The sequence below is a fragment of the Papilio machaon genome, chromosome 25 (genome assembly GCF_912999745.1).
Source record: "Papilio machaon chromosome 25, ilPapMach1.1, whole genome shotgun sequence".
NCBI classification, from domain to species: Eukaryota; Metazoa; Arthropoda; class Insecta; order Lepidoptera; family Papilionidae; genus Papilio; species Papilio machaon.
In genome coordinates this window covers 3,848,724-3,920,812 of record NC_060010.1, presented here as the reverse complement: position 1 = coordinate 3,920,812, position 72,089 = coordinate 3,848,724, and the positions used below count along the sequence as shown (strand labels likewise).

General features: G+C 32.8%; 3 protein-coding genes across 3 annotated transcripts; 2 read left to right on the top strand and 1 right to left on the bottom strand.

Moving 5' to 3' along the window:
* The first annotated feature begins 38,480 nt into the window (after nucleotides 1-38,480).
* Nucleotides 38,481-40,043, top strand: LOC106712218 (defense protein 3). The gene is made up of 3 exons (XM_045684278.1): nucleotides 38,481-38,721; nucleotides 39,279-39,473; nucleotides 39,799-40,043. The coding sequence occupies exons 1-3, from the start codon at nucleotides 38,540-38,542 to the stop codon at nucleotides 39,998-40,000; spliced, it is 579 nt and encodes a 192-aa protein (XP_045540234.1). The 5' UTR covers nucleotides 38,481-38,539; the 3' UTR covers nucleotides 40,001-40,043.
* A 12,543-nt stretch (nucleotides 40,044-52,586) lies between these two features.
* On the top strand, nucleotides 52,587-67,127 carry LOC106710195 (Down syndrome cell adhesion molecule-like protein Dscam2). The gene is made up of 30 exons (XM_045684178.1): nucleotides 52,587-52,677; nucleotides 53,364-53,458; nucleotides 54,385-54,476; nucleotides 54,697-54,848; nucleotides 55,316-55,406; nucleotides 55,483-55,903; nucleotides 55,991-56,126; nucleotides 56,205-56,324; nucleotides 56,561-56,737; nucleotides 56,950-57,094; nucleotides 57,402-57,550; nucleotides 57,825-57,990; nucleotides 58,173-58,309; nucleotides 58,556-58,708; nucleotides 58,894-58,984; nucleotides 59,064-59,146; nucleotides 59,382-59,516; nucleotides 60,163-60,315; nucleotides 60,517-60,646; nucleotides 60,844-61,028; nucleotides 61,965-62,144; nucleotides 62,472-62,669; nucleotides 62,993-63,193; nucleotides 63,389-63,549; nucleotides 63,740-63,932; nucleotides 65,082-65,199; nucleotides 65,413-65,567; nucleotides 65,770-65,883; nucleotides 66,131-66,208; nucleotides 66,520-67,127. Exons 2-30 carry the CDS (start codon nucleotides 53,408-53,410, stop codon nucleotides 66,546-66,548), a joined length of 4,194 nt encoding a protein of 1,397 aa, XP_045540134.1. The 5' UTR covers nucleotides 52,587-52,677; nucleotides 53,364-53,407; the 3' UTR covers nucleotides 66,549-67,127.
* Nucleotides 67,128-68,191: 1,064 nt separating this feature from the next.
* On the bottom strand, nucleotides 68,192-68,719 carry LOC123722414 (protein GVQW3-like). The gene has a single exon (XM_045684124.1). It carries the CDS (start codon nucleotides 68,717-68,719, stop codon nucleotides 68,192-68,194), a length of 528 nt encoding a protein of 175 aa, XP_045540080.1.
* Nucleotides 68,720-72,089: the final 3,370 nt, after the last annotated feature.

Here is a 72,089-nt window from a genome sequence, read left to right as displayed (position 1 = left end):
TCCGTCTAGCCCCCTTTCACAACGCGCGATAAGGAACTTCGTTCCAATAAAATATAAATTCAATTGTTATCCCCGTATCCTAAGCCATTACGAAAAATAATATAAAAATTTAATCGCATTATAGTAACAGTTATAATACTAAACTATTCAAACAAAGATAAAAATTAGCTGTTGTTTATTAACATAATAGTTGTAACAACACTTTATGGAACATTGCCAGTAAGTGTTACAGAGATACCGCCGAGAGTGTTCCAATGTTGTTCCATTTGCAACTTGATAAATGAGATCGACTCTTTTCTACTGCGCTACAAAAAAACACGTTAGTTTTAGTTTTACGCTTTAGACAATTATTTTTAGCGTATCATTTAGTTTACTTAATATTTCATTTATTCCAATAATTTTACTTAAATACTAACACTTATAAATGAAAACTTAACAACTAAAAAATCTATATATATAAAAGAAAGTCGTGTTAGTTACACTATTTATAACTCAAGATCGGTCGAAGCTTAGAACTAGGAGACGGACATAGGAACTTTTTTATCTTGTGTGCATTTTTTTTTATTCCGCGCGGACGGAGTCGCGGGTAAAAGCTAGTAGTAAATAAAATTTATTTTGGCATTGGTTAGAATTTAAAAATAGATTTAGTAGTTTATTATTATGTAACAAATAATTTAAAATCGTGACTTAATACGTGTAGCGAAATCATAATATTGAAAAGAAATGCATAAATACATTTTTAATAAAAAAAAAATCTTTGATATACCATTCGTAAGAAACGGGATTAAGCTGTTTCTTACGAACTACGAATAGTTTGAAGTTATATATTAAAATATTTAATTATAAATTATAGTCGAATTTCTACCAATGGACAAACTCTAGTTGGTATAAATACATTACTAGTACGTGTTGTTAAAATGAAACAAGTTAATTTGATAAGTTTCAGCTTGCGCTATTCCCCACATATAAGACAAAACTATGATGTTTGTTTACAAAGTTTAGGTCTGGAGTTAAAATAAACTATGCATACAATCTCTGCAACGATAGTGTTATCGTCGCATAAAATACATTTCCCTAGAACGAGGTTTCACTACATGAAAATGGTATTGAGATAAATGGGTACAAGGTGCCTTTATCTGAGTATGTATACATTTAAATACACAAAGCAAAAAATCTACTAATGCTTTCAATTTAAAATCCAATATTCATTACACGTATAATACTCTGGGGAAGAATAAAAATCGAATAACATCGCTCTTTCGAAAACTATTTGTAATCCCCTTGTATTTACTAAGGGTTGCTTTATTTTCAGTCGGCCAAAATAAAAGTTAAATGTTCAAAAATTAAAAATAAAAAAAAAAGATTTAGAAAGAATGTGTAGTTATGCAAATGTAATTTTAATTTTAAAAGGCAGCGTCGACACAAACCTGGGGATTTTGCATTTCGTTTTTATAATCCCTAAGCGTCAGAACCGCCAGGTTAGCGCTACGTTGGTTTGTTAGATGAAATCGTATTTTCAAGCGATAAACACAACTATAAAACATTTCAACATATAATCTAATCTATGTAATAAACCACACCGTTAATTTATAGGCGCCTAAATTTTTAAATTATTTTTTTTTTTTGCCGAAAAGGACCTATATCTATATTATTCTGGTATTTTTCGCTAATTGTCTCACAATTTTAGTTTTTTTTTAATAAGTATAATGTGGGAAGGTATCGGAGAAGTTCAGCTGTAGACTGACATAAGCTGAAAAAGTATAAGTACTAAATAAGTCAAAGTTTATTAGGAATTGTAATGTTGTTTAGTTTGAACTGTATTTCGTTGACGCCGTCTTGCCATTAGTCTGCCATTAGCCCGGTTTTTTCTAAAAGTTGAACTCAACGAAACGAACATACTTGTCGCAACGAGGTCAGTAGCAGAAGCGTGTATGAAACATGTTTTTTAATGTAAAATATTTGATATGAATATTATTTAATTATTTGCGAATAACTTCATTGAATTTATTCTTTCCACCATAATAATTTGTAAAAAATACTGCATGTACTATATGAGGTATTGCGTGAGGTCTAATAGCAAATATTGACTCGAACAAAGTTTCTAATTTTGACTTGTCCCTGAAAATAATATATGAACAAATAAAAATAAGAGAAAGAAATATTGACCATATCTATTTAAAGAGCTATGTTATAAGTAAAGCTATATTATATGAATTTGAATATATCATGAAATTTGAACATTTTACAGCGTCAATTAATAGGCATATTACTAAAAATTGTTGCATCAAAGAGTCTCATAAATACTTGAAAAATAAACACTAGTTGTTCGTGTTAAACACAAAACGTTATTTGTATTGAACGGTAGCTTATTGCATACGACAGGAAGTAATAAAGAATTCTATAATAAACGTTTCCCATTAGAGCTTATTCTGCTGGTAAAATATTAAAACTCAAGTTACTTTCATAAAGTAGACTTTAATTAAACTACAGTTTCACTGACGCGACTAGAAGACGATTTTTATAAAAAAAAAATTCTTGAAATAATTAAGCAGACATAAAATTATCAGCATCAAGAAAGGCATATTTAGATTTCAATTTAATAATGTTAATATTACTAAATTTAGGTTATCAAAAAAAGTAATGACTTAATTTTTATTACTAGTTCTATCTCATAGAAAATCAGGGAAAATAATTAAATTAAGGGAATTTAAAAATCATGTTATTATAGTTTTTAATTACTTACTTACTTACTCCGCTGGCGCAGCGACCCAAAGTGGGTCTTGGCCTCCGACACAAGAGATCGCCAGACTTGTCTGTCCTGTGCCTTCTCCTGCCAGTCCAGCGCTCGTAGCTCCAGCAGGTCTAGCTCTACAGCGTCACGCCAGCGGTATCTAGGTCGGCCGATAGGTCGGCGGCCAGTCGGGGTCCCGAGATACGCTGCTTTGGCATTCCGATCTTCCCCCATCCTCATAAGGTGACCAAGCCATCGGAGTCTGTGAGCTTTGGCTTCTCCTAGGATATTCGGCTCGCCCACCAGCGTCTCGATTTCTGCATTGTAGCGGATTCTCCAGCTGCCGTCTTCTCTTTGCTTTGGGCCCAAGATCTTGCGCATTATTTTTCTCTCCGCCACCAGAAGCATATTTTCCTCTTTAAGGGTCAATGTCCAAGTCTCGCAGCCGTATATCAAGATCGGTCTTATTACAGTTTTGTATATTCGCATTTTGGTTCTTCTGCTCAGTAGCTTAGACACTAACACCTTGTGCAGGGCAGCACTACAACGGAGGGCGTTGTGAATCCGGATGTTAATTTCCTCTTCTCGTGTATTGGTATCCGTTATAGTGCATCCTAGGTACTTGAACTTAGCGGTCCCTTTGAACAAAATATCTCCAACGCGCAGGTCTTCACGCTTTGTCTCGCATTTCTATAGCGTTTCATGTGGAGATATTCCGTTTTGTCATGGTTAAGTTTGAGCCCAACCCTAGAAGCTTCGCATATTAGAGCTCGAACTGAGCATTCCACATCCACTTTACTCTCACCCAGAAGGGCTAGGTCATCGGCATATCCAATCACCCTGTGTTGTCCATTTAGCCGTATTCCGGTGTCTAGTGTCAGCACTTTTCTTATGACATGCTCCAGTGCTATATTGAACAACATAGGGGACAGCGCATCTCCTTGCTTTAGCCCGGTGACTACCTCAAACTCCTGAGTGACTTCGCCTCCAACTCTTACGCGCATTTTGCTCTCTTGGGTGGCCATCTTAATCAGATTGATGAGTTTTTGGGGTATTCCGAAGTTGTTAAGTATGGCGTATAGTGATCCCCTGTCTATGCTATCGTAGGCCTTGCTAAAGTCCACGAACAGTGCGTGAATGCTTTGTGCGTACTCCCATTTCTTCTCCATGAGCTGCTTCAGGAGGAATATTTGGTCCACCGTGCTACGGTTTCTTCGGAACCCACACTGATAATCCCCTATGATTTGTTCCGCGTAGGGTTCTAGTCTATTCAGCAGCACGTAGGATAGTACCTTGTACGCTGTCGGGAGCAGAGCAATTCCTCGATAATTTGAGCACGTCTTCTTACATCCTTTTTTATGGACAGGGATGATGATACCCACTTTTAATTAAAATAGTTTTTAATTAAAAGAGCATAATGTAATTAATGACGAATCATTTTGAAATAAAAATAAAAAATAAAGTTTCACGAAAAAAACATATTTAAAAAACTGTATCCGAGTGATACACACTGTGCCGATAATATGTAGGAAAAAAGGCTAGGAAGGACCAAAATCGAGCCTAATCACGCCAGTGAAAACGACCCTTAAGCAATTTCAATTTCAAGCTGCGCGATGCCTCTCCGGATACATTAAGCACTTAACTATCAGTGTCTGCTTACTCTCAACTTAGCTATGTTGTTATAAAATCTGTTCAGATTTTCTATAATGAACAAACTTCTTTTTCTCTGTTTTGTTTAGTTGCATTTTTCTTATTTTCTCCTAACGATTGTCGCCACGATTACCGTGTATTTCAGATTAAGTAACACTTGTTTATCAAAGAGTATTTAACTAATTCGTAGTATACGAAGTGGTGTATACGTACATATAGATTAATTGTGTTCTGATAAAGAGAAACAGAGTAACGGTATTTATCATCATCATCTGTCTGGTCTTTTTCCACTCATGTGGGATTGGGACACAAGGTTTTATAAACTTTAAAGTTTTGGCTTCATTTTTTAAGGCCGGCCGCCTGACTGTCGCCAACCCTACTTCGGAGGAATATCTTAAAATTATCTTAATTCTTACTGATATTGTAAATGCGAATGTTTAAATGGATAGATGGATGGATGGATGGATGAATGTTTGTTTGAAGGTAACACCAGATCGGCTCAACGGATCTTGATGAAATTTTGCACAAACGTAGAACAAATTGTGGAAGAACACATAGGCTACTTATTACGTTGACTGTTATAGAATAAGGGTAATGAAGACTAGCCGTAAGAAGGCCCTGAAATATTGTTATTACAATTATGCCCTAACAATATAAACTAATATATGTATGTAACATACAACAAACATACGACATTGTTATTCGATAAATTTTTAAATTAATAATTTCGTTTGCATATTCTTAATTAAAATTTTTAACTCTGTTGAATATCATGGTAGAGTAACAATTAAAAAGGAAAATTTTCCAACTGCAACGGCGGTAAAAGCCCACTTAAATTAATGTTGATTTAATATAATTATTTAATATTTAAAGCACATGCTAATACAAATTTTATGTACGATGAAGTGCTCTTGAAATATGCAACATGCAAACTTCCGACTCACTCGAAGATTTAATAAATATTTTCGAATAACAAATAATACTCACATATTTGTCTATTTTAACAAACAACACAACTCACGGTCGTCGCAGTTTGGCCGGACATTTAGGTAGAAAGGTCGGACGCCCTATATTATGTAGGATTTTGTCTCAGTAGTACACTCTCGTTTGGGAAATGTAAAAAGCCTTACAAAAGCCGGAAAACCGTTTAGCCGGACATGCAATCAAAAAGCCTACCTATGTCCAGACGCCTGGCAACGCTAATCGTAGCTCTTACGAGTGAGTAGAGACTACGGATTTCCATTTGCCGCGGTCGGAACACTTCTCTCGCCTCTTCCCAATTCATACATTTACCTATACATAACGTCCGTTTCCAGAGTTCTTAATCCCTTCTTGAGTATTTCACCGATTTGAACGGTAAAGTCTGTCTGGAATTATTTTTACGAGTTTAACAAAGAATACTTGATATGTAATAAATTCGGACGCGTCGTGAAAGTGATTTTACATACTGAATGTTTTACTGTTGAGTGACGCCTACATGTACATTGTACTTAAAACCAGCAATCGTACAGCAAGTGTTTATAGTCTTGATATTGTCGAACCACTGTTTTTTCTACGTAGTAATACATATTAGTACGTAGGATCTCAGTTGTTTCTTTCTCTTCTCTCGCTTTATACTCGAATAATTATTATTTCCAGACGGCCGTGGTCTGCATATTCATGAAAACGCTCCGGCGATTACGAACACTTTGAAGAAAAAAACAATATTCGATCCTACAAATTGCTTACCCAGTACCTTACCACCAATTAAATGGAATCATTTTTTAAATATTGTTATTTGTGTTCTATTGAATAAGACCAAAAATAATAAATAATTAGTTTACAACTTCTGTATTATATAAATCATGCCGTTTATCTTACTAATATTATAAATGCGAATGTATAGATGGATGGATGACTGTTTTTTTGAAGGTAACACTGGATCGGCTAAATGGATCTTGATGAAATTTGTCACAGATGTAAAACTTCAGACTTTCTGAATACTTACTTGTTTCTTTTTTTTTTAATTCCGCGCGAACCAATTCACGGGTTACAGCTAGTATGACAATAATTCTGAAAGAAACTGTCCTATATACATGCCCGTACAAAACTTAAAAAATAATAATTCACATATAAAATTACTAATCTATATATATAAAAGAAAGTCGTGTTAGTTACACTATTTATAACTCAAGATCGGTCGAACTGATTTAGCTGAAAATTGATGGGGAGGTAGCTTAGAACTAGGAGACGGACGTAGGAACTTTTTTATCTTGTGTGCATTTTTTTATTCCGTGCAGACGAAGTCGCGGGTAAAAGCTAGTTGTGATTAAAATAGTAAATAAATCCGTAAGCATACATCATAATGGTTCAACAAAACTGGGACAAGTCTCTAGTGCTTTGGAACGCTTTATAACCGAAAGCCACAAAAGTTTTTTTTAAGTTTCAATTGTTACTTTAAATTAATCTGTTTTGACTATAAACTGTTAACAAATACTTTGACATTATTTTGCTTTCTTTGCACTAATGAAATGGTAATTTTCCAGATTACCACTAGCTAAAAGCATTCTTGGTTATCACGGATAGCCAAATAATATAAAAACAAAATGAACTTGCAAAATTTTCCTGATAAATTCATTCGATTTGCCAAAGTAATGTCATATGAAAACCTTTTAAACATTTTCATGAAAGTTTTCATATCGATTAGTTTTTTTTTATTATAATTGACTGGAATTAACAAAACAGCATGTTATAATAAAATGCTTCTGGTTTTCATTACACGAAACAATTTATTATCAAACGAGCCCACTCTTGCGGAAAGTCGATTTTTACGAGTTCCAATAAAGGCAGCAAACAGCTTGCTGACTTTTTATTTTCTTTCAACTTTTCATTTCGCCGACTTCAGCGAACTCCCTACATCGCCTATTGCTTGAATATTTCCTTCTCCCGTTTATTTCGCTTGAATTTAGTATAAATGTGTATTATTTATAATTTGTAACTTATATTCTTTTCCTATGGAATGGCAGTAAGTCTAAATGACTACTATCCGTAAAAAAATAAGTTGAAAACGTGTTTTTGGAACGAAGTTCCTTATCGCGCGTTGTAAAAGGGGGCTAGACGGAAAAAATTCTTACGAAAATTTGTCACGACACTTTTTGCTATAGTAAGTATGTTAACGACGAATGAGCGCTACTTCACCATGGCAACGACGTGACAATATATAACGAAAATTCATAGAAATAAAATGTACTTCTTGTAAAGACTTAAGTTTTTTATTCATAGAATAAACATTGGTTCCTTCACTAATTAATAGAAAGGAACTTCGTTCCATCCGGGTGTCCCTTGACACCTCTCAAGTTTTTTGCCTATATTTTCGCCTATACTTTTTGGAAAAAGGCTGGAGAGGTCCATCAGTATATTTCCCTTTGTATATTTGGAATAGTTAAATCAATTTCAAATGAAATAATACGTTGTATATTTATGTCTATCTTTTAATAAGAATGTAACCCATAAAATTGGACTACATTATACCAAAATTACGAGGGCAGTTAATAATTATAATTAAAGTGAGCAATAAATCTGTTTTGTAACTAGCGGTACAATTCACCGCGTGATTTACGTCAACTGCACACATAATTAGTGGGTCTAACGTCCTCCTGCGGTGCGTTCCTTATTGCTCTGACCCTATACTATTTGATTTATAGGAAACTAGCTACTCGTACTTCGTAACTCGAGTTAATGTTAACGTGGAATAAATAATAATAAGTTATAGTCTCATAAGTATGTACTAACAAATATGTCGTCAACTAAAATTATTAGTGGGTCCACCACGAATACTTGCACGGCCGCGTTGTGGAATGGTCCGTCCTCGGTGGTATTTCCATACCAGTACGACTTTGGGTCCTTCAAGAAGCGAGCATATACCTTTCTTAAAGGCCGGCAACGCATCTGCAGTTCTTCTAGTGTTGCAGATGTCAGCAGGGCGTCGATCATCTTAGTGTTCCCGCAGCTCGTTTGCCCCCTTCTCTTATAAAAAAACACAGGCCTTCGTAAAGTCAACGTCGTGTAAATTGTTTTAATACTAACATTTTTTTTCAAGAATTAAAAAATATCGCTTCAGTTGAAAGCTATCTAATAATCTAGTTTTATACTGAGGCGTTCATGAATATTCAGCGTGTGTCCACTAGAAGATATTAATTATGCACGGTTTACACCCTCGCGGCTTAAGGGTAAGTCCGGCTTTTTTTTTATAACTAGCTGTTACTTGCGACTGTTAATTCCAAAATTCATCTAAATCAGTTCAGCCGCTGTGAAGTTACTTGATATAAAATATTTGAACAATCATCAAACAAAAAAAAATCGCATTCATTTTTACTGACATTATAAAAGCGAACGTTTGGATGTATGGATGCTTGTTAAAACGTATCTGCAGCTCGCTCCGACAGATCTCTATGAAATTTGCCATAGATGTAGAATATCGTAATAAAGTTTGTTTTTAATTCCACGTAGACGGAATCGCGGGCGACAGCGAGTACTTAAGTAAGTAAGATAATGAAGAAGTAAGATAGTATAGAAATAAGTTCCAACATTAAACCATTTGCCGAAGTACTTAAAAATAATGTTTCGTAATTCATATGTGAAAGAAAACCGTAACTTCTCCTTAATGCAATGCTTTTAATGCGCAGATTTAAGCGTTCCGAAGCCCCGCACATTGCTGACTGAGCGAAAAAAAAGTTTCACGACGTAGGTTTTAAAAATTTAACGATGCGTCCCTTGAATTGTTTCAACTCGTGTCGTCGTATCCTGCGACTGTTTTAAGTAAAATGTACTCAGTTTGAATGTCGAAGCTTTTAACACGCGCATCTTAATACTTGGATGTAAGACTGAAATATTTTAGTAGATACTGCCAGCACATTTCCATGATATTATTATCCTTATTTATTTTTTTGTTTATTTCTTTTATAATATAGTGTTAACCTTAGGAATACAAGTACGTCCCACAAAACTATTAAAAAAAATTGATTGACTGCAGGATCAAAAATTGTCTTTAAATTTAAATTAAATTAAAAGTAAGTTAAATTAAAATAAATTTCATAATGAAATAATTATAGAGAAAAGAAGTATATTAAAGAATGTATTTGAAGAAATGTAATAAATATTTTGAAGTTTTTTTTTAATTTCCATTTGATAGTTGGCTAGTTAGTTTGGCTTTGACAAAGCAGAGACAATATTTAAAACAATATTAAGAGTCGTGGTAGTCGAATTCTAAGGTTAAATTGTATTTTTAAGACTGTATACGAATATAAGATTGATAAATAATGTAGTACACAGAGAAAAAAAAATTTTTACAGTCTTCTGTTTTCAGTTTGACTTGCATAAAATAATAATAAACTTGCAGCTTACGCATATTAAAAGAAAATACAATCGAAAATAATTAACAATAAACGAAATAAATGTTTCAACTAACAAAAGTGAAAAAAGCACAACGAGTATTTTTCACTTTTAGATTTATAACACATAAAAGTTCAGATAACATACGAGAGCAATTTTATGTGCGATCAAAAAGGACATGTCGTAAAAAATACAAGGTAATATTATATTTTGCCTGTTACTATCAAAGATACAGGGTAACTGGAATCTTTATTAAATTTTAAATAGTAATCAATTGATATTCGTAGATCTTGAAGTTAAACTGCATAATTGATGATTATTTTTCAAGTAATAAAATTACAAATTACAACAGACAGAATGAACCTCAGGACTTTGGACTTAAGTGCTATACATATTCTAAAAGTTGGGAACTTAAACATACACGTTATTGGGTGTTTCTCGTTGGGCACATCAGCCTATTGCTCAATCGGCTCAACGGGAAACACCCTTTATACAAAATAATTCTTAACATTTCTAATAATTACTATATTATATGATACTAGCTGTCGCCCGCGACTCCGTCCGCGCGCAGTTAAAAAATGGGGGGGGTTATGAAAAATATATGTTGGCCGATTCTCAGACCTACTGAATATGCTCACAAAATTTCATGAGAATCGGTCAAGCCGTTTCGGAGGAGTACGGGAACTAAAACTGTGACACGAAAATTTTATATATTAGATTATACACATATACACATAATATAGTCAAGCAATTATTATGCAAAATTTTATTATCAGAATAATGTTTGAATTGAGATAACTTGCTGTCACAAGCGAGTACACACGGTCTATCTGAGCGTATGATGCGAAGTTTACAAGGCGTAAACTCCCGATAACAGCCGCCCCAAAGCAGTATGTTTCACACCCCATTGATAGGGGTGCGCTATAAATGTACACATGCCTTTTTAAAATGTTCTAACCACTTTTTTCCATACTACTATTTTTTATCCAAGAGAGTAAAGTTGTTTGCTGCTATATACATATGTAGTTTGTATGTATGAGTTTGTATGTACATGTATGTCAATTATATTGTGACATCCTGTAGGCTAAATAATTGAACTAATTTTAATATACGAGATGTCATGCGATTGTTTTTTTTTTCAGAAGTCATAGGGATACAGTCAGTCGAGTTTATTGAGTTTTTTTCAAGCTTTTATTTAGTTTTACTTGTTCTGATGTTTGTCATCAAATTTTGCAAATTAAATTTGATCCACTTCCCGGCTACTGAATGAGCTGAAATTTTGCTTACATGTGTGAAACGCGTAACAATGCAATATATGGTGCTAATGTGATGCTGGAGATGAAAACAAGCTCATCGACTTTGGGCTCGTTAAAATATTATTGACGAGTAGTTGTATTTTTGGTTTTCAATTTTCAGTTCTTTTTATTAACAAGAATATATTAAAAGTTTGTTTTTAAATAGTTTTTTCTTTTACTCTTATTTAATTTACAATTAGTATGAACAAACTCTGATAGCTATATAAATAAATAGAAGAAGTCACAAACAAAGTTAGTACAATCTTTCAATCTACTATATTTTAAAATTCGCGGATGAGAAAGTTTTAAAATTGAAGAGGCAAATTTCGCATCCCGTGGGATTATTGCAGAGCTTTTAAAACGCTCGTGAATGCTATGAACATTTTGATAATCCTCCGAACTGATTGGTGGTAACGCTTTGTACTTTTAACAGACAAAATAACCCTTTGTTTGAGTAAACTGCTGTTAAAAATTGTTCTTTTTACAAAAAATCGAGATGAGCTTTCGTTGCAATTGATATTCAGATGTTAACAAAGAATTAAAAACTCGATAAATCTTAATTTAAGATTGTTGATAAAAAATAATTTTCCCAACGCATTTTGAAGCTAAGCTCAAAATCTACTAGTCTTCTAGTTATTTAAAAAAATCCCATCTGCAAGCACTACCATTCGATTATAATATTTTTTATCACAATCGGAGCACCAGGGGCGAAGCTTCGCGGTAACAAACATAAAAAATAAAGTCGAATTGATAACTTCCTTCTTTTTGAAGTCGGCTACAAATTGTCCAAGACTTTAAAATGTTGTTCAGTGGGTCTATTTCTCTTTTTTTAATATAAGTGAGAGGGACGATAATATGCTATACATATGTTCGACAGGGGAAACTAATATCGTAAGGTTTACCTTAAAATTACAATTGAAATATTTTTCTTCCATTCGCCTTTTGAAATCTCCGTTACAAGCAGGCGTCATCAAATATTTGAATGGAGCTTCAAAAAAGTTTAAGTACAAAATGTTTTTAAGAAATCCTTTAGATTCTTCAATCTACACTATTACTTTTACTTTCCGGCTCGTTTATTACTTAAACTAGCTTACCGCGGATTTCTGAGATTAAAAACTCCGTTTCAAAAATATTGTTATCTCTGATTTGTCAAAGATAATGACGATGTGTTTTATACCGAGATGTTGGTCTCAGAAACCCACGGTTTATGTTGTATTTAATCAAAATATATCTCAATACAACAGTCTACAAATAGATCATTAGATTCGTGCATCCATTAGTCGATACGCGCAACTTCGACTTACGTAACTAGCTAGGCTGTATATAGGTTTGCATCGCAGGCATTGATTGGATTATACTGCAGCGGCGGATTCGAGTAATTGGAGAACGTTTCAGATTACGTAGCAATATTATTAGTATTGATTTATATGATGCAGATACATGGTTTTAAATGAACTAAATAACACTAAACTTTGACTCCTTTTGGAATAGTCTCAAATAGTCTTTTGTAAACTACTCCATTGCTTCTACTTCTATAGCCCGCAGAACGGACGGCCAATGGGGCCGCAAAGTACTGGAATGGCGTCCACGGATAGGTCGACGTAGCGTGGGCAGGCCTCCCGAAAGAAGAGTTGCGGGCGTTACGTGGCTGAGAAGAAGAAGAGTAGTCTATACCAAAATCCCTTGACAGGGAATTATAGAGAAGAGGTAGACTTTTGGCCTGCATTATGTCTATGTTGGGACATTAAACCGAAATGGTTAGAATATAAATATCCTCTAATATAATAAATATTATTATATTTTAATAATAATAATAATTGATAAAAAAAAAACAAATACTAGATTTAACATTTCGTCCTAAGCGAAAGCACTTAAATGAGTATAGTAAAACTATAAAAAAATAATCAAAGTCCATGAAAATCCGTTCTAAAATAGTGAAAACGTTTTATCTCGCTCTGAAATAGAATTTTCTTTTCTGAATCCCCACCGGAGGCTCGGCCCACTTCGCAACGTCTATCTCAAAGCAAAATGAATAAACTAGTTACGTTTCTGTTTACCTTCAAATAATCAATTTAAATACTTTAGTTAAACTTTTCAGATGTCTAAAATAAAGTAGGTATATTGCATAATTTAGACTAGTCAATATTGCCTTATTACTATAATATAAGCAATACGATTATGACCATAAAGTAACTAATGAATTAAAATGAAAATAGAAATGTATTATAATTCAAAAATTAAATCTCAAAAAAAAAGTTTTTCGTGCCCGAATAAGTCTGATGAGGAATTTAAAAAGATTCCTTATAAATTTCGTTTAACAATAATTACTTCATGAATACGTTTCTTTGACATTTAAAGAGTAGATTTCTTATTTCCTAGTATATTCCTTTTATGTTTCTTACAAGTCTTTGTTATTCTCGAAATTGGAAATAAAACTACTGTTCAACTTGACTTAACCTAACTTTACTTTGTGCCCATCACTGGCATATGATTTCTAGTCAAAAAACTTATTTACGATTACCTACTTTATTTTTTGCGTAGGCGTAAAAATATAATAAAACGAACTGTAATCGATTCCACAATATTTTAAGGAAACATTTTTCAAAGCTATTTTCCTTGAGTTTCCTCATGAATTTTAATAGCAATTCAGCTATATTTGTTATTCACGGATCATGTCTCGTTTTTAACAACGCGAAACAAGTAATGAGGGAAGTTATAATTGTTATTCAAAAAGTTAGCTTTGAATCCGACACTATTGGACTCGATAACATCAAAAGCAAGAAGTGTTTCTTTTAGTAAAGTGTTTAGAAAATAAAAATAAAAATCGAATATTGCTGCTGTTTCGATAGGTTTCTATTTTGTAAAGTTGTTTGAATAAAATTTTTATTTATGTATTTAATTTCAATAATGAAAAATTAAGACTATTATAAAATATATCCACTAATTTTTAAATATACATATTTGCTATTTGTGTCTTACAGGCGTTTTTATACATTTTAAATTATTTTATAGAAATAGTCTACAACTTAACTTCAAATGTATTAATTACAAGTTTATTTTAATTTCAATACGTTATTATTATACCTAATAATAGTAAATATCATAGGAATGTTTGACACATAAAGTATAAAAATGAATTAAGCTATGATGAATATGGTTTCGACCGTGTATTTCCAGCAATAACACAGAATATCTAAAATCATCTGTATTTCCGCTGGCATTGTATGAATATGCATTGCCCCGTCCGGTCGAAGCCATTAATTATTCACAGATCATGCCAACGCTTGTTAAGACAAAAGAAAAATGGCTCAAACAAAAAACAAAGAAACTTCTTTGTTCTTTTTTCCGAAACTTAATTACATAAGTATATATTAATATTAATTATTATACAGTATACTTTCAAACGGATTATATGTTTTTGATTTTCGTCATAGACCTTAAAAAGATCACTTACCAGTATCGCCTCCGTAGAAAATCTGGAACAAAATAAAAATAACAATATTTCATTATAAACTTTACATTACATTTACAAGTTATTAACTTTAGTTAATTAAACTCGTTCAGTACCTAATTTCATACAAATTAAGTTTTATTTAGATCAATTTTATTAATTACCGAAATTTACAATCGATCGGTAACAAACACGACAAATAATTAACTAATTAAGAACGGCTTAACTCACGTGTGATCGTTCGGGGACGGCACCGACTAGTTTCAGACCTGTCCATCTTCAGGGCGAGTATTTATTTTGAGAACTTCGCGGTCGCGTCGCGTCTCGCACTGAAGATGAACCCCCGACGGGTCCGGAACTAGTCGGTGCCGTCACCGGACGATCACACGTGAGGTAAACCGTTCTTAATTAATTAATTATTATGTCTCACGAAAGTTTAAACAATTTAACTACCAATAAAATATGTACATATTGAACACGAATACGCTTGCTTCAAGACCGAATACAGAGTATTCAACTTTGTATAATTTCTAGCGTTGATTGCAAGCGTTCACAGTTCGTTAGTATGGGAATGTCTTTTTGCATTGTTTGAATTCGTGACCTGCGTTGGTCGACATTTATAAATGTAACTAGATAGCTCTGGTTCCAATCTTATTAAAGAAGATAATGAATAATGCAAAGTACTACTGTGTGTTTCAACTGCAGTGAGATTTGTATTACATGTGTCGTTTTTTTGTATTGTTTAAAAGAGAGTTTAACAGATGATTTAGCAAATTTATTGGTCACACATTAAGCATGTTAAATGGCAGCGTAACTCTGTTATATTTCTAGTTATATTAAATTTAGTTACAAATAATTCAAGTAACTCTCCATATTGAAATTTGTTTATAATTAAATATTTTCCGTAGCTTTCCAATGAATATGCAAAATGTTCGCTTCAAGATAATTAATTATTCTCGTTTCACGGAACAGTTTCGTGAAAAATTGCAACAGTTGCAAACAAACTGTATACTAAATTGCAAATGTGTGCGTGTCTGTAACTGTATGAAGAAAGGAGATAAAATTGTATTGGCTAACCTCCAAATTTACAAACAAATAACTCTTCCTGTCTACTTTGTTTTAAAGCGAAGTTAATCAAATATGTACGTTGTTTATAAAAATATATTTTATCACTATAAGCTATCGCTATTTTGTGTTTTACATAAAAAGAGTTAGAAATTGTATGACGTCATCATTGTCATTGTTTAAAGTTATTTTTTAAGGAATTATTTCAAAATTTTCAATTTAAATTAAGACTTTGTTGTCAATTAATGGATCTGTCATCTAACTAGTCGTGTAAATTAATTTTAACTTAAATTAAAAAGTTAATGAAACAACGTAAATTTGAAATGTCCCACGTAACACGAAAACCACAACAAATTAACCACTAATAAAATATACTTACTTCACGTATGTAGATAGTTAACTTGATTAAAAAATTATTAGCCAACTTTGACTTGTCGTCTAAACGGAAATTCTTTTACTAGCGCTGTCCTAGTTTTTCTATACGGAAGTTACTTGCTAATTAACATGCAGTTCGTGCGTTAGTACAACGATATTGTATATTTTCACTAGCTACCAGCCCCGGCTTCACGCAAGTGACAAAGTAATATACTGAAGTTGGAGAATAATTGGTGCAATAACCCTAAAAATCATCGATTGTTACTATTTTTAGAAGATTTTTCTCTTCAAAATTATATGTTAAAGTTAAATAAATTTTTAACAATTTTATTCGGATTAATTTAAGACTATTTTAAATCCATTTTTATATTTCTGGTATACTGTGTACCCAACTTTATGTCTACTACTGTAGGGTATTTAGGTTTGTAACTACCCTACATGAAGTTCAATTTCACATGCAAACTTTGAATTAAAATTTCAGACCTACTCGTATATACTTTAGAAAAGTTTAAAACTCATCCAAAGTTTTATGAGTATACGGAATAGATTCAATTAAAAGCAGCTTGGCGGAGATTTAAAAAAGGATTTGCTTTGTATTTTCTTTTCTACTTATAGCTTTAAGTGTGTTGACCTAGTTGTACTGAAATGCTACTTTAAATGTACTTTGAACTTTGCACAATTTTCTTATTGATCAGCAAACTCTAAAAGGACATTGTAATTAAGGATGTTGTAAATTATAAGGCGGTTAACGAAAACCATAAATAAACTCAAGGTTAAACGATACAGTTTTTGATTTAAAACGTTACTAAGGCACTTCGAGCAAGGTTTTTTATACACTTACAATAACAGCAAATATTGTTTTCTTTCCGATCTTTTTATTCTGTATAAAGCGGCGTGTCGTATATCTAGTTAAATAGCTATCTAAAACTTAATAACTAGACTTCTTTCAGACTATGTTCTGCATCTGTGCCAAATATCATCAAGATCTATTGAGCCGTTCCGAAGATACCTTCAAACAAACATCGATCTATCCATCTAAAAATTCGCATTTATAATATTAGAAAGCTTTTATACATTCCAGAGTTCTCTAATGAATGAAATAAACTGGAGTAGGTAAACTAAAAATTGTACAGTTTTTAAAGCGTATTAAGCGTTTTGAAAAACTTTCGTTCCATCATGTTTTACATAAAGCTATAGACTCATATAAAATCTATATAAAACGACTATCTTCAACATTTTGAGGGTCCTTTATACGATGCGAAATTTAAATTAGTTTGGAAGAGTAACATGTTAATGATTTAAATATGCGGAAATTTCCAAGTGCTCTTGTCATTACAGCCGCTACTGCACTGGCTTTTGAATGCGATTCAACCATACAATTCAAAGAGGTGAAAAATTTTAATTATATGAAAAAAAAAGTATCTATAAATTAAATACAATCGAGACATGTAATGAGTATAAAATGAACAAGGGGTATGCTTCAAAAAGGATTTGTTGTGCATAAATTATAATAAATTATCTCAATTTTTATTATTACCGTAATTATAACTGAAGTATTGTATTGTAACTACTTATATTTCTATTATCTACAGAACCCGACTGACTTGAAAGTTTTTTTATGTCTAAGGATTGTATGTATGTTTGTATACAATTTTGTATGTCTGTCAATTCCATTGTGGCCAATAAGTGCTTCTGATTGAAATTAGGGAACCGACGCCAAAACGCAGTTAGACGTACTATTTTTTATTTTTTATTGTTAAAAATATAGTAATAACAAATGAACGGATCTTGATGAAATTTGGCATAGATGTAGAACATAGTCTGGAAGAACATATAGGCTACTTATTATGTTTTTAATGCCGCGCGAATGGAGTTGCGGGCGACAGCTAGTTTCAGATATTTATAACAGCGGATATTATTTAAAATTAAAAACTGAGTGAAAAATTATGAAACATTTTAAACGTATGCAATGAACCGAAATAATTTCAAGGGATTCGTGAAATGGATTTTATGAGTGTTCTTCAAAGCGATATTGCTCGTTTTATTTTTAACCTTTTTTAAGCTTCATTTTGTTGTGTTTATTAACGTTGCTAGAGTGTTTTAAATAACCTTTTCTTTAACATATTTTTTATTTATTTAAATATATTAAACAGAGTATTATACAAAAATTCCTTGGCATATTGATCTTTAATGTTATGAGGTATAATTTTGTTGGTACTATAATTATGATATTGGAAAATACTTGGAAAGTCCTAGCAAAAGAGATATTTAAAGTAGGAGTACTACTAAAGGTAGATCCCGCAACACAATATTTATTGGGTGCACGAATGAGCCTTGACATGTGCAATACCACGACCACACAGAAGACAGGCGTGAAGTGGAATTATTTACGCGTTTCGTCTAATGAGTGTGGTCCAGGAGGCCTAATTTTAGTCCTCTTTCCCTTCCCACCTTTCTCCTATTAGGATAGGATGGAAAGGGGAAGTGGATTTGGCGGAAGATTGGATGCATAGGAAGGGGAAATATTCTCTTACTGCGCGTCCCTTTCTCCGTTGATTAAAGGTAGGCAACGCATCTGCATTTGCGGATGTCTGGGCAACGGTCGCCTCGCTATTTTGGCGAATTCAGGTGGCTGTTTGCTCGTTTGCCACCTTTTGATATAAAAAAAGGAATTAAATTTTAAACAGCGTTTAGTTTAAATACAAAATGATTATATTTAAAAAAGGTAACCGTTTTATGACGCTATATAGCGTATTGCAATTCTCTTAATATGCAAACATAATCTTGTTTTATTTTTAAAACTGCTCCGTCGCAATCATACATCATAGCGGCTATTTTGTGTTCACATTTTTATAAACCATCCGCAAAGTTGTATAAGATCATAATATGTAATGTTTTATTTATTTGTAACAGTAAAAGGTTTATATACGTTTAATCTATAATTTACCGATTAAGTTTGTGATCACTTCTGAATGAATTATTTAATTTAAAAATTGCAGAATGAAGACTAGAATTTATCTTGTGGTCAAGCGCTGGTTTATTCACTATAAAAATACGATCATTTTTTCTTGGCAAATTTTACATTGTTGTCAAATAATTTTATAGTATGCGACATAGTTGTAATCACAAGAAAAAGCATTGAAGTGAATATTTATGATCAACACAATGCAACTACGAACAATGTCGGCTATGGTAAGTGATCGATAAACTTTGTAACGTAGTGTTGTAGCCCAACTACGATATCTCGATTAGGTGTCATATGGGTTAATTTTTTTTTCAAAGCAATTTTGAAAAACAAATACAATTTCGATTATTCACCAGTACAAAGTGTTTAATCGTACTCACTGGTCGCTTGGTTAGTTTATAAAATCAATAAATTAACAATATTACAGAGGTCCTTTGCTTAATTTTAATAATTTTATTGAGAAAGGTCAAACTGTTTTCAGGTCATTTTTCTCATTTTTTATTTGCGAAATAATAATAATAATAAATGTTTATTGTACATTTTACACATCTGTTTCATTATTACCTTGGCTCCTTTACTAGGTTTCACTATTTTAATAACTAATTAGGCAAGAACCAAAGAATCTCATTACTTTTTAATTTTATTAATAATAAAAAAAAAAAATAGAGTTTTGTTAATAAACAATGGTAGGGGTCGTTCGATGCTGCGATAGCACAATTTTCATATCTCTACACTCTCGTGACCCCAATCCGAAGAATTTAATCTGAAAACTGCTCTGTAAGCAGATTTTCATCGCGTCCGACGTAAAACAAAATGATATTGCTTCTTATATTGCCTCATTATGTCAGAGTAACTTCCAACACTTGTTAGATACATAAAGATAAGCGTATACAATGTTGTTATTTAATTTTACTGTTACCTTTAACGTTAACTAACTTAATAACTGACGTACTTGAATCATTAATTGGTCAATAAGACGACCCTTACTGCATCTATGTATATATTTATTAATTTAATCTTAATATACTCTAAGGATACAACTCTGAGTTCGGCAGTTTCTAATATGTAGTATTTCACTTTTTCATTATTTGTTTCAACCTATCATAGTCTACTAATAAAAGCTTTTTTTTCATGTTTAATGCCTGTAAATAACTAGGGGCAAGCACACAAATTTTTGTATTTCTAATGTTTCTGTTAGGTCCGGGGGTCTAATTTTGGTCCTCTTATCCTTTTATTGTAAGGAAAGGATGGGAAGGGGAAGGGGAAGTGGATTTAGTATAGGAGGGACGCAATATTCTTTTTCTGTGGCGATTGTCACTTCGCTATTTTGGCGAATTCAAGTAGCCGTTCGCTCGTTTGCCACTTTTGCTATAAAAACAATCTCTAGTTGTATATAATGGTTTGATTTAGAAACGTTTTTTAACTTATATTTTACTCTTACTTTATATTATAAATGCGAATGTTTAGATGGATGGATGGATGGATGCATGTTTGAAAGTATCTTCGGAACGGAACGGATCTTGCTAAAATTTGGCACAGATGTAGAACATAGTCAGGAAGAACACATAGGCTTCTTATCACGTTTTTTTTTTAAATTAAGTGTGAACGGAGTCGCGGGAGACAGCTATTACTTTAACAAAATTAATATTAAAATACAGTGGCGTTTTTATGAATCCCACACAATAAGTGCACAGCAAATATTTTAAATAACCTCAATTAAGTTGTTTAAGTTGATTTAAGATAAACTTGAGTCTTAAGAAAGTACTGTTTCTTAAGCCATCTTAATTTTTTTTTCTTTCCCTTAAGCGCGTATATTTCAACCGACTGGGGAGTAATGGGCCAAAGCAGTGGCAATTAAACGGGAATGCTTTTAAGCTTCTGACTTTACCAAGGAACTGGGCAAAGTGAAACATCTTTTCAATTTTTACAACGATAATAAATTTAAGTTAAGTGTTCGCTTTATTTTTCTTTTACATAAAGGTACTTTCAGTTTTTTGAATATTGTTAAAATGAGAATGTTAATTCATATTTTATTTTGAAGATTATTACAATTTCCATTTTAGAATATTAACATCCTATTAATAATAAAAAAAAGAAACAAAGAAACCAACTTGTTTTGAAAGTGGATTCGTTAGTGGAAACGTCAATACTAGCTTAAAAAACAAATAGGCCCTTTTTAAACACCATGTATATGGCACTCTTTCACATAAAAAGCTGCTTAACAATGGTATGTATATCAATAAAGGATTTGATAAAAGAACTCACCCCATCCGCAAACAGTACCACCCCTTCTACGCAATTTTCTGAAAGCAAAGCAAATAATGACGTGTCACAACTCTGCAATTATTGCTACCAACGTGTTAATGGAAGTGCGAAAAACTCCTATAACAAGTGACGTTTGTTTTTATTTCTCTAATTAGAGTTCTAGTGTCGAAATTGATTACAACATTCGAAAAAGCAATTATTCATAAAACAACACAAAATAAATAGTCCGAAATATTTATCTATTTCACGCTATCGAGTGATATACAAAAATACATTGCTATGTTTTCACTGCATAAACATATTTAAAAAAACACATTATTATCCATACGATTGTGTTTGAAAAACACAAATATGTATTGTTTTCCATACTTTTCTCAACTGTAAAATACTCGTAAATAAAAGAAAAAACATACTTTATAAAAACAAGCTATTATTATGTTCTTGTTAATTAAAATAAATAAAAAATCAAACTATTCGTTAAAACAATTCAAATAAACTCAAACGAGATGTAGTTGTGTCGTTTAATTCAGAAGTTATTTTAAACAGCTTCCAGCTCCATCATCAGAACCACATCATAATAATATGGGATTGTCACGGGATTTATATAAGTGCGATATTTCAGTTCAATAGGATCCAATTTAATTTGTTAGATTTGTTACCAAGACGCTGTAATAACATTGTTGTTAGTCAGTTATTTAGTTGTTGTTATTAAAGAGTTATGATTCGCGTAAAGTTATTTATCAAGCTTAAACTTCCAAGTTTTGCAACAACAGCAAAAGCTAGCTCGAGCCCGACTTACGCCGGTTGCAAACTTAGCGCGATAAATATGAAAAATAACGTCACAAATAACAACTTTGTACAGTCATGTTAATAATAGTGACGTGTTTATTTATACCCCACAAATATTTGCAAGTAAAATTATTTAAAGCTAACAAAGCCAGTCTCAAAGTATTAAATTCTCTTCCCACTTAGAATCTAATATCTTATGTCATCATTTCTTAATTCTTACTATTACTAAAATTACAAATGTGAAAGTATAGATGGATAGATGGATGTTTGTTATTACGTTACTCCAAACCAGCTGACAGAATCTCGATGAAATTTTCCACAGAGGTCTGGTAGAACATGGTTTGGAAGAATACATTGGATACTAATTGTTTTTTTTTTTCAATATTGCTCGGACGGAGAGAGTTATGTATGTTACTCGATCAAGCATATAAACGTTACTATAGAATGGACATAAAGACAGGTAATTAAACAGAAATGTGTAAACAATAAACATTCTGTTCTAATAACAATAAATTCCCGAAACAAAAATAATGTCCCCGTGGACTCTCCGGGGCTCAGCGAGGAGTACCCAACAAATTGTGTTAGTGAATAACAATAACTCTTTGAGACATTTATAGGAGTTGTTTTGTTAACGTATTTTATGTACTCTAACAACGCACCTCGAGTTCGCTGAGAGATTACAATTTACCTAACTCATATTCTCGAAGGGACTTTTTGTTAAGGAGTTGTATAAAACTTTTTCATTGAATTAAAACTTTCGAATTATTCAGTAATATTTCCTTAAATATCCACTTTTTTAACACTATTTTTCCTAAGTAAAATAAAGTTAAAACTTTATATTCGAAACCAGTTGGTGCCGTCACTGGAGTTTAGACGCGAGTATTAGCCGATTTTAAATATTTTATAAAAAAAATGATTTCAATAGACAGATTTCAAACACTTTACACATAAATAATCTATTGGCTTAGTTTGAGAACCCTTACACAAGTACGAGGTACGTTTGAAATCAAAGAAACGTCACTTGTAAGATGCTCGAGTAACATTTAAACACTCGTCCTACTTACATCGAAAGAGTTACAGCTATAGAGTGCTGAAGTCAAGCCCCGTTGAATACAGGGTGCTCGAATATCAAACGGGAATTTACGCTAAATCATTTTGTAACACGAAACAATGAATCGTCGATTCCTTGAGGAATTCAGACTTGTTTAATAGTTTTTTTTAATATTCGTTTAATATAGATTTTTGATATGAAACCTAGAATAAAGAAATCTTTTAAAACTCTAAGGATGATATTGAGACGCGAAAATCTTTTAACACGTTTTATTTGAAATATTTATTTGTATCCATGACAGTTCTAAGTTCTACTATAATATATTATTTAGCTATTAGTTTTCTTATAGATAAAATATAGGTAGAAAAAACACCGAAGAAATTAAATGATATGTGTGAAGTCAACCCGTACTGGGCCAGCATGTTTGACCATGGCCTAGTCACCCCTAACTTAGGGTAGGCTCCGAGTAATTCAGTGGGGAGAAAAAACATCAACGAAGTAGAAAACTACAATTTTTTAATTCTTTAAAAATCGATTCAGTCAATGTTACAGAAGGTCATAAAGAAACCTACATATCTGTTAAACATTCTGTCAGTTGACAAATACACGCAAGAATACAGAAATAAAACAAACGTTTATCAGTGGCAATGTTCAAGTGAGAAGTGGGCACGAGCGTCTCCCCGGAGCGTATTCTAAGTTGTTTGTCTACGTCTCTCCTGATTTAATCTCCTCTCGCTTGTGTAAACATTTGTATTGAAAACAAGAAAAGACAAAGAGGCGTTAACTCCAGCGTAAATATCTCGAAACATTTTCGCAATTCATTTTATAAAACAACAAATTTTCATATCTATGAAGAAATATGTTTAAAATTTATAATTTTATGTAGTGAATTGTATGAATTATATTTAAGTTGCCTTAATAATTATAACAATAATCAACTTAAGGCTGTAGCTAAGCCTATATGGTGGCAGAGATTACGGATCATCTCGCCTCTTCTACATAAATAATTTAAATCGTAAAACTTCCTTATTCCATAAGTTTGTAAATATTACGCAAGATAAATAAACAAGAAACTTGGAATTCAATTTATAAATGAACTCTTAAGTTGATAAAACACTTTAATCAAAAGGTGTAGTCAGGGTCTTTAACGGGCAATTTCCTTGCAGACTCCAACAATTAAATATATTTTTAATAGGAAAACTTTTGCTCGCTGCTCTAAAGCAGACTGTTTGATTTGTTTCAGTAAATTTAAGATTCACATTTTATGATCATCATTGGAATAATGTGGATAAGACTTTTCTATCTTAATGTAGGTTTTGTACTGGTTAATACTGCAGTAGAAAACTCACAGTTACAATAAACATAATCCATTTTTTTTAAAGTATAAGCAAACCGTATAATAATATCCTATGTCTATACCTAACAATTTCATGTTTTAAAATGTTTGTGGAAGAAGTAAACAAAGAAGGAAAGGATATTTTATACGTAATTCATTTTCCTAGTTTTTATCTTACTAAACGTTTTAAGGAAATCAAACGATCGCATGAACGACTTGACACTTATACACGAACACCATTTCTGCTTTATTCAAAGATAATGTGATGTCAATATTGTCGCAAAACACGCGACAGTGGAGATTCGTACTTTGATTAAAATTTAAAGGACAGGTCCATGTTATCTCAACATACCTTACTTCCGCTGTTGTTTTGAAGGAGACTCGAGCGCGAGACAGTTTGAAATTGAAAAGAAAACTGAAGGAAATACGTTTCAACAAAGTCTATGAATATTTTGATGGGCGTCTGCTACATTGATTGCCGGCACAATTGCTTTCGCGCTATAAATTGAATTTTGTTCACCGGTAAGTAACTAACATAAAAAGAAAACCCTGGTACACCTAATTTCTTCAATTCATCTACGCATTTTTTCAATTTATTGCGGCCTGGATACCATTCTTAATATGTTGAATGAACCGTAGACAAGACAAGAATGTAATTTGATCAGTATAAGTTTTTACATTGCCATTATTTTTTATTATTCTTGTCCAAACATCGACGTAAATAGCTTTCAAATGTAAGTAATAATTTAACAATGGTAGATCCCGGAACAATATTGGCTGAGTTGGGTGCACGATTGTACCGGGTCGACTTGTGCAATAACTACGACCACAAAGAAGACAGGCGTTAAGTGAACACAATTCCGATTTTCATCTGATAAGTATGCCTGCCGAAGGCCTAAGTTTAGTCCACTCTTCCACCCTTTTCTTATAAGGAAAGGATGGGAAGGGAAGTGGATTTAATGGAGCAGGGGACGCATTGCAAGAGGATATACGAGTATCCTCTTTCTGTGCGAGCCCTTCTCTGTCGATCAAATGTAGGTAACGAATCTGCAATTGCGGACGTCTATAGGCAGCGATGGCTTCGCTTTTTAGGCATAATTAGGTGAAGAACTTGCTACTCGTAGGTGTCCAACTAACTCGTTTGCCCCCTTATATTATAAAAATAGCTTATGTTTACATTTTAAATCGAGTTCTGATTATATGTATATTTATAAAAGCTACAATGACCAATTCTAAAATCGATAATAGTATCTAGAACATTTCAATTTACGTTACTGTTAGCTTGCGTTTCTGTTATTAATCTACGAACATACGCTTGGACGGTTTTGATTGGATTGGTCCCGAAGTTCGATCTCTTGAAGCATAGCATAGCAGATTATTCGTATCAAAGGTAAGCAAACGATTGAATTATGCTTGTAACTCTACCGTTATTGCATTTATATTGTACCCTTCTTAATATCGAATTTTATGTTTGTCAAAAAATGTATTGTACTTAATCGAAAGGACATGACATGGAAAAAAAGGCATCACGACAAAAAGGTTTGAATCCAAAACAAGATACTATTAAAATGGATCTAATATAGAAAATCTTCTTAAAAAGTAACAGTATTACTCCAAAAAATACTTTTAGACACTGGTTAGTTAAACACGCTGATTGATATTATTGACGTCATCGTGGTGATATTTTTCACCATAAATATGTATCACTACAAGGCTTTCGGTATAAGTACTTCATTATTTATTGGTAATGATCGCATTTCGCAAGCCTACGTATAATGATGTAACGCTAGAGTCAATATATAAAAGGGTTGACGTATGTTTACGCTAAAAAGTATTTGAAACACTAAGTTTCTGATAAGGCCCTAAGTAATTAGCAGTCAAGTTTATCTTGATTTCAATTTTGATGACACATTTACATTTTAATAGAAAAAGAATTTCAAATGTAATAAAAAAAGCGTTTTAAATATTGAACGTTGAGAGCTTAAACGATCGAGTGACTTTTCAGGAGTATCCGCATTAATGAATAATCAATGTGTTCCAACGAACGCATGAGAGTGAAGGGATTTGCATATAAGTTGGCGATAATTCACGATCCTAAAGCTCTGCATTTAACATAAGCTAAAGTTATACGTGGCCAGGATATTTAATTTTTTAAGAATAAATTACTCTTATTTATTGAATCAATACTCGTAGTACACATTCAGTGGAACTAGTACGAATATTTGTGATATCCATCGTATCGTTATTTTTTTTTTAATTTGTAAAATTTTTAAAGTACGATATTTGACGATGACGATACTAAGGCGGTTGTCGCAAATATTCGTGCTAGGCCCACATATACTTTACTGTTGTCAATGTTCCATTACATATATTGCCTAACAAGAGGCTTATACCTATATTTTTGTTGTAATTCAATTCGTATTCTTTCCCAGATTCACAGAAATAAAAACAAACGGCTCATTTACATTAGGCAATGTAACAACAACAAATTTAATTATTTTCATTTTCCATTACTATTTTTTTTCATTATAGCAAGCGTTAATAATCGAATTTGCAATGTCGACTAAGAACGCAAACTATATAAAGTTATGTTTGACATCGCAGTGGGCGGCAAACGCCAGTTCCGAGGAAGCCTTGATTGATCTGAAAGTAATTGAGTTGCTAGACCACTCTCAAAGCTTCCGTTTTGATGGACCACGTTGACCTAATTTCCTCTTTACCAAGAAACATTTACAAATTTTAACTGGCTTAGAGAAATATAAAGGAAACAATATTCCTTAGTAACTATGATCACTATGTTTCTTCACCTTTAACACACCGGGGTAAATAGGGATAGGTCATCTATTCAACCAAACTTATCAAGTTTTAGGTTTAGACAGACACAATGGTCACATGTACAAGAAAAATATCATCTATTAGATCAAAAGTATAAAAAACAACGTCTTTATTTCTTTAGTTTATTATGTTAAAGTTGCAATACAGGTTTAGGAAAATTACTTCTACATTAAAAATGATTTTACATGAGATTAAAGCTTCAAATTATATAGATGCGAAGGGAGTCAAAAAATCTTGATTAGTAGCCTATATATATGTTCTTCTAGACTATGTTCTACATCTATGCTTAATTTCAGCAAGATCCATGCAGCCGTTCTTGAGATAAATTCTAGCAAACACCCATTCATACATCCAGACATTCGCATTTATAATATTAGTAAAATAGATGTTCATATTTGTATGTATGTGTTTTGTGCGAATGTAACATGAAAGCAAGTCTATATAAACGCTTCGTTGGTCGCAATCGGATTACACGCTCATCGAATCCGTGCCCTTTGGCTGGCGCTTTGATCGTTTGCGCCAAAGCTTATTCGCTTTTTGGTCGAATAATATTTAGATATTTACGTCTTTCCAATAAGACATAAAATATTTTGATATAACATAATATTAACATTTAATTCATAATGAAGTTTTTGTTATACATAAAAATCGACACACAATATGATAAACGATATTTATTATTAAGAAAAGAAAACAATGTTTTTAGTAGATATAAGGAAACTTCTATGACTACTGAGGTTACTGTTACTTTACATGTGAATTTTTAAATATTGTACGCGTGAGTGAGAGATGGACTACAATCGCGAAATATTCACAGCCCCACTCAACCTCGATGGTCTCGAAATTAGTCGGTGCCGACAGCGGATTAATGACGGAAGCCGTTTTCCTATTTAATTTATTTAGCTTAAAATGATGCCCCAGCCCAAAATACTGATGGTTATAGATCCTTCCATTTTCTTTATATAAAAAAGATGACAACATGTTTTTACACAAGTGTTTCTGCGGTGAAAACTCATAGTCAGTACATCCGATTAGTGTTTAGCTCTGCGTCGTACAAATCAGATTCTATGTCCGCATAGGTCCTGATTGGATTACACAGACGAGACTCGGTATTTTGGTGCAAGTTTTAGGCCCTTCGTACACAAAGCAACATAAATATTTAAAAACCAACGATTTTCGTCGTTAAGCGAATTACGTAATTCACTGCTATAGAGATTCGTACAGAGCGGAGGTCGCCGACATTTCCATATGTCAAAGTCGCTGCAATTTTCAAGATGGCGGACAAAAACTATATAGTTGATATTTAGTCGCAATGCCTTTTCTGTACCGAATAGACTACTCGCGTCGACGATTCAACGTTGTGCGTACAGAGCGCGCGCAACGCGATTGTCGCACCACAACCATACAATATTAGTTTCGACGATTTACTATTCGTTGTGTACGAAGGGCCTTAGACTCCTAGACGACGTACAATCGTTACATAAGTATCGATTAGTTCAAATTATGTATACTATTTGTCTGTTAGGAATACACCTTGTTACAATTTTACTAGGTTCTCTCACATTTTAAATACCTCGACTAAAAATGTGAACCAAACAAATGAATCTATTAACTAGAAGTGAGTGTAAATTATTAAATTTGATCCGAATAAACAGAGTTAAATAAAACCGTTTAAAAATAACATTCATTGTACGTTTTGTTGTAATTTATTTCAATATAGCGAACTGTGGGAAAACGCTCAGGCGTCATTGATACCAAATCACATTGTTAGAATTCAATAAGCGTAGAATGGTGCTCGATTTCAGTCAGTACGCTTTGCTTTGTGCAGATCTGCAATAAATGTCTGTCGTAGATGTTTATCGTAAGACTAAGCTATGTTGATATAGACGGATTTATTCAGCGAAAGATTTTATGAAGTTATTACGAGGTGCGTTAGACAATGAAGACCTCACTAATGTTACTAATGCAACGAAATGCCCCAAATAGCTCACAATATAATTGAGTGAATTTAATTGCGAACGGCAGTAAAATAATGTTGAGGTAATCGGCTAACTTCTCTTTCTCAGACTCACAAAATATCAATGTTGTTGTAAATAAATAATAATTTAAAATAAACACTTATAACTGTAACGGTACAGATGAATCCATATATTAAAATGTGAAATTATTAATTTCAAGTTAGTCCGCTTCATTTAATAACTAAATTTCCCATTTCTTTTACCAGGTACGTTTTCTTCCTATATCGGACAACGTCTTAAACGTTAAAAACATATGGACGTAAAATTTAGTGATAAATGATCATAAAATGTTATTACACTGTTTTATTTATCAATTGGTACAGATCTCTTAATATATTAGTAGTACACAAACGATAAAAAAACAGACTTTAAAGATTTGATTTTAATTTCAATTACTAGTGTAGAAGGAGACTGAAGAAAGTAGGGATACTTGTAGAATGTGTGAAATATTGCATGCATAAAGGGAGTGACTTCAGATTTGACTGATTTAGAGGTATTGTACATAATGTATCAGAAGCTGGATGATGATAATGATAAATAATGTTTAATTTCAATTTCCTGTTCATTGTATAAATAATCAATTAAGCCTTATCCATATTATACTTTCCCGACTCTTACTTCCGTACTTGTATCGCGACAGTCTCCAATGAAAGACAGTTTGAAACATCAAAGAAAACAGGAAAATTCGCTTCGAACACGATCAAAATAATTTCTACTGCTAAAATAAATAAATAAATTGATGAAAAGAAAATTAAATATTTACAAACAACATAAAGAATGCTTGCAATGCATGAGATAAAAATGAGAAATATTCTTATTTTATGGTTCGCGTTTAAAGCGCAGAAAGTGTTATTCTTGTACGAACATAAAAACTGACGGCATATCCGTTCATACTGACAACAACATAATATTAGATTAGACATGTGTCACACTCGCTCGTGTCTCTCGAATGTTTTTACAAACTTGTTTAAAAATGAGGACTTTTTGGTTTGACTTGTTTAACATATAACCAGGCCAAACTATTTCAAACTACTAATTAAACTAAAATATACCATATTCATCGTCCAAACATTTTTCTTACGGGGTTCGACCATGCATCTCTATCCGTCATAGTTGAATTCACACTCTTCTTACGCATATCCTCTTTCAGACAATCCTTTGATACTATTACTATTACTTTGAGATATTAAATCTTATTACTTATAATTTATTCTATTAAATATTGTTATATGTAAGTAATAAACCTAGCCCTCTTAGACTGGAAAACTAAAACAAACTCATTTACTGTACAAGCAAAAGCCCCGCTGAAACTGACTTGCGGTTGTTTAAGGAACTTGCTAAATTCAGTTAACAGTTCCTTGTTGTCTTTAAACGGATTGTTTGTTTACATGTGACTTTGCAATATCGAAGACGAAACGTAGTTAGTGTACCTATATAGGAAATTAGTATTCACTTGAATTATTTTACAAAATGTTAATGCGTGTAATAACACTTTATTCTTCTCGGTTGAACTTTAGGTGTAACAATTGCTGCAACAATACTTATCTTAGACATTGTTTTATGGGTTTCAATTATTTGTAAACGTGTCTAAATTACTTTAGTTATTGATCTTTAGAACCACTAATTAAGAAATCGTACTGGCATGGAACTTTGCATGTGTTGTCATTAAATAAAACTAGATATTTAAAAAAAACAAAAAATGGGACCCATCTGCAAGCACTACCTTTCGATTGAAATAAGATAATATTTTTTATCAAAATCGGAGCACCAGGGACGGAGCTTCGCGTTAATACACACAAAAAAAATACAGTCGAATTGATAACCTCCTTCTTTTTGAAATCGACTAAAAAGTTATATTTCTTTCTTTCACTGCACTTAGTGTAAATGAATCTTAATACTGTTTAAGTTACTTTATTTTTTACATTATAAATGCGAAAGTTTGGATGTTTGGATGTTGTTTGTTCGAAGGTATCTCCAGAACATCTACATGGATCTGGATCAAAATTTTGTAAGTAGAAATGTAGACAACTGTCTGCAAGAATGCATAGGCTAGTTACAAAAGTTTTTTTTATTTCCGCGCTGACGAAGCCGCGGACAAATGCTAGTTTAATAATAAAGCACTTAGCAAAAAAATAAAGCGTTGTGAAAATGTACTGTCCCTTGGGTACTCTAAGTTGTTAGAGTCTGCCTTTGTTGATTTAATTTCCTGTCGCCCATTTAAGAATTTATCTTGCAAAATAAGAAGAAATAGTAAACATTATCTTTTAAAATCTTTTGTTCGCTTTTTATATTTAAGTGCTCTTTATATTCTTTGTTGGCTGTTACTTAAAATTATTTAAACAGTAAGTAAAAATAGAACGGATTATAAGTGTTAACATCTTGTAAAAATAATTCGTAATAAGAACTTTATGGAATTCCTAATTTGAAAGAAAGAAAGAAAAAATATACCTTTTGAAGACGTGTAAAAAAGCTTTACGTTCTTTTTTCAAAATTACAATTTACTAGTACATATTGAGTCAACAAAAAACTGCGTACAATATGAACTTATATTTCCTTACGTAATCGTTCACTGCCAAAAAACTATGTAGCTATCTCTGTTTCTTTTAAAGAGAATAAGAGGGATAAAAACATGTAAACTAAACTTAATAATGTTCAATGACCTGTTTAATAACTTTGTACATAACTACATAGTTGATTTAAAAAAAACATAGACGGAACAGTTACTGCAATTTTACACGTTGATATAAAACCTTTTTACTGGTATAAAAAAAGTTAAAAATCAATTTAGTACATCCCGGCCACCTCAAGCCCGGTGAAACTGTAAATGCCTCTTCAAGGCAAACAGTGACTACTCAGTCACAAAAAAAAAAATAGTACATGTTCCAATAAAAAAAATATTTTCTGTTCTAATATCGAAAAGTGATTTTTTGATTGAACCTTATCAGCATTCTCTCATTTAATACTTACTCAATTTGTGGTAATCTAGGCATTTCATATAATAACAGATTAAGCGTATTATCCACCACATATAATATTAATAAATCCGAGGCAGAAAGTATAAATAACGAGTGAGTTGTTACAACTTGTTCTCTCATACAGCGCTCGCAGCGCTGCAATTTGAGTTTAAAAACTCATCGCTTCTCGTTTAGTTTTAAAAAAAAATTATTTCAGTTACGAGTATCCGAGTTTTGTATGAAAAAACGTACGCTTTAAAGCTATTTCCCCGTCTATTTCCGCGAATAACTTAAAGGTTGTGAAAATTGAAAAAACACTTTATCGCAGCATCGCTTTGAATGAGGTTAACGTTACAAAATGTTTTTATATTACGTTGGATAAATCTACATAAATAAAAAGCAATGAATGTATGATTGTCTCCGCATTATCATCCTGTCCTTTTCCCTACAGAGGATCGGCACAGTATGTACTGTTCTTCAAAAAATATTTATTAGCAGTTATTTCTCCGTTCACTCCACTACTTTCACAAAATCCATCATACTATCGACGATTTACATCTATTAAATTATTCAAACTTTCGTGAGACATTATCATTAACTTATATAGAAACGGCTAAAACACTCACGTAAATATATCCGGTGTCGTCACCGACTAGTTTCGAGCCCTTCGGGGGCCCTTCATCAGGGTGAGTGGGACTGGTATTATTTCGCGGACGAGGCCCGTCGCTTACACAGTGATACCAGTCCCACTCACCCTGATGAAGAGCCCCCGTAGGGCTCGAAACTAGTCGGTGACGACACCGGATATATATACGTGAGTGTTTTAGCCGTTTCTATATAAGTTAGATTTACATCTATCTTTGTAACCATCGTGCGTTTTTCCCTTTCTATGGGTTCAAAAATAATTTATTCTACACTATTGGAAGTCAATTTATTATTGACTTAAGACATTTTGATATAAGTTAGATAAAACTAAAATGAGAACATAATAAAGTTGTCGATGCATAGATAATCTCTTGTCAATGAGGTGGGGGTGATTTCGCCCCGTTCGGGACACGGGTGATAAGATAGGGACTTCATTATGGCCAATACTATACGTTAAAGCATTATTTTCTTAGGCAATAACTTACTCAGTATAGTACTTTTACGTATAACATGTTTCTTGTCCAACCACTCCAACATAGATATCAAATGGAAATGCTTGATAAGTAGAATATAGAATATATAATATGTTAAATCCAAGATGGCTGCCATTACAAAATGGCGATGACATATAGCGAACGACATTACAAATATAGTCAATGAGCAAGCTAATAATAGAAATTGAATAACACGATTAAAGTAGTAATATGACCGAAATTTCTAATTCATCGAAGGGGGAACGCTGCCAGTATCTTCGGAACCTTGCCTAAAGGGACACCTTTTAATGATATATTTTAGTTTTTATGTATTATATTTAATCTAATATTTTAATTTATAATATTATTTCCTATTCATCATTAAAGTACTTTAAATTTGATATAAAGTAAACATAAACATTCTCGTGATTTCTTGATCTTAGAGAGTTTACGAATTATGAATGATTCGTAAGGTCAACCATTTGCTGCCAGCAATTGTACCTGGTGACACTATAAACTGGCAAGACAAATGCAATTGGAACGAAGTTCCTTATCGCGCGTTGTAAAAGGGAGCTAGACGGAAAAAATTCTTACGAAAAGTTGTCACGACACTTTTTGCTACTTCACCATGGCAAACGACGTGACAATATATAACGAAAATTAATAGAAATAAAATGTACTTCTTGTGAAGACTTAAGTTTTTTATGCATAGAATAAACATTGGTTCCTTCACTAATTAATTGAAAGGAACTTCGTTCCATCCGGGTGTCCCAACACACCTCTCAAGTTTTTATTTATTTATTTGTATACCATTAAATAAATAAACGCTTCAGCTTATCTAATGTGACAAGGTCCTAAACATTCAACGACTGGTAAAACAGAGCACCCATTGTTGCTTCTTGTATCTAGAGAGGGGCGGAACAATCTTAAATTACAGCACAAATTATACAAATATAAACTCTATTCTAATCACCATAGAGAATTTACAAGTGCAGCTAATAAAATAGTCATCAACAGAGTATGCCAATATAACAAGGATACTGAAATAATAGAAAAACATTCCAATGCGTTGGTAATAAGGCTTCATATCGATGTAGACAGAGGACTAGAAAATACTTCCTGATACGATGGTTAAGCGCTCAATGTACCCCTTTATCTTAGATTAAAAAGGGGGTGGAATTTCTACAATGGCTGAGGGTTGGTTAGAACAGGTGTTGAAAACACTTTTTAAAGTTGATTGACCTAACTATAGAGGTACGGAACAATGGGACTTTATTATCGCCTACGCCAGTGGGTAGAAAGGGGATTAATGGTATTGAAAACCACTGATTTGAAAATATGCTTGTTAAGGTTCGAAATCAATCATTAATTCCTTGGAAATTCGATATCGGGAGTCAGAAATGATTTTATAAAATTAAATTTAGCTGGTTCTAACTTTCCGAGTATCTAAAAAGCATGCACTTTTATTTACTTCCGAATAAGTAGTAAAAAAATTTAAACCGTGTTCTGTGCTGATTTCTGCTTGAACACATATTAATAATTTAACTTAATCAACATTATTGTAAGCTCTTTAAGTTAGATAATTGAAGCTATTCGTTTAATCTCAAGAGACGTCATTTATTTCAAATGTAATCACTGCTCATTTAACCCTCATCTTAGAGAAAATTGCTTCAGTTAGACAAGATGTTTAACTAGAGAGTGAGTGTAAGCTTTATTTTATTTAATCTCTTAATTATGTCATATAAGCTTACTGCCAAAACTCAGAGTTGTAATGGTTTTGGTCACTTAGTGTGGCTTTACCTAATAATTTACACTTTTGGATGTATTAAGTGACGAATAAAATATTGTTTGTGACGGTAACTCTATTATTTGCAGATTTACAATAAAATTAGAAAAAAGTGCATGTTTTTCTTTACAAGTGATTTAATTTTAAAATTAATTCGTCATATTTAATAAGATAATAAATTTAAATCGATAATTTTATAACATACTAACAAGCATACAGTCAAGGAAATTTATTTCCTATCCATTTTTTATAAAATGTCATTAGAGAAAAAACTGCATTTCACTCATTATAGATGTCAGCATGATTAGGAGTGACAGTAGCATTAATATATACACAGTAAAAAGCACTCTGTTGAGTGAAGTCATAACAACGACTTCCATCAAATTACTACTAAGTTCTTAAACTGTTTATAACAAAAAGTGAAAAAAGAACAAAGTTTTATTTCTTTAAATTGCTAGAACGACGCGACGTATAAAACTTTGACAGATGACAGCCCACTCTCGGCGCTAGCGCCACCTACTTAGAGCTTTCAGTTTTTCTCTTCATCAATCTGTATGAAATTAAGTCGAAAACTTCTCATCAAATCTAATATATGTTCTAAATTATATCTCTTATCATCACAGTTTGTTATACAATATTCGATCCTAAGTGGGAAGGGACGTTTCAATACTACTGTACTGTAGTATATACTTTTAAAAACGTTATATTACTAAAAACGTGTTTAAAATACACATTTCACGTTTACTAACATTCAAAGAACAGTAGCGATAGTTTTGAAAGGGCACGTGCAATGTATAGAACGACCTTTGTTCTTGAAACACCCTTTGGTAACTTACGAACTATTGTTGTTAAAATCTTAATTGAAATCTAAGAATTGAACTGTACGTAAATGGACCTTTATTACGTTGTTATATTCCTTTTATTTGTTACTCAAACAATAAAAGGCAATTGAATCGGATTTCATGAATTTACTATTACAAGGGTCAAGATTAAGACAATACTTTTTGCAGTAACCTTTTTTTAGGCGCATTAAAAATATCGCAGTGAAATTTGCAATGTAACTAAATGTGCACGCAGACGAAGTCGGTAATTCGTACATACATATCCGAGTTTATAAGTGAAATCAGGTATGCTAATATTTGAAAAGAAACCCAAATTAACAACGATTAAGTGGTAAAGAGACTGTAATATAACGTATGGCGTATAATAAAGTATCAAATTAATTTAGTTCGAACATAAAGGACAAGTTAGGAATTGTCGTGATTCTAGAGACAACTTCAAGTCTATAATTTGTCGTACACGTCAAACTAGTTCAACAGTTTGTTATTGTAGTTTAAAATTATAGTTTCGAACAAATCGTAACTAGAGCTGCCAACTAATAATAGTTCATACTAAATCTTATAGAGATGGATTTCTAGCTCGAAGTTACTTGAGAAATAGAACTATTTTACATAATATAGAATTAAAAGACCCATAACTACTACACCACTACGATATCACAAATGTTCTAAGCATCAAGGACTCATGAGGAATTTCAAATAGTTCTGAAAGGGGTACTTCAGTTTATTAGGTCACGATCTACTTTGATGTAAATTTCTCAACTATTTTAACGTTTCTGAAACTTAGCCTGCTCGACTTGGCATTTTGTGGGGACGTGGCATTTTCTGAGCATATGTTTATAAAATAGTCACATGTACATACGACTAGTGGTCGCCAGCGACTATGTTAGTGCAGAATTATAAGAAGCCTATATAATATGCCCGCGAGCATCAGCTATCTTTCCATCCAAGTCCCATCAAAATTGTTGACGGGACTTGGGTGGAACGGCTGGATCCATATACAACCGTTCCGGCTATTACCAAGAGCAAACGCGGACTTGCGGCAGACGTGCAAACAGACAGGCAAACAGATCAATTTCGACGATTTACGTTGCTTTGTGTACAAAAGGCCTAAGTAGGCAGCGAATAGTAGAGTAACTTTGAATCTACGTCTACGTTGTTATAGTTACCATAGCCACATTTAAAGACCTTTTTAACCCACTCTTTTTACATAAAATTCTTTCATTTACTTTGGAAAAGTTAGTTTAACAATCTGGCTTTATTTATTATCAAGAGTGAGTAGTATATATATTCTACAAAAAAAATCTATAAAAAGAGGCATGAAATTCTCCATATCTTAGTACGAAGACTTTTAATACAATCCTGGGTGTTTCACAGTTTATTCAAGACTATTGTTTCTTAGCGCCGATAACATCACCTGGAAGGCAAGATTGAAATGAATAAAAGATGAAATAGCGAGAGAGGATTGGATTCCTGATATAGCTTGTACAACTTTCGTGATGTATGAATAGAAATATATTGAAATAGAGAACAAAAGTATTCGAAAAATTTATAAAAATAATAATATAATTTATAACAAAAATTATGTGATGTATTTATTAGTCCACGACGCACTTGTATAAACTTATATTTGTTTGTTGTTAACTTGTTATTTTATTTGAAAAAAAAAAACCGAGATTACATACAATCATCACAGTAGGCGGAATTTTACGGTAACAGTAATTAATCCAGTATTCAGGTTTCTAGTACAAATTGTGACTTGTTAATTGCCGGTGAGGTAGTTTCTTAGTGAATATTTAGTACGAGACAACTACATCAAGTCACAGCTTAGGCAACCAAGACTATGAGTTAGGCATTGACAGATAATAGTCACTTATATTATCTGTTACTGTAAGCTTTTATGTATATTAAAATTAAACCGAAACTTTTTTCATTGGTACAGTCCCGTGATAAACATGTTCATATCCAATATATGTTATACAAAGGATGCAGTAAGTCCCCGGGGCTAAATATGTCTGTTGAGTCACAACGAATCGCGGTTAATGCCCAACAGGCAGGAGCAATTGGTACAGAAAGCATAGAACAAAACATTTCATTGATGTGCTGATAAATGACATGAAAGAAATTTAAAATTTTCAATTTACACGGTTGATGTTATGCTTCTTTGTATTATTTCTTAACACAAATATTTTAAGTTTTAAACGATTTATTTAACTACTATATTTGGTCTCTTAAGAAAAAATAAACCATGTACAGTAGCCATATTTTATTGAATTACAAAAAATGGGAAAAGAAAACTTTATCTATAAATATATGTTTTGCATAAACAAGCATTACTATTTATATTGAAGTATGTTGGGGTGTTTACCGTTGGGCCGATCAGTTTCCATTAGGACCAAAAACTTTATGTATTCGAATCGAGAAAAAACATTCCCATTGGACCGATTTATAGGTAGGACGATCGACCCAACGGGAAACAGTCGTGTTTTTGTTTTGCTGACAGTCCCTACATACGGGGATTCCCTTGCTTCACTTAGAACTATATAAATCAGACGGTAAAATTTTAACATTTAGTATGTTCTAAGAATTTACAAAGTTCGGAATCATTTTTAAATTTACATTTGTTAACAACACTAATTTGAGACAATGCCTCTTGAAGTAAATGGTGTCGAAAATCCTGACAAAAGTAAAGATTTGGGCATATCTTTTACGAAAGGTAATGTGTTTGGAGGGACGTCACTTGAAGGAATTAGAGATGCCGGTGATTTTCCAAAACCCATAGGTCCGTCTTACGATGCCGCTTCTGCGAGCCTCGGAGTTTTTAGCGAGTAAGCATAACAATATTATACCCGTAATTTAATATTTTTATTTTTGTACAGTCGAGGAAGTTTATTTCACATCCAGTCCGGTGAAATTTCACATTAAAATGTATCATATAAATTTATGTGCTAAGTAACAGTTTTCATAGTGATATAGTCATACATCTAAACCTGGTAACGATATATACATATTTGATAAGTTGGTGACTAATATAATATTAATAACAAATTGAAGCAAATTCCTATGTTATTCATTCATTCCTAGTATCTATTAATTTCAATATAATTATGTTATTTACTATATTAAAGAAAGGTCGACTCTAAGACTCGAGAGATGAGACTCTAAGTGCTTACTTCACTTTTTTCCCATAATCTTACTAATAGGTAATAAAGGTATCTTGATAACTGCTTAACGGATTTTGATAAAATTTGGCACAAGTGTAGAACATAGTCGGAAAGAACACATAGGCAACTTAATGCCTCGCGGACGGGGTCGCGGGTGACACCTAGTAAACATTTAATTTTTAAATTTACTACAAGGTATAAAAGAAGTACATCTTTTCCAGGGCTGGCCACAGCGCTGGTATAACTGCGGCTCACCGTCCAGATTTCGGTAACCAAGTAACCGCCGCTGCCAACCTTAATGTCCTAAACAAAGGTAACCACAAAGTTGACGTCAATACCTTCACCACGAAGAACTTCCCAATTGGACCAACCCCAAACTACTCTGTCCATGGAGCTGGAGTTAATTATCAATACAAGTAAGTTTTATAAAAGTATTAGTAGATCTTAATACAAAACAATAAAACGAATTATTTGTCACCTAGCCGTTTCACTATGTAGAGTTGGCGCAGTATGTGTTACTCTTGCAGCTATCTATCAGCCGTTATATTTGAATATCTTCCCACAGCACAACAGTACAACTTTAATTTACATCACCGAGGACATATAATAAAACATTCAATGAAAAGAATTACATCTCTTAAGAAATGCCATACTTAAAAGATTTAACACTTTTCGTCCTCGAATGGCCTGTCCATTCGAAACCATTTACGATACAATTTTTTAAAATGTTTAAATTTCCAGAGACATTGCCCAAGTCGGCGCTTCTGTGGCTCGTACACCGATCGCGCAAAGAACAGATTACTCCATCTCCTCAGGACTGAAGCTGCACCAAACACCTACATCGTCTTTCAGTGCTAACATCGGTGCATCGAAGTTCGACGCACCATATAGCAAAGGCAACTGGACACCGAATGCTTTCTTCCATTATCAGAAGAGATTTTAAAAAATGTACCATAGATTTAAAATCTAACCTTTGATATTAAATATTTAGACATATATTTTTTTGTAATTCTTCTCCTAAGTAGATAGCCTTGATATATTTTTCTGAGATAGAAAATTGATTCATCGTCTGTGGAAAAAAACTAATTAAAACTCCGGCCCGATATTTTAATTTGCAATTTCCGTAAAACTCTCGAGTAGTTCGGTAAACGGATAATTAAAAACGTGGCGTCTTCCCTGCCGTATCTTAGAAGATGAATTATTTAAAAAAAGTTAATAAAAGTCTCTTAATTTAATGCCGTAATAAACCGTGCAATTCCGTCTCAAGGGTTTTACGAAACGCAACCACAATTTATGCAACAAAGATCTAAAATAATTATATTTTATTGTTCTTCTAATACATTTCCTTGTGCCATTAATATGTTCGAAGTTCGTTGGTAATAATCCTTAACGTGGGAGTCCACTACTAAACCAGTACAAAGAGATGTTATAGTCATCCAAGTCATTCTCTTGTTTGTTTATATAGTTGCACAGGTTTGGTAGTTAAATCCTACACATAGCCCCTTTGTACACAAGTCAAGGTAAATGTTCGATACTAATATTGTATCCATGTCAGCTGTCTAAGTTTTGAACAAAAGAATTTATTCTTTTGTCTCCAAAACCATATCAGCGATACGTGCGTGACCTTGAACCTTTATGAATTGCGTAAGTCGCTTAGCGACTAAAATCACTTGGTTTCGAAGATTTACATTGCTTTGTGTACGAAGGGCCTTAATTTCACTCATTCTTGTGCGTATTTTAATCTAGTTCATTTTTTACTTCCAATAACATTGACAACATAAAATTTCTTACAATCTTTTCAGCTAACGTAAAAATCAAACAATTAAATTCCAACATCACTAAGCAGAAGCTAATTAAATGTAAAATTCCACAATAAAAAAACAAAATAAAAAAGTTAAAACAATGTTCGTAAAACGTTTTGCGACATAAAATTTCATTGACGTTAAAAGACGTTGGAATCCCTTAAGTGACTTAAAGGATGCCGAGGATTAAACGTAACGGTAAGATGATAAGAAGGGTTTCGTCTAGACCCTTACTTTACACCGTAATGGGGAAGTTAAAGAGGGATATTATTTATACATATATTTATTTTAAGTATTCTAATGTAGATAGTGTTACATAAATATTTGATTTGTCTAAGTTGTGTTATTTTGTGTCTGAACAAGATGATCTACAAAATTACTTTCTGACTAGCTAAAAACTAGAAAGATTCCAAATAAATTACAAAATTCTATTATGTCTTTTTAACGCATAATTGAAAAATTCTACTATTTATTAATGTAGGGTTACAGAAAAGAATCTCTGAAGATAATCTTAGTCTTTAAAAATATTCCCCGTTAATATTTTAACCGGAGTGCCGGAAAAACTCTTAACTACTTCGATAATTGAATCTTCAGAAGCGTAACTTCTTTTAAAACTGCAGCATCTTGATGTTAAAAATATATCCCCAAGGCACAATAGTTTACTTTCTACGTCTTACATCAAAAATGATGACGATGCAAACAGACTATGTTTTGCATCTATGCCAAATTTCAGCGAGATCCATTTAGCTGTTCTGAGATATGTTCGCATTTAAATTAATAAATAATAAATTAATAATTAGTAACAGATACAAAAAAGTATAATACTATTTACTTCATAATAATATGTGGCAAATTACAACAGACGATGCCATTGATTCACGATTTGCCAATGATAATATAATTTAACGGAAATTAACATAACAAGTTTTTCCATTCTTCTACATAAATGTACATCAACCGACATTTTAGTCCTCACTCAAATTACATAATGTAATTTTTCACGAAATCTCTCATTTAAATTACTAGAACATTTTTATTATTTTATTACATTAGTTAAATATAATTCAAACACATTATAATATATATTTAATTGTACGCGTACGTACTCAAAGGCTGATTTACTTAGGACAGTCCATATCAACTTATTATTCAAAGTATTGTATAACAAAGACTAGTTTAAGGAATTATAGGTAAAAGCCTTTATAGGCTTCGTCTCGTCCGCCTCTTAAGACTAAGATCCTTTTAGAATTTATGTATTACTAGCTGTCGCCCGCGACTTCATCCGTGTGGAATTAAAAAAACGTAATAAGAAGCCTATGTGTTCGTCCAATACTATGTTCTACATCTGTGCCAAATTTCATCAAGATCCGTTGAGCCGTTCCGGAAATACCTTCAAACAAACATCCATCCATCTAAACATTCGCATTTATAATATTAGTAAGATTACATGACCGTAACATTTTACAAAAAATATGTAGAAAATTGTTATACGTAGATAAAATATACCCACCACATATTTTTATTTCGGTCTCTACAATATAATAAAACATTTCTTCCAAACATTAGTAGAAAAGTAATATTTTTATAAAATCGTACCTTAATTTCCTTCCATCGCAGTCTGCAATAAATATCCATATTATATCTGGATCAAATTGTATTTATAGCTTATTCGCGTTTTGAAAATATTTACACTCCCGATACCATTTTGGTCAGACGTACGCGAACAACCGGGCCCACCTTGTACCATATTTTCAAAAATGATAAATTGAGTAATAAACAAGACATACAAAACACTATACACTTGATATTTACCAAACAAACACTCAAGATTAACTAAATGTTCTATTTTATCTACGCACTTTTTAAATCAGGTCCATACTTCGTTCGATTGACTTTTGTTTTTTTAACTGCAATATCATTATTATACGAGTAAGTGGCCAGTTCGAATTTGTTGGCAGTATTTATTCTCTTTGGTACTACTACCAAAAAGGTTACATGCGCATTTTTAATTTTCAGTGTGGATTAATAATAAAGGTTTGATATGTCCTATTTAAGCTAATTTTTAAGAGAAATATATGATTAATCAATATCAGTATTATAAGTACTTGACTTGCAATCTGCAAGTCCTGGGTTCGAATACTACCATGTACCAATTTGTTTTTCGATTTTCGATTTACATATATACATTTATCCGTCGTTCTTACGTTGAAGGAAAATATGAAGGATGATATGTGTGAAGTCGACCAACTATGGCCTAGTCACCCCTAACTTAGGGTAGGTTCCGAGCCCCTAAGTGGGTACTTATAGTGAGCTGATGATTATAAGTTTTTCAAAGTTCTTCGCCTATAAAAGGCAAACTAGTGAACGACTTAGGTTTTATTTTATTTTTCTGTCTTCACCCTTCCAGGCCAAAATAATTACATCAATAATGAGATGTATGAAAAGTACATACTGCCGGCCCTCCGTAGGTAAAGCTATAGTTCTTAGATGTCACTCCTTATGCTATCAGTTAAAAAGTGTCATATAAATAAAGAGACCGTCGAGTTCATTTTATGTACAAGGATTTTATTTTCTGCGTCATATTTACACATCCTGTATGTCGTAGTAGGTGATAGACATCCGTGTTACACATCCTAAGGCTAAGTGAACGCCTTGGATGGTAAGTAATCTCTCCGTAGGAAATGACAGTCACAGGTGCGGCCCAACGCCAACTGCTAATAGCTTTTAGACAGCAAGCTTTTTCTAGTGTTGTGTTGTACTATATCGATATATTTGTATTTAAAAGAGAAGAGTAGGTTAATATTTCTTCTTTACGTGTGAACTTAACAATACTATCCTATCTCCAATACGTTAATAATTAATTACATAAAAACATAATTATCATAAAGTTTATTTGATTTTAAAATTTTTATTGTGATTGTTGAATTTATATTGTGATTGTTGTGAGTGTGTGAGTGAGTGTTATGATTTCAATTAGGATTAAGTTCGTATGCAAATAAATTAATACTCGATTGAAACATTTTCAATCAATTATAAAGCCTTAATTAATATTCGAAATGAATTGAATCGATGCATTCACATATTTATTCAAATTCAGTTCTATACTCAAGTAATCATGTGCATCGAAGTTAAAAATTATATTACTTATATATTCGCTATTATTCCCTTATGGTAATTTTTGGTAAATATTTGAGTCAGTATGCGTTCCTAAATTTACGAGAAATGGACTGGACATGGCATGGGCATGTTATGCCCATGCTATGTCCAGTCCATTTCTCTATAGTCAAAGACTGAGAGATATCGATAATACATACCTTCATAGTCGCACCACTACATCGTTACTGAGATGACATACAATAATGGCCGCCTTGCAGCGCCATCTGCCGCTGGCGCAGTTGAATTAGCTGCCATGTGGCCGTCTTCAGCTAAAATTGGTACATATGACGTTGAAGATTAAACTTACGTCCTCTTATGTGTTTAATAATTAATATTCAAGCAAAATTAGTTCTTGTCGCGTGAACATAAGACTGTGATACCTTAGTATGAAAGAATCTAGTTACGATATGTCGATTTTGCAATTTTAACGATACTACAGGTGTTCTTAATTGCTTGTGAAGCTTATTTGTGTCTTGTGTACTTAATACAAGTAATATTGCTCTTAAGCAATAGACTAGTCTAGTCTTAGACTAATACTATTACATTTATACGATATTTGGTGCGCAGTTTCACAGTAGTATTTTGTGTTAAAATTTAAGATATAATTTCTAATGAGTAAATTTGATTCAAGGTGAATTGAAAACTATTGACATATCTTACTAATATTACATACAAATGCGAATATTTAGATGGATGGATTGATGTTTTTTGAAGGTATCTCCAGAACAGCTGCATGGATGTCGATGAAATTTAGTATAGAAGTAGAACACAGTCTGGAAGAACACATAGGCTACTAATTAATATTTTTTTAATTCCGCGAGGACGGTGTCGCGGGCGACAACTAATCTATGCATATTAATTAAACTGTTGTATCTGCCTGTCCGCGAGGCTGCGTTTGTTCCGGACCTCTCGAACGATTGAACCGATTTTGACGAGACTTTGATGGGAAGGTAGCTTATGCAGGCGGGCATATTAAGGGCTACTTTTTTACCATAAACCTATCGGTAATTGATGACTCTAGATATAGAAAATAAAGAATTACTTTTCTCTTTTCCAGCTTTTAAAAGTGATTCGTTTATTTTACTCTACACTGGTATGAGCTAATAGTTCTAAAGTTGATGATAATATTCCGCTGAAATAATAATCAGGTTTTTAAATTTCACGGGAACAAAGCCACAGGGCTGTATTAGAATGCATGGGATAAATGATTAAAGATAAAGCCGTAATATGAGAACGGTTATAAAATATCTTAATAAAGGTTCATAAAGATGATCTCTCCAAATCGGTTCTCAAGGGACCAAAGGACCCATTCAGATGAAATCTTAAAACCCCTACTTTTGTAAATTATTCTGTTAACTGAAATAGTCAAAATAATAAAGTATTATAAATCGAATACTTTAAACGTAATACAAAACCCAAGAAAACGTTACCGAGAAAATATTGTGATATTAAAAAAAAGTAAACCAAAAACTCACTTCATACATTTTCGCATTTGTGTAAAATAGGTAAATAATTTTAAAGATGTTATGAAAAAGGCACCATCTTTTTTATTCAATTAACTTTATATCTATGAAACCAACAGATGGGGTAATAAATCCTTATCCATCGGCCGTTGTCTAGAAAACGAAAATCTGAAAGCGTCCCTCGAATAACGTCACCGATTTATCACTCCGGTCGCGCCATCTATCACTCCATTAAACTCGACGTAACGTTCGTAGCGAGAACGTATGGTAGGGGACAAGGAACTGTTTCAGTCGGAGATGAAACGTGTTGGGGTCCGCACGTGTCCGTTACGAAAGGGCGGGAAAACGCGGAGTTTATTTCGTAACTTTAAATAAAAGAAATTAAATCATGACTGGAAATGGACCTGATTGTGAACTATTAAAAAGTGTTTTTAAAATAAAATGCTAAAGAAAACTTTTTTGAGAGTTAACAAATTTAGTGTTACGAATTAAAATGTTTAGAAGCCGATGGATTTTATTTTTTCTTTTAACACCGTTAAGTTCCAGTAAGTATTATCTTAAAAGTTTTTAGTAAAAATAATTTCATGTGTTTTTGAAAAAAAAAACGTTTACTGACTTAAATAACAAAAGTTTGATTGAAGTAAGTCAGAATTTAACGTAGATTTTGCGAATAATAATTAGAAGGCGATTTAAAAAAAAAATGATTTATATAAATGTCTGATAAATAATTTTTTTTAAAGACTTGTAACATTGTTCTAATTTATGAGCAAAAATGAACTTGAAGTTTCGCGCTGTATAAGATAGTTTTAGAAAATTATTATAACAAACGTCAACGCATTTACGAGTAATCGTGGGTTTTTGAGTCCAAGATCCCAGTTTAAAGCATATTGTTGTATTTGATTTGTCAAAGATAATGACAGAGATGACGATATTATGTTTTATACTGAGATTTTGGTCCCAGTAAACAATGGTAAGAAATCTAATAATCCTGACAAAGTAAACAAACTTTCACGGATTTGTATTTTATTTTCAATAACATATAAACTATTAATATTGCTAAGATATATCTCCTCAGTCCGATACTAAATTGGCAAAGGTTTTTGATAATATTGTCTATCTATAAAATAATCTAGTATTTAATATAAAAATACATATGTTGCGAACATTTTATATTTGTGTTGCTTATAAAGAAAATAATTTTTTACTTAATTTTTATCTATCCGCAAGTCCGCGTTTGTTCCGTGTTATCTACGAAATTGCTGAATCGATTAAACGATAGTATTTTATAAAATCGTTTACGAAAGAATATTTAATAGTTTACTCAGTAAGTTATTTAGTTAGTTTTATTTCGAGATTCTTTGACTCTAGATATCACTAACTACAATGAATACTTTAAATTAATACATATTTTTTAATAACAGGTATTCAAATGTATAAATTCACGTGACATATTTTGATACGATTTTAATATAACTGCGAAATTATTATTGACTGTAACGCTCACAATTTCTAAGAAATATTTATAAAAAAATAATATTAATATGTCCCGATCGAACCTATCGTTTGGGTCAACTATTTTTTTTTTCAAGTCAATTTTAAAGTGTAGGCAAATGAGCATGTTAGTAATTGGAATTCCAAGTAACTTTGACGTTATTAGTGTTTGTCCATTTCCAAACGTAATAAATGTCTAACCATGGGTTTCCGAGACCAAAATCCCCGTTTAAAATGCATCGACGGCATAAAGCGGAAATGTATCTCGAAAATTGGCCCAATTAAATTAACATCAATTGCTGTAACTAGTAAAAAATTAATGAAGTAGTAACTTTAAGACATTCCAATTAACGGTATCAAGCAGTGTTTAGTGTTATAGAAATAATATGTTCCAGAGTTCAACTTCCTATCTTTATTAATTTAGGAGTTATGATTTTTTAGAAATAATTTTTTGGCTCTGGTGTAAAACTAGATATTTTGAGATACCTACGAAAAAATAACTTTCTTCCGTCAATGTTGTTATCTCCATTTTGTTAAAGATATTAACTGGCATGACGATATGTTTCATACAGAGATTTTGGTATTATAAACCAACGGTAACTATGACAATAATTTAAACAGTTTCGGTTTATTTAGTCAAAATTATTAAACAACAACGAGTTTTGCTTGCAAAAATAATATATAAACATACAATAACAAAGATAATATTGTAAGGTATGGATTGGAATTGCCGATAGGCATCTATCTATATATATAAAAGAAAGTTGTGTTAGTTACACCATTTATAACTCAAGAACGGCTGAATCGATTTGACTGAAAATTGGTGGGCAGGTAGCTTAGAACCAGGAAACGGACATAGGATAATTTTTACCCCGTTTTCTATTTTTTTTTTATTCCGCGCGGACAGAGTCGCGGGTAAAAGCTAGTCTTATATATATAAAAGAAAGTCGTGTTACTTACACTATTTATAACTCAAGAACGGCTGAATCGATTTGACTGAAAATTGGTGGGCAGGTAGCTTAGAACCAGGAAACGGACATAGGATAATTTTTAACCCGTTTTCTATTTTTTATTCCGCGCGGACGGGGTCGCGGGTAAAAGCTAGTTTTTAATAATTATCACACGCGGAGTTAACAAAAAAAATCCCCGTCGCCAATGTTAGGTTGCTGCATTTTTATTGATATGACATACCGCAGTTAGCAGTGCACGGTAAAATTAATATTTTCTAATTGTGGGTACATAACAAAGATGTTAGTATTAAAAAATACCTAAAGCGTCTTTTTAAAGTAGATAAAAATGTTTTGTTCCAATTTCCGTGATATAAATTTTCTTTTTCCAATAGAAAGCTCTATTATAAGATAATGATTCAGTCTATATTTATCTCGGTATTTTTTGAATATGCTATTAACGGAGGACTAATGGAGCCGAAAAGTGTTTGAGAATCAGCGCGGCGGCGTAGGTAGGCCTCCCACAAGATTGACCGATTATATTTGATAAAGGTAATTCACTCAAGTGTAACTATATGACAGAGAGACTATTTTACTATTTCTGATCGTCCTATTTGAATTTTCTGAGAGCTCGTTTGGGTTTTGTTTGTTTCTTTGTACGTATTCGTCTTTGTTCCTCCCTCACCCTCCAGGCAAAGTACTAGGGATCCCTAAATCTGACTCCTGAACAAAGAAAAAGGACGCTTGTTACTGAAGTTGTACGAAGTGTGAACGAGTATGGGATGGCGTGTAACTTTGAAACGTAACTTGAGTGTAATTGTTGAAGTTTTAACGACGTTGCAGCGTCACTCAGACTTGTTCCACTTAAAGTTCTTTGATGCGAGCAAGATACTGTTACGATTTACTTAAGTGGGATTTTAAAATCTTGAGATCTTAATAGATTCAAGAAAATGTTATGATTTATGAATTATCCTACAGTATTAGACACCAGCAACAACTTCATCTGTTGCACGAATGGGGGCCCGCCCGATACAATACCACGACCACACAGAAGGCAGGCCTCAAGTGGAAGCAATTCCGCGTATCGTCTAATGAGTGCGTTCCGGAGATCTAATTTTTTCCTTTTCCCCTCCCACTTTGTTTATATTAGGAAATGATGGAAGCGGATTTGATGGAGGAGGTGATGCACAGGAAGGGGAAATATTTCAGTGCGTCTCCTCCTTCGTATATTAAAGATAGACAACGCATCTACTATTTCGAATGTCTATGGGTACATTCGCCATTTCGGCGAATAAAAGTATTCGCCATCGTATTTGCCATCTTATGATATTAAAAATATTTAATTACCCTAGCCTTGGACAGAGGTCTATTAAATATTTATCTGTCGCCTGCGACTTCTTCTGCGAGGAATTAAAAGAACTGAATTAGCCTAGGCTCTATTCCACACTATTTTTATCTATGTTTTTTTTTATATTTAGATCTATGTGTTCCAAATTTCATCCAGATTGTTCAGCCGTTCGTTGGTAACTAACTTTTGTAAAACCCTTCATCCATCAAAACTATCGAATTTATGATAATAGCAAGATATATTTTGATGATGGAATTTCACCAGTATGTTTATATGTGGTTTCTACTGATATAAGGACAGGTTTATTTGTTTTCATTTAACAAGTTCTGTGACATTTAAAACCGATTAAAAAATGGTTCGACGAAAAATTATATCAAGTAATTAGTTTATTTAATTTAATAATTCAATAAAATTCATAAGCGTTTTTTAATTAACTGAAGCAATATTTTTGTTATTGCAGGTGTTTTGTCTTCAAACCGCATCACCGTTGCGGAAGGTGGGAAACAAGAAGAGGTAAATATGTAAGTATCCTTAAAATAAATTTCCTACTTTGAAATATTTTTAAATACGTTATTATTATTATTTTTCGTATACATCATACATCATATAAGTGTCATAGTAATCGTAATATATTACAGATAACTCAAGATAAACGAGTTCTTATTGCTTAAAGCATAAGTATTAATCTTGCTTGAAGCTCTATGTACCCAGAACACAATAGATTTGAACAATAGGTAGCGATTTATTGCATCCGTGGACCGTATTTCTCTGTTGTTATAAGTTGGAAATGCTATTTTACAATTTGTTTCTTAGTAGGAAGGAAGCTTCTGTTGTGAAAATAATTCATCGATTTATAGCATTTTCCAAAGTATATAAAATACACATTCTATCATCTCTATATATTTATTCGACGTTCTTACGGTGAAGGAAAACATCGTTATGCAATCTACACATATTTGAGAAGAAATTCAAAGATATGTGTGAAGTCAATCAACCCGCACTGGGTCAGCGTGGTTGACTATGGCCTAGTCACCCCTAAGTTAGGGTAGGCTTCGAGCCCCTCGGTGGAGACGTATAGTGAGCTGATGATGATATATTCATGATAAAACAAATTCATATTAATAATTTATTGTTTAAATAATAGTAATAAAGATTATTTCAGATAATATTTCGTTCGCTAAATATAAAATTCGTGTTTGATTTTCAGTTGTTGATTTTTCGGTTGATTTCATTCAATCTTTTTGATTAATATTGTATTGTTTGAATCGGCCGCAAAACCACTGATGATTTTCCAATACAATAAATGATAACATGTCCCAGATGTTTCATTCTTTTGTATGTTTTTAAGGTTATATTTTATACATATTTTGCATGTTTTATGAATTTTATAATTAACTAGCTGTCGCCCGCGACTCCGTCCGCGCGCAGTTAAAAAAAAAGAAACTGAAAAATAAATGTTGGCCGATTCTCAGACCTACTGAATATGGTCACAAAATTTCATGAGAATCGGTCAAGCCGTTTCGGAGGAGTACGGTGACGAAAACTGTGACACGAGAATTTTATATTAGGTCCTTACATATGAAATTGGCGTTTTTCGTACTGGCCACTTTAATCACGAATTTCTCCTCTTTGGTAAGGAATTCCAAATTCAAATTTGTACAGCTATAGACTCATGTATTTGTGGTTCGATGACCGTCATTCATTTGTTTTTTTTCTTCTGTTTTTTTCTGTTTGCGTCACTCATTTTACAAAATGGAAAACTTAAAATATCGCATTATTTACGAGTACGAGTTCCGCCGTGGCACTAGTGCTGCGGAAACGACTCGAAGGGTGAATGATGTGTATGGCGGTCGTGTAGCAAAAGAAAACACAGTTCGTTTTTGGTTCCAACGTTTTCGTTCTGGTAATTTCGATCTGCAGAACAAGCCCCGTGGACGGCCTGAGACTCAAGTTGATAATGAAGAGTTGAAGGCTATTGTGGAAACGGATCCATCGCAAACCACGTCCGAGTTAGCTGCAGGCTGCGATGTTAGTGATAAAACTGTTTTAATTCACTTGAAGCAAATTGGGAAGATTAAAAAGCTTGAAAGGTGGGTACCTAACGAATTGGCTGAAGCAAACCGGCAAACGCGCGTCGACTGTTGCGTTACATTACTAAACCGGCACAATAATGAAGGTATTTTAAACCGAATCATTACCTGTGATGAAAAATGGGTTCTTTACGATAATCGGAAGCGCTCAGCGCAATGGTTGGATCCTGGCCAGCCAGCCAAATCCTGCCCCAAGCGAAAATTAACCCCGAAAAATTTACTTGTAAGCGTTTGGTGGACTAGTGCCGGTATTGTTCATTACAGTTTTCTCAAATCTGGCCAGACTATTACGGCTGATGTCTATTGTCAGCAATTGCAAACCATGATGGAAAAACTAGCGGCTAAACAACCTAGGCTGGTCAATCGCTCCACGCCACTGCTGCTTCACGACAACGCTAGACCACACACTGCGCAACAGACGGCTACTAAATTAGAAGAGCTTCAATTGGAAAGTCTAAGACATCCTCCGTACTCCACGGACCTTGCTCCAACAGATTACCAGTTTTTTCGAAATTTGGATAACTTCTTGCAAGGGAAAAAATTCAACTCCGATGGGGCAGTCCAAATCGCCTTCAAAGATTTTATTGATTCCCGTCCGACTGGTTTTTTTAGTAAAGGGATCAATGAACTACCTATGAGATGGCAAAAGTGCATAGAAAATAATGGTTCATACTTTGATTAATTAAATATATTATATTAAAAAATATTCGACTTTTTGTTCCTCCCATACAAAACGCCAATTTCATATGTAAGGACCTAATATATTAGATTATCCTTTTATTTTGTTATTAGTCTGAATGTATTCAATTTATACGGCTCGAAGATTATTTTTAACTACTATAAAATAAAATTAACATCGAAAAAATATGGTAATTCGAAAAAAAATTGACAATGGGACGCCTACAGTGGTCCTAGCACGAATATTTGCGAGAAGCCCCTTCGTATCGTCATCGTCAGTTATGTTAAAGGTAGTATGAGATTTTGTATGTATTTTACGCCCGATAACGTTGTACAAGTTTTAATGCAAATATTGTCAATGAAGATACGATGGCGTTTGTCACAAATAATCGTGCTAGCTTCTTAATGAAGGGTAGGTAGTTCTTCCGTGACTTATAAAATCTTTAAAACAACTTATTGAATTTGGATATTTAGTTCAATTTTTTATCAAATTCGTAAGAAATTTTAACCTAAAGTGTTCAATTACGCATCATTATAAATAATTGTTTGCCTCCGGGGATTTATCTTTCAGACATCTAACTGATATTGGGGAAAATGTAACTGTGTACGAAGAAATCAACGTTATTCGATATACAGAAAATAATGGTAAGAATATTTTATTTTCAATATTATATTTGGGATTTTAATTTCACTAAACGAATGGATGAAAATTGTAAATAGAGAATTTCTTAAATTAAAGTGATAGAGTTATTATATGTCGTAATAAGAAGAATTTTTGATATAAATGTCAAGGGATAATAAAACTAGGATACAATAATAAGAATTTGAAAAACGAGGAAACAGAGTACTTGTTATTAAGTCGAAACCCTTGGTCCGTGGAGTCCTAGCGCTATAAGGATTTTTAAGGAAATAACAAGGCAGCAACTTCGGACAAAGAATTAGTCTAACTAATTAAAAGGGGAACGCTGCCAGTATCTTCGGAACCTTGTTTTTTTTTGGGAATGAGTAGTCACTGTTTGCCTTAAAAAGGCATTTACAGTTTCACTGGGCTTGAGGTAGCCGGGCTCAGATGGCGATTAGCCTACACCTCGTTTAAGAATAACTAGGCTCGAGGACTCCCTCAGGAGCCTCGGCTCGGGCTGTTACTTCGTTATTATTACCGGAAGGTTCCGCCTTGTCTAAAGGCACTCCTTTAATTGATATATTTTAGTTTTTATAGTATATTTTTAAGGTTTTTTTAGTTTTAGGGTTCTTTATTCATATACAGTTAAAGTAATTTTTAGTCAATTAATGTCATATATTTTTAAACAAAATCTTAATAAATTCAACAGATTCAACAAATGCAGGATTAATTCGATCTAAGAGAAGGTTACAGATGGTTATATCACAGCACTTCAGTGAAACCACAGTCTCTCTCGGTGTAGACGTAAGTTAAAATTATTCATATTGCCCATCACATGTTCAAGAAAAAAGTTAACCAAGTTCAAAAATCTATATAGTCTCATCCTTTCCAATTCACACATATAGACAAACAACACATTACGTTAAAACTCGTGAATTTCAAAAAATATCTATTTTTTTATAAAATTTTATAACTAAATTTTGACGTAGCTATAATTATTTAGTATCTAATTTAATGTTTATTTAAAAAATAAATATTTACTTTTAATTTATTCGTCCCTAGTAGGGATGACTACTATAGGCAGGAGGCCAGTAGTAAAATTAAGCCAAAACGTTGATTTATAAAAACTTGTGCGCCGACCCCATTTGATTATTGCTTGGGGATAAGGTCAAAGAGATGAACTCAGAATATATTAGCTACATTTATTTTACAATACCACACTTTAATAAACAATTTTCCGAAACAACCAAATGGAATTTGACGTTCTTCTGTTTGTTTAATTTAGCCATCGGATCGAAACAAAGAATAGGTTTCTAATACCGTAAAAATAATCCATACAATAACATAGTTTTAATGATTTTATCATGAAGTGTTAAGACTTTTAAAATAAAAGAGACAGCAATATCTATTGTACTTTTTTTTATATATTGAAAAATTTAGCGCTTGACCACGATCCCACTCGATGCAGTGATGATGTGGTCTAAAGATGGTACGCGCTAGCTTTGTAGATGCCTATTCACTCTACTCTTGAAGGCCCCCACGTCATACTTGGAAAGATGTTTCATAAGTGTGTATAAATTCACCGCTTTAAAAGTTATTGAGACCCTTACAATTTTACTTATTTTAAACAATATTGCCCAAAAATAGTCTAAGTAAAATTATACTTAAACTTTAAAGTAACTAACAATTTGATTAAATTAACATTAATTAATGTGAGTTAATTTCCGTAGATAAGTTTACAATGCATTGTAAATGGTCCACATCCAGCAAGATTCGTGTGGGAAAGAGACAAAGTAGTGATATCTTCTAATACAGATTCTAGGTAAGTTCGAAGTGTAAATAATAAGTTCAAATGAATTTACATTAAAAATGTATAAAAATACACTAACAAGAAATTAACTAATTTTCGCTAATATAACATAAAAAACTAATTTTCTTTTAACCTTTATCTACAATAAATTAATTTTAAAAAGTGTTATTTCATTTAAATTTACCAGTCAAAATTATTTACATGTACAACTAAAATAATTAAATTGTTTTAGATATGCAATAGGACAAACTATGACGCCAGATGGCGGTGTATTAACACAGCTAAATATTTCTCACATAAGAGTCGACGATGGAGGTCTCTATTCGTGTGTAGCACATCATGGGGACGCAATGGTTGCCCATGAAGATAGAGTTAATGTTTATGGTAAGCATAGTCAAATGAAATAAAAAAAAATTAGGATAGCCTAATTTTAGTCTTATTAGGAAAGGATAAGTGGATTTGGTGGAAGTGGAGCATAGGAAAGGCAAATATCCTGTTTCTGTGCGTCACCTTCTCCGTTTATTAGAGGTAGGCAACGCATTTGCTTTGCGGATGTCTAGGCAACGGACGCCTCGCTATTTAGGCGAATTCAGGTGGACGTTTGCTCCGTTTGTTTGTTAAATGCATTTGGCAGAGGCCCCACCCCAAGAGTACAGCAAGGGGAAATTTAATTTTCTTTCCCGTCCTTTGTGTATTAAAGGTAACTAAAGCGTCTATCTTTTAACTGGTTGAAGTATATGTGCTTTTTAGAAAAATCAAGTGATCACTTGCTCGTTTGCCACCTGTACTACTGTAAAAAATGTTTTTCAACTACTAGAGTTTAAGTAATCTATTACCATTGTATACACCAGGTCCGCCGTACATAAGAACAATGCCACCGTTCAAGGTTCAAAGTGGACAAAGTGTAACGCTTCGATGTCCATATTACGGTTACCCTATAAGGTAAACCAACAAAACAGTACTTAAATAAGATTTATACTAATGAACAAGTAAATAATACTGTCACTTACTTTTTAAGGGATATATCATGGGAATTTAAAGGAAAAGAAATCGTTAAAGATGGTTCACAAAGTCATCGTTATAAAAGATTTATAAACGATACTGCTTATAGTATAGAAATATTTGGAAGGAAACCTAAATTAAGACAGAAACGAGAAGCAGCTAGTGTGACAGCAGATGGAGTGTTAAATATAGTTAAAGTTAGTAAGGTTGATAACGGTGCATCTTATGCTTGCATAGTCAGAAGTCCTTCTGGTGAAATGGCAAAGAGATCATTTGAACTACAAGTGGTTGAAGCACCGCAATTAGAAGATATATTACTAGCATCAGATTTACAAGAAGGACAAATTGTACAAATACATTGTAATCTTAAAAGTGGTGATTCTCCGGTTTACTATTCATGGTTGAAAGACGGTAAAAAGATACCGCCGTATTTAAAGGTAAAAACAATCCCATTATAAAGTAATATTTTCTTTACATCATTTTTTAGAAACTCAAAGTACAGGAATAGTTTGTTATCCTTACAGATTGTGGAACGCAGCTTAGAAGTGTTCAGCGTTTTAATAATTAAAAATGTTTCACTGGATCATTGTGGGACATATACATGCGTTGCTGCGAATCACGTAGCAAAAGTTAATAAAACTGTAAATTTGTACATAAAAGGTACATTTAGTAACAATTAATTTTATTGTTTATCCAATTATGTCGTTCGTTTAATATTAATATTTTTGTTTTCTAAAGTTGCTCCCAAATGGAGTGAGGAACCTCGGAATACTTCATTGCTTCTTGGCAGAAGCGGTCATGTGTCATGTAGTGCGAACGGATATCCACAACCACAAACACATTGGTTGAAAAAAGACGGTAGGTGGAAAAATTGATACTCTGTACGAAAATGGTACGGGTAGACGCCCATGGATCTACCGAAGATCCAGCGGGAAAGTACGATATCAGGAAATAACATTAAGGGTTCAAAAGTTGAAGTATTGTAACAGAGGCAGGTTCATCGAAATGAGAAAAAAATTTGAAAAAGGTCTCCGAGAAAAAAATGAGAATTTCAGAATCTCTACAAAATTTTAATTTATTTTGGTTACTTTTAGTGATATCTGACGCTTGGAGGCCAGTATTAGAAGTTGCTGGTGGTGGAGTTCTGAGTCTATCAAATGGCTCGTTAATTTTCGATGCAGTAGCGCTTTCTGACGCTGGTCTGTACACTTGTCATGTTGAAAACGGCGTCGGTGAACCTTTAAGCAAAACTGTCTGGATATCCGTTAATAGTAAGTTAAATACATCTATATACTTATAAGTTGACTCCTCCTTCTACCCTTTGGGCTAGCGTTTCCGTGAAAACGATGATTATACTTTCTCTAAGAATTGCGTTCCCATAAATGCATTTATTTGATAGTTTCTCCGAAAATAGTTTCATGTATCATATATAAAAGCGATTGAAGATTAATTTTCGATTATTATTTGTATGTTTTTGTCGTAGAACCTGTAACATTTGACATAGTATCAAGGAACATGACTGCAAAGCTCGGACAACATGTAGCAATAGAATGTCAGGCGAGGGGAGATGATCCTATTAGAATAATGTGGACGAGAAACGGAAAACCAATAAATCCGTTGACACAAAGGTACACCATAGTCGATTAATAAATAAGAAATTTTGAATTGAACGCAATATCTGATCAATAACTACTTCTAATGATAATTACCATGATATAAAAATAACTGCAGAAGTCTTTAGAGAGTTATACTTATCTTTATTAATTTTGAGGAAATTATTCAGACGAAGAGGACAAATTACATACTAATGCTTCAAGATATGCTACGAAGCATAGAATACCAACTTACAATTTTACCGATTTTCAAAATTTAGGTTGAATTGCTTGGTATAATTAACTAGCATATCTAAGTACATTGAATTTATTTTTGTTATAGAGTAAAAATATCTGAAACGAAATCAGATGATGGCATGACAAATCTTTTAGAAATTTTACACACGGAAACCAGCGATGGTGCTATATATCAATGTAGAGCAGGAAATCCTTACGGAGCCGACGTGTATAGCGTTTATTTGACTATTTTGGGTATGAATATAAATTACATCACTCACTTGAACCTTTGTTAAATTTGTTTCAAAATTTTGAATGAAAATTTTATTCGATGTACTTTTGTTTTATTTTGTTCATGTACTCACATATTTGTAAATTATCAACTTTTATTTGTACATCATCTCCATTTTGAATATTCGAGTTGATATCAAATTAACTTTAAAGTGAACTAAATCATGAAACAAGCCACTGAAGAAAAGATATATTGATCATATTTTAAGAAAACAATAAAATGTTTCCTTACTTTTAGAACCACCATTACCGCCATCAGATTTATCTGTAGATTCAATAAAAAGTCGATCTGTCAAACTGTCATGGCGAGACATGACCCGGTCACTGGCTCAGTTTTACAATTTACAAATTGCGACCAGTCAACGTTTGTCTTGGAGTAATGCTAGAACAATAAATGTTACCAGGTAAGTCAGTAATTATTATTAGTAAGAACTTCGTCTTTAGTTTGACGAATTGGATTAGACCGAACACACCTTCTCAATTTTAGCAGATACTCTGGTTCTTTACCAAATAAGTCTTCTTTTGTTTTTTGACAAAACATTGTTTTCTAAACATCTAACTAAATAGAATTCTAACATTTGTCTAGGTCAGATGAAATACGTCATATGATTGAGATAGGCGACTTAGTACCGGCCACTAGTTACACGGTGAGAGTGGCGGGTGGTAACCAAGCTGACCTCAGCTCGTACTCAACTCCAGTTAAATTTACTACAACAGAAGAAGGTAACATTAATAGCTGTTCTACAAAATACTGCCATTGTTCATACAATCATTTAAAATGCTAAGCTAAGCTATCATTCAATTTTGTTCTTTAGTGGCATATCACACAGGTATTCTATTGCTTATTGCTTCCCAACTAAATATTATTAGGGTCTAAAAATTAATTCCTGGGATAACAGAAACGAGTTATAAAAAATTGATTTTTGATAAATCATCAGTGACGTTTTAATGATTGATTTATTTGCGTAGCCCCATCATCACCGCCGTTGGGAGTACAAATAGAGCAAACTGACGGTCCCGGGGAACTACGAGCAAGATGGCTTCCACCACCGGCTGACAAACACAACGGTCTCATCATTGGCTACAGATTAAGAGCTGTTCCACAACTAAATGGAGTAAAAGGTTTGTTAATGCACATATTAATACAGTTTATAAAGAGGGTAGAATAAATAAAATAGAAGAAAACAAGAACTAACGTGTAATCAGTAACAGATCCTTGTCCATAGAAACTGCTACCTAAGTGGCCATTTAGGTATACAACAATTAAGTGTTTGTGACAAAAAATTGAAAATTTTGTATGTGAACAGAAAATCAAGACGTAAGCGACAAAATCATCAAAACATCATCGCTTTATTCGAAACAAGAAACTATTATTACAGGACTTCTTAAGGGTGTCAGGTAAACAATTTTTTTTATACAATTGTTAATCTTCAAGAAATAGCTTGAGATTGCTACAATTTGTAAATTTTTTGTTCAGATACGCAGTTTCCATAGCGGCTTTTAATGGCGCCGGCGCGGGACCATTTTCAATACCAATGTTTCAAGACACGAGAGAAGGAGGTATTAGAATTTAAAATTTAACCAATTAGTAGATATAAAAACCAAAATTTAACACAACTTTTAAATTTATGATTTTTGATTGCGTTCGTTAACTTCGTTCTTGTCTTTTCAGATTACTTCAATATTAATACTTTATTTAATTCGTTTTCATCTCCGGAGTATTCATTTCACAATAAGTCAGGATAATAAGTTTATTTATTTTTGGTTAAACATCTGATTTTTTGTTTCCATCTAGCACCGGAAGAAGGTCCTTCATCAGTGGAGTGTGGCGGCGTAAGCTCGACCGCTCTCAGAGTTAGCTGGCAACCCATCCCACCTCACAGACAAGCTGGAGCTCTTATAGGATACACCGTATTATATGCGGCACAAGGTATGTTAACAGTACTCATTGTTCTTAAGTAGCCCTGTGTCAACATGTTCCTGCTGTTATATCTGTGGTCAACATATGATTTCGTTTTTCATACCGATGTTGATCATTTCAGTGACTCTTTTTTTAATCATGTAACTCTTTTATGAAATATCACTGATGTATTGAAAAAGCGGTTGGCATATTAAGCGAGTCGCTGCTCGTTTACCCCCTTCTAGTATAAAAAAAAACCTTTGCTATAATGAATAAACTAATTTATTTATTTATTTAAAAACAACCGCATAGCATCCTTACAGTATACAACCAATTTGACACTATACTCACTTTACATAATAGTTTACACGATAACATATTTTATAACAACAGTAAATAACACATAACAATGACAAATAAAATAAAAAAAATAAAAACATAAATAAACAGTACAAGAATATATCAACGCGTAACTATACCATAATGTTTAACCACCTGACCTATTTTACCACCCGCCTTTAAAGTATAACGAGTAATAATATAAAATTAATAAACATAATACATATAGTTGAAGTGCTAACTTTGAACTAACTCACCAAACAAGCGCTACTGTAAAGGATTCCTTTGAAATGCTTTCTATAGTTCAAAATTTATGTAAACGAACAAAACTTGCCAGCTCGACAATGGCAGAACGCGACGTCTCTAGTGACAGAGCTGCGCTTGCAAGGCCTGTACAAATACACCAACTACACGGTCAAAGTCGCAGGATTCTCAAACTACGGCACCGGACCATTCTCCTTTCCTATTGTTTGCGCCACACTTCAGGATGGTGAGTACTTTATACTTTTACACAAATTTTAAAGCCAATTTGTACTTTTCAAAGTGCTTTAAGAAGTAAGGACGCATAAAGTGTGCTTTCGCCTTCTTTCTTTGCAACATTTTTTAATCAAAAATACTTTAAGGAAAATTTTTTATCGAGTTGTAACTTAAACTTTACAACATATTTGAGTACGCCTTCTTTTAAATTTAGTCCCTGAAGCGCCAGCTGAGATCAAGCTACTGTCGCAGTCATCTACCACGCTGCTTGTCAGCTGGAAGAAACCAAGGCAGCCCAATGGACGATTGCTCCACTATACTGTCTACTGCAAGCCAACTGCAAGGTAAATAATGTTTGAATATCCATATATGAATTACGAGTAATATTTAAGACTCCGAATTAAAAAAAATGCGTCCGCACCAATAGTACGACAAATGTGCACTAAGAGACTGCTCAGAGACAGCAGACACCTCCGAGTAAAGTCGTCAGGGTTTTAAAGATGTTTAAAAACAAATTGGAAATTATTGTGTCATATTGTAGCAACGACGGACCACAAATACTTCGTATAGATGCCGAAGAGACTGTAGACGTATACGAGAAAACGCAGACAATGGAACTCAAGGCGCTGTACGAAGGTCGCCAGTACGATGTGTGGGTGACCGCCAGTACTGCAGTGGGAGAGGGACCGGAAAGTAAACATGTTACAAACACACCATCACAAAGAGGTAAGGCAGTTGATGTTCAGTCAAAGAATTAAGCTTTCCTACTTTGCTGCAAACTGTCTCCGTGAGCTATATTTTACTATGTACGTATATTTGAATGGCGCATTATGCACCAATTTTATTGTAAGCGTCCCTAAAATTTCACCGAAATAAAGTTAGGAAGTAATAAACTAAATAATCATACTCTAAAGATAGCGCAGGAAAAAACAAAATACTTAAGGACACAATATCTTTCCTTACCCTCTTAATAATAATAAATTTTATTTATTTAAATCCAAAAGAGATAATAGGAAAGTATGTTGTTAGAGTAATTGAACTTTACTGAAACAGTATTTCATATAAGCAATTTAATAGACGATTGGTTCGATGGCAATTATTTTCAAGCGCTTCAATGCTTCCAAGGGCACGTTCGGTTGTTGGTTAATATTAATTACTTCACTGACGTACATTAATTCTTTTTTTGTTTCAGTTCGAATTGTTTAATGTATATTGAAAATTCTTCGAAAAAAAATTTCTTCGCTTTGTGTAGTTTTTAATAAACAATTTCGTTCACGTTTCACAAGTATTGTACTTTATTAGTTTACATATTCGAAAAGTTAAATACTTTATGGAAAATTGGTTTTATATGCCTATAGCTGTTGCCCGCGACTCCGTCCGCGCGGAATTAAAGAAAAAACGTAATAAGTAGCCTATGTGTTCTTCCAGACTATGTTCTACATCTGTGCCAAATTACATCAAGATCCGTTAAGCCGTTCCGGATACCTTCAAACAAACATCCATCCATCCATCTAAACATTCGCCTTTATAATATTAGTAAGAGATAGGTATGAAAAAGAAATATAACTAACGTGTCATTTGATTCATGTTTTTGTGTTGGACATTTTTATTAATGTCCAGTTGATGAGCCTAATATTTGAAACAATTTTATTTACACAACAGTGGTGGCTGGTGTGGCATCGCTGGGAGGTGAAGTGACGGTGGCAGTACGGAACTCATTGCTTTTGGAATGTAAGAGCGTCGGATCTCCTCCACCAAGGACAGTGTGGTATCACAACCAGAACATCATCACTCACCATCCACGATTCACAAGGAATAGAGATGATAGTTTACTGATCAAGAGTAAGAATTGCTTTTATCAAATTTCAATATCTTAACTTTCCATACAAGAAACACAAGACTTATATTTCAATAAATTCTTTTTCTTTTCCCTGCATCACTTCGACCTATTATTACTTAAACAGTCAGATGAATTTTTAGTATCTTTAAGACGACCCATGTCAATATGATTTTTTATACAAAAGTAAATGGGCCAGTCGAGTTTGTGTCACTAAATGTGTTATATAAATGATGAATTTAAAATTAAATCTGATGGATTCGTAATTTAACTAGTACAGTCCTTGCTTGGTTCATGATATACTAGGATTTCATTTAAAACTTTTCTTACAGGTATTGATCAAGCTTTAAGTGGAAATTATACTTGTTTAGCCAAAAACTTGTATGGATCGGATTCTGTAGTATACTCAGTAAGAGTTCTACCTTTACCTGATCCACCTGCCTTACGAACAACACCTTATAAAGATTCTATAGTTGTAGAATGGGATGAAATCAAACTACCAGGAAACGATTCTTTAACATACGGCATAAGTAAGTTAATACTTGTGATTTTAAATTAATGTAGAAATCCCAAGATCTCAAAATGAGGTCAATTTCAGAATGATCTGAAACTTTGACGGAGAGTAGCAATAACTGTTAACACGAGTTATGTTCAAATTTTTTAAAGTAAAAAACACATTATTCGGCACAAATGGATTTCATCGTTATTTTTCCTTTTCTCATACCTTCAAAATCTTCATCTCACTTGTTAACTTTGTTTAACTTTTAAGTTGATGCTTTTACTATGTCCAAGATAGTTGTAAAAATCAAACAATTAGGATTTCATAAACAATTAAGACCCAGGAAATTTCTAGGTTATAATTTAACATGGCGTGAAGGTGACGGACCTTGGCAGGAGGCGTGGCCAGTGGCGAGGGAAACTCGTTTACCAGGAATGCAGCATCATGCATTGGCTGGTCTTAAATGCGGTACAAAGTATTCAATACGAGTTACAGCTACAGATAATGTTGGCACATCAGCTCCGGCCCACGTTGATGTCACTACTCTAGGAGGAGGTAATTACCAACGAAAAAAGGAAATCCTTTTTTGTACTATCTACTAAATTGAAAATAATTGACGATAAACATTATTAAAGAAACTATTGGGATAATGTGGACACTACTCTTGTTCTTAGCAAAATTAAAAGCCGTATCATTTTCTAAAATAATGTTTTTATTGACAATTGCATGTTTTTTTTTTAAATTTCTTAGCCCCAGTATCACCACCTACAACCGATTGGCTCTGGAGTAATGCTACACATATCTACGTTCAGCTCAGTGGCTGGGATGATGGTGGTTGTGACGTCACCAAATGGGATGTAGAGTACAGATTGCTTGGTTCGAATTTATGGCATAAAGCAGAAAATAGAGCGGTCCGTATATTTTTTTTTATCTCATGTTAATAAATGTTTTGTTTATCTTTTCGTGACACGTTTGCCTAATAATCTCAAGATGTTTATTGATACTTCAGATTTAAATTATATCTCATTGTTTTCGGTTTTTTTAACAATCTTTCTGTATAATATCTCAGTCAAAATTTGTGCGATATTATTCATCTTTTAGCCTATGGAACTGAATTTGGGTTGGGGTTTCATTGACAATCATTATCAGTCACCACCATTGCGATCGCTACCTGCGTCCTATGCGGTAGGTTCTCTGGCGCCCGGGAATTGGTACGAGCTGAAAGTGACTGCAGTTAATGATGCCGGTACAGCATCCACTATCTACACTTACGCTACTAAAACTATTGATGGAGGTAAGAACAATTTTTGATTTTTTAAAAGATTATTTAAAAATATTTTCCAAAACCAAATTAGTTTATACAGTTATTGAAACAGTTAGAAGAAAATTTCATCAAGAAAACACAATAAATAAATTCCTTATGATATACTAAATAAAGGTATTTCGCGCGGATGCTGAATTAAACCGAATCATAAATAACTTTCACGTAATGCTTACTTCGTCTCGAGATAAATTTTGTTGAAATTCTGACATCAAATGAATTCTGACAGACTTTATCATTGTTGATGGAACAAAGTTTCGAGTTCTGCGCTCATCAAAACTTCAGTTATTACAATCTTTAAGAACTTCGCCGGCTTCGTGCTGTAAGGAAATTTTTATAACGGGAAAACATTATGAAGAGGAATAAAATTTTTTATTTTAATTCTATAACGATTTAGGTTTCGAAAAAATTAAGGATTCCAAGCTTATATTCGACGACTGGCAAACCTTTCTTTATAACAGTTAATTTCACACGATTGGTTATTCTTTTTCTTAATTTAAATTGATTTATTTAATTTCTAGTAAACTTTAACTAAATTTACGTTGCACAATTTTTATTAGCAACTGAAATCTATATATCAAATTCTAAGAGTAGCTTACACAAACAGTGTTCATTCTCTTAGTACTTATTAGTGTATCAAAGGGACTAAAGTTACGTTGGCATTCAGGTAAAAACATTCTTAACATAAAGCTTTCGCTATAAAATGTCTAACATGAACCTAAAATTTACGTTTAGTTTTTTTTTTGTTGAAAAGTTTAATACGCAAGCAGATCTATTTGTCGTCGATAAAAATCGAACAATTATTTAGAAGTGTTTTTATGACTTCTTATTTAATTACAAACTAAAGGTTCTTTGTGGTTCGTGACTTTGTTTTCCATTTAAAAATAAGTAGCACTAGTTAAGACAGTTTACTTTATTAGTTATGTTTATTTTAACATTTTGTTGCTTAATTAAATTGGAATTTAACATCAAATCGTTCAAGTCGATGTTCAATTACTTTAACAGACTATGACCGATTACGATGATTAATTTTTAACCGACTTCTAAAAGGAGTAGGTTCTCAATTTCGTCTGTATCTATATCTTATTTCTGTGCTTAATCTAATTAATTTTCTTGTTGCAGAAGAAATTGGACCTCCTTCAGAAATACTTGATCTGAATATGCTTGTAATTATTTGTAGTTCTATTCTCCTTGTGGTATGTCTTCTGGCTTTCATCTGTATATTATTTAGAAGACACAGGTAAGTTATTCATCATTTTAATTATTAATAGTCAAATGAACATTGGGATTATGTAATTTACATTGTTTAAACTAATTAATTCTTTCAAATTCGCTAAGAGAATTACATTTTTCCAAGTTTCAAATTTCGCATTTTTAAATGCGATACTATTCACTAAAACATTTTTCTTAACTTAGACAAGTGAAAGATACATGTGTAAGCAATTGCTTTTAGACAAAGTTACGCGTCGCAATACCGACACTCGATTGCTGATGAAGTGAAGTCGCGGAATGAGGCGATTGCCACGCATACGGAACATAAGGAGAGATACGCTCATACACCTAGAATTTACACATCTCCAATACACCCGAGGAAACCTACAAAGAATGGTACGATAATTTCATGAAGTCTAATGAGTAGAGTTGTTTTACAATAACAAATTTGTTAATGTTACAGTAAAGCCACGAACACAGATGAATAGTGCCATACCACTTAGTGCAATATTAATTTTCAGTTTTACAGTCAATTAATTCAAAACTAACTTTAGATATTTCACTAAAAGCTTTTAGATTCATTTATTTAATGTTTTAGAAATGTTTGAAATCAGTCCGTACGCTGAATTTGCGCTTGGGTTCCGTACATTTGATCACGTCGAGAATCAAGATTTGCCGAGTCGGTTGCCCGGGAGACCAAGATTTGACACGGGTACGTTGCCCATAATAAACTTTGTCACAATATTTGCTTTATAAAATAGAAAGAAACATGGTTGCCTTTTTTGTTAAAAAAAATATTACCGAAAGATGTCAACTTTCAATATCAAAGCCTGTCTTCGAACTCTTAAAGTAAATTTTTGCCTTCCACTTTATTCGAGTAAACAGGAAAATATTAACATTATTAATGCCTGGTAAAATAAATAATGGAAATTGAAACATGTTCATTATATTTTCCTTAGAAACGAGTTTCCAGAATCGCTCGGAATCCGACGACAGCGACAGTACTTCAAAGGCCACCGTTACAGCTGTACCGAGACGTAAGTCATCGGAATATTAAGATATATTCTAGAAATTATTTAGTATCCAATTAAATATTAATCTATAGCCAATATTAAATTCATCTAGTGATAATAGTAGCAATCGACCGAACGATTTTCTTACTCTGGTCCATACCTACAAAGTAACTAAAAAAAATTGAACCTTATAAATCACAGATATTAATTTTAGTGGTAAATAAGCTGATATAAATAGAGTGCTAATAAGACGTTTGTACCATTTCACAAATGGCTTATAAGCCAGAATTACTTTTAAATTAATTATGTATTTTATCATGAATATTATTTTCCAGGGCACTGTCGCACGCCACATCACAGATAACAAGAAATTAAAACATTATAAAATAAATACTTTTGAAAATTTAATTTTATAGTGAAAGTTTTGAAACAATCATATCATAACCAGATACGTTGCCAAATAAGTTAGAAGTGTAGACGTAGGTTAAAGGATATCAACCTTTATTTTATTCGACTTAAGAGTCTTTTTTGGATTAACCAGAACAATGCCATTATATTATCTTTGTTCAAAGACTGAAGTTGACTTATAATTAGTTATATCAATTACTAACGAAACCTTTGTTTAGGACAGGCACTCATTTGCGTTTATTTACCGCGCGGAGGATTAACGCAACTGGATATATGGCCTTATGTCTTTTAAATGTTGTGTTCATTCCACTGAACTGCCAATCATTTTTAAGGATTATTCACTTTATTAAGAAATCTTTTCGACTATTGTCTGCTTATATAATTTTTTTAAATAGTTTAACTCAATGTTCAAATAGCTCTAAGCTTTAATTTAGAGCGCAATGTGTGCACAAATCCTCTATTGGCTTGAACGACTAGAGTCTAAGCCACAACGCGCCAATTTGAGTTGAACTAACTTTAAAATAGATGTAATTTAATTTTGAATGTTTTATTAAATATTGTATGTTTTTTTTTAATTTATAGACCTATATTCTAGTCATGTATAATTTTGTTTAAAAATAGTTCTAAGGGATACATTGTTTTTTTAGCTGCTAATAATTACTGATATATAAATACCGTACTCTTCATAGACTGTTATAAATTTAATGTCTTATTGTCGTAAATAAATGTTTGCAATGTCAATGTTGTTTTCTTTTCACTATTGTTACTAACGAAGCGTCTCTACTTTCCAGGCTTATTACCAAGTCAATAACCGAGACAAAGACTTACTTACTTATCTACTAACTTGTAAATTATTGGAACATAATATAATACTTAATAGTTAGAAATTTTGATTAATTCAAGAAGTGCATAGTTTCTGAGTTTATCCCGGATCTTCTATGACACAAGATTTTTTTTTTTAAATTAAAAAAATACTAAAACACGATTGACTGTATGCATAAGATATTATATACGAGGGCTGATTGATAAGTATCCGGAATGAAGAAGAGAAAAAAGAGATATTTGAATAAATTTAATTTATTTTTCTACATATGTTCCTCCTAGCTCAATACACTTAGACCAACGCTTCTCCAGGGCCATTATTCCATTTTTATAAAAAAAACTGTCAAGTCCTTCAAAATAGCCATTAACGGCGTCAATCACTGCAGTGTTGGACGAAAATTTCTGCCCTCCGAGCCATTTTTTCAAATTTGGGAACAGATGGAAGTCGAAGGGGGCCAAATCTTGCGAATATGGCGGGAGGGGCAGTAATTCGAGGCGTAACTCTTTAATTTTTGCCATCGCAACTTTTGCAGTGTGGACCGGTGCATTATCGTGGTGGAACAATATTTTTTTCCTATTCAAGTGGGGTCTTTCTTGTTTCACTGCGTCACTCAACTTTTGCAACAAGTTTGCATAGTATGGGCCATTTATTGTTTTCCCCTTTTCAAGGTAATCCACATAGATGACACCTCTAGCATCCCAAAATACGGTTGCCATAACCTTGCCTGCCGATAATGTCGTCTTCGCCTTCTTTGGTGCGGGTTCGCCGCTTTTAGTTCACTGTTTAGACTGCTCTTTGGTCTCCGGCGTGTAGTGGTGGATCCAGGTCTCATCAACTGTTATAAATCGACGAAGAAATTCATTGGGATTCCGTCTAAAAAGTTCCAAACACTCCTTTGAAACATTCACTCTTTGTTTCTTTTGCTCGTCGTTCAAAAGCCGCGGCACACATCTGGCACAAACCTTTTTCATAGATAAATGCTCATGTAATATGTTCAAAACGCGTTCAGATGAGATGTTCACAATTTGGGCTATCTCCCTGAGTTTTAATCGACGGTCTTCTAATACAATATTTTTTATTTTACTGACCATTTCTGGGGTAGTTACCTCATTTGGTCTTCCGCTACGGGGAGCGTCATTGCAGCTCGTTCGTCCTCGTTTGAATTCTGCCACCCAAGAGTGGATAGTGCTAAATGAAGGTGAAGAACCCCCTACCACACTATTCAACTTAGTTTGAATCTGGGTCGCCGATTTCCCTTTTAAAACATAGAACTTTATGACGGCACGAACCTCCGTTTTCTCCATTTTCATGAAAATGAAAACTGTCTCACTATAAAGCTGAATATTTTTTAAACAAATAATTATTATTTCCTAAAATTACATGTATTGAGATCGTAAAAGACTGCAAATTACGTTTCTAGTAAAATTTTGTTTTATTTCTTTTTTTTTTATTGTCGTTTCGGATTCTTTTCAACCAGCCCTAGTAGGAATATACATAAGGACATAAGCTTACTTATCAAACTCCTTAGAAAAAAAACGAATAACACCTCTCTAGACAAGATCGGCTCATTTGTTTAGGTATCAATGGAAATTATTTACATAAAAACTTACAAATAACCACGAAAACTTTATATAATGATTCTAATAATAGATATTTCAATTTTTGATATAACTAACAAGATTACTTTTTACTTGTAATTTTATGATAGAGGCTTTAGTATATTTAAAATCCGTATTCCTTAGAACAAGTTTGGCCGCTCGTATACTTTCGTATCTCATTTAAAAGTTTTTCGTGTTTACGTCACAATGATTAATGTTATTCCCGAAAAAGTTCAAGCGAAGAGTAAAATTGTGGTAATTCTTTATCCATTTTGTATGAACTTTATATTGTTAAACTACATTGATTTAGTATTTTAAAATAGTTTACTGATAAATGTAGTAAAATACAAATATAAACAAGATACATACATATATTAGAACCTCCTTCTTTTTTGAGTAGGTTAAAACCGACTAATCGATGGTTCCTAGGAATAATGTGCAAATTGACAACTTTTCAGAAGAGGCTCTCAAAGTTTCAACCATACATGAAAATAGGCCGCATATATGAAAATATGCTATTTTACTTTATTAAAAAAAAACAATTTCAAACAAAATGCATTCAAAAGTACCATAAAAAACAATCTCAAACAAAATGCACTCAAAAGTAACTATAATAAATATAATATAAAGTAAATATAATATTAAAGCCAAAGTAAATATAATATAATACATTTTATATTTGAGATGTATGAGACATACTTACGTTTATGTCCCTACTTAGGCCGAAACCGACTCCAAAATAACAATAATTATACAATATAGACATGTTACAAGAAAGAAGAGAACTTTCTTTACAGTTTAGAGGGTTTTTGAAAGAGAGAAGAAAGAAAGAAAGAAGTTTTCATGTCATTATTTTGTTTCTTTTTAGTGCATTTTGTTTGAGATGGTTTTTTATGGTACTTTTGAATGCATTTTGTTTGAAATTGTTTTTTTATGTTACTTTTGAGTGCATTTTGTTTGAGATTGTTTTTTATGGTACTTTTGAATGCATTTTGTTTGAAATTGTTTTTTTATGTTACTTTTGAGTGCATTTTGTTTGAGATTGTTTTTTTTGAAGTCGCCTATTTTTTTTTCTTAAAATTTTTGTTTTATTTCACAATTTTTAGTGAATTTGAAGTTTAATTACAAATTTCCTTAATACGTATAAGGACATAAATAAGACAAATAAAGAAAAGGACTTTCCTATTTAATATGTGTGTACTTCAAGTCAAAAACTAATTTAGAATACACCAGATAACCACTTATCCTTTAAACAATGAAATAATTATCAAAATCGGTATACAAATTGAAAATTAACGAACTAATACATCGTAGCGTGCCTTTAATTTAGTCCAGCCGCGCACCGCCGTAGAATTTCGAATGCGCGTAGTTTTTAATAATTTAATATCTTCCAAACTATTGATCAGAATTACATAGTTTAAAGGCTAATGTAATCTGCATTTAATACTCTAGCCATCAAACATATTTATTTGGATAAGGATTCATATCGAATATAATATAATAGCGCCGTAAGCTTACGATGCTGTTTTTCGTGTGCATTTTAATCGAAGTTTGTTTACAATAACATGGTTTTTGTGAGACATCCATAGATGATAGATATATGCCACCTGAGACTTTTATTTAGCAAATTTAAGGATCTATGATTACTCCATTTATCATTTTAATGTAGGTCATATAGTTTGACCTACGTAAGCCCAGAAAGCAAATTTGTGCTATTCATTGTAACGCGATGTAGCATTTTTCGTTTCCGCGTAATTTTATTCTTACGATATCACCTAAACTATTAGACAGAATGATATAGTTTTAATTGCAAATATAATCTACATTAAATTCTCTTGATAATGAACATGTTTATTTACATAAGGGTTAATACTGAACTTGAATAATAGCGTCGGAAATAGGGCATGAATTTAATTAATGTTTCGTAAAGAAAAAAATGGTTATTGTGAGAAAACTATAAAAGATAGATATATGCTATCGCGGACTTTTATTTAGCACATTTAAAGAGCTACAATTCGCCATACATCATTTTGATGTAGGTCTTATAGTTTAGCCTACGTAAGCGCTGAAAGCAAAAATGTCCCTAATTTTCGCAACAAATTTTGAAGCTATATTCAAAATCTACTAGTCTTCTAGTTATTTAAAAAAAAAAATGGGACCCACCTGCAAGCACTTCCTTTCGATTAAAATAATTTTTATCAAAATCGGACCACCAGGGACGGAGATTCGCGGTAACACACATAAAAAAAAAAAATTCAGTCGAATTGATAACCTCCTTCTTTTTGAAGTCGGCTAAAAATAACATTTACACCTGTACATGTGTATTTTGTTTAATGCATGTTATTAACTAAACTAAGAGGTAGTTTTTAATACAAAAAAGTAAACATCATCAATTTGTAACTTTAGCCCTTATACATAGGATCCTTCGTAATATCTTTCGTATAATAAATCTAAATCTATATATATAAAAGAAAGTCGTGTTAGTTACACCATTTATAACTCAAGAACGGCTGAATCGATTTGACTGAAAATTGGTAGGCAGGTAGCTTAGAACCAGGAAACGGACATAGGATAATTTTTACCCCGTTTTCTATTTTTTATTCCGCGCGGACGGAGTCGCGGGTAAAAGCTAGTGCTAAATAAATGTTCGAACCCAGAACTACTACAAAGTAAATCGTGTTCTAACCCTACTGGTTTCAGCTATTTCGATACTCAATTAACCCTAACGATTGTTCACGACCCAATTATACTTCAAATCGATATCCGGTCCAGAAATAAGACGGCGTTTATATCAGGTATATCTATTTGCAAGAGATTCGAAGTTACTAAAATATAGGTAACATTTGCTTGTAGTACTGCTATTTTTAATACCTTCAATATTAGTGACTGACTCTGTGGCTTTTTGCACATCATAATGCCATTGTATGTTGATATACTGGTATAAGAACGTGAATAAGAAGTTCATAGAACTAATATTCGTGGTATAGAATAAAATATAGAGGCTTATTTTCAGCAGTAGTTCAATAGACTGATAATGGCTTCCAACATTATTATTGTTGACTGAACAAACTTCATC

Coding starts and splice junctions, on each gene's coding strand:
- LOC106710195 (XM_045684178.1), top strand. CDS start 53,408: ATGGTTATATCACAGCACTTCAGTGAAACCACAGTCTCTCTCGGTGTA. Junction 57,991..58,172: donor AGAACAATAAATGTTACCAG/GTAAGTCAGTAA, acceptor ACATTTGTCTAG/GTCAGATGAAATACGTCATA. Junction 63,550..63,739: donor ATAAAGCAGAAAATAGAGCG/GTCCGTATATTT, acceptor TTCATCTTTTAG/CCTATGGAACTGAATTTGGG.
- LOC106712218 (XM_045684278.1), top strand. CDS start 38,540: ATGCCTCTTGAAGTAAATGGTGTCGAAAATCCTGACAAAAGTAAAGAT. Junction 38,722..39,278: donor AGCCTCGGAGTTTTTAGCGA/GTAAGCATAACA, acceptor CATCTTTTCCAG/GGCTGGCCACAGCGCTGGTA. Junction 39,474..39,798: donor GGAGTTAATTATCAATACAA/GTAAGTTTTATA, acceptor TTAAATTTCCAG/AGACATTGCCCAAGTCGGCG.
- LOC123722414 (XM_045684124.1), bottom strand. CDS start 68,719: ATGGAGAAAACGGAGGTTCGTGCCGTCATAAAGTTCTATGTTTTAAAA.